We start from the raw sequence: 68,573 nt of genomic DNA, 5'->3' as shown, positions 1-68,573 counted from the left end.
GCAGTGTGCATCAGGCAGGGGGAGAGGGAAGCATGCAGGAATTGTGCAGGAATTGAGCAGGAATTGTGCAGGAAGGATGCAGGAAGCGCACCTCACTCACTTCCTGACCATCTTTTCTCTTTCCATCACTTTTCCTTCTGGCAGGCAGGAACAAAGCTGGACTGGAGGCCCTGGGCAGAGCCCAGCTCTGCACATCCCTGCTGCTGAGCCTGTGCCTGCTCTGGCCAACCCAGCAGGTTTCTCTGCAGAGCAGAGTCAGGGAGCTGCACCAGGGCTCCTCTCAGGCTCAGGTTTCTCCTGGCTCTCCCCGAGGAGCTCCATTTGCAGAGCCCCGTGAGCAGCAGGGTTTGAATGCTGTCTGGCCGAGGCAGAGCACAGCCGTGGCTGGGACAAAACAAAACCAGCATTCACGGGCGGTCATTGAAATTCCCAGCAGCTGTTCCCTCCCGGCACACTCAGGTCTGCCCTCCTTTGCTGTCCTCAGGCACTTCCAGGGACATTTTCCTGGGTGGCAGGGGAACAAGTTCACCCATGACCAGCATCCCTCCTCCTCCTGCTCCTCCTGCCTGATGAAAACCAGCCCTGCTGGGGTGGCACTGCCTGGTTCAGGGGGTCATTCAGTGCCAGCTGGGTGCTGCTCCCTGGCAGACACCCTCGGTCACCGGCACCCCCAGCCCCTGCCCCGCCTGCCCCTGGCTCCAGCTCATCCTCATCTCCTCGTGATGCTGCCTGAGGCTGAGCCCGGCTGTGGGGGCAGCAGCCCAGGCTGTCTCCATCCCCTCCCCACAGCGGGAGAACGCCCGGGACACCGGGAGAGCCCTCAGGGATGGATGGGGCTGCGGGCCAGGCACAGCCACAGCAGCCGGAGCTGAGCACCGCCCCGAGCACGGCTCACATGAGGCAGAAATTGCTGGGGCACATGTTTTGGTCAGGCTGGGCTTAACCCCAGCCGTGCCTGGCCATGGGGCAGGCAGGGGCACGCCGGGCACGGCAGCAGGAGCCAGCCCACTGCAGGGCCCTGCCGGAGCCTGGCTCACTCGGGGAGCCAGGGCCGAACGCTGCCTGCAGCCCCAGCACGGCTGTGAGCACAAATGAGTTTAGTGGCCTCAATTTAATTCCCTTTTGGACATGGTGGGAAACAGATATAAAAGGAGGGAGAAGGGCAGCAGAATCCTGGATTGATTGGTGCTGGGATGGGATGGGATGGGATGGTGAGCTGCAGACATGTGGGAGGCATGAGGTGCCAGGGGTGAGCCCTGGGGCAAAGGGGGCTGTGCTGGCAGCAGGGATGGGTGCCACAGGGACAGCAGAGGGGGTGTCACTCCTGCTGGATGTGCCCGGTTCCTGTAGCTGGAGCCACCAGAGTGAGGGTGCCCCAAGGACAGGGCTCCTCCATCCCAGGATATCCATGGCTGCCAGGAGAATGCCCCTCTCCCCCTGCTCTCCTCACCCAGAGTGTCCCTGGGGCCAGGGCACACCCAGCCAAGGGAAGGCTGGCAGAGGGAAGGTGCCACTTCCAGCCCTCAGGAGCCAGGGTTCCAATTTCAAAAAATAAAGTGAGGTTTTCATCTGTACTTGCTTAGCGAGGTAATGACTTTATTTCTGATGTGATGCTCTTGTCCCTGATGGCTCAGGCACGGAAAGGGAGAGCTGATAAGAGTGAAGAGGCCCGGACAGAGGGATGCTGGTGGCTGCTCTGTGCCTGGCATTCCCCACCTGGATCCCTTCCAGGGGATTCCAGAAATGCTGTCAGCTCTGGGAGCTGGACTGTGGGCATGGGGAGGGCAGCAGCTCGAGGAGGTGAAAGCCAGCCCTGATAAGAGCTGGGCTCTGCCCCGTTATGGCTGTGGGGAAGGCACCAAGAGGAGCACAAGGTATTCCATACTTGGTGTGACCTGCCTGGATCATGCTGTGCCTCTGGCCTCATCCTCTTTGGGAGGAACAAACCCTCCCTGACATCCCTCTCTGCCCACCCCATGCCCCTGGGTGACTGCTGAGGCCTGGCAGGCAGCAGGGAATGTCCCTTCTTGGAAGATTTAATCACTCCCAGAGCAATCCAGCTCCATTTCTCCATCACAAGAAACAAACTGATGTGTTTTGCCTGAGGTAACTGCTTTAGACTGGGAGGGCAATCCCAACCCCACTGCACCCAGCTCCCCCCACCCTGAACAAGAAGCTGGGCAAAAGACACATTTTCTTTGCTGAGGAGGAGGTTTCTCCTCTTCCCCCATCACTTGTTCCAAGTTTGCCAGTCCCACAGAGACATGAGCAGAGCTCTGTGCAGCTGGAGGGTTAACATCTCAGCTCTTCCAAATAAATAGAAAATGACCCAGTTTCTTTATTTTCCTCTTTTCCCAAAGTCCAAACACCCAAAAAAATGAGATGGTAAGTGGAAGCCACAAATAGATTTCATGTACCCTGGCAGAGCTGGGAGATGAAAGCAGGGAAATCAGCTCCTGCTTCTCTGCTCAGACCTGGGAATGGTGCAGCACCTCTTGCCAGGGGTTCATTTCCCTGGATCAACCAAACAGGAGAGGTTTTGGGTCCGATCCCAGCTCAAATCCTCACCCGTGGAGGACCAGGCTCTTCCCAAGCTCTCCCCAGTGCTGCTCCCATCTGCCTTGTTCCAAGCATTAAGGTGAGTGGCAGAACGTGCCCAGCCTTCAACTATTCCTATCACGTCCCATCTGGAGACAGAAATCTGCCTGCTGGCTTCACAATTAAAATTGAAATGATTTGATTATGGGGCTTCATTAGTAAAAACAAACACCAGGCAGCCTCCCTCCCTCTCCCCCCACATCCCCGCCCAGCCGTTCCTCCCTGGGGCTGTTTTAGGTAAATCCCAGCCGGGATGCGGTCGGGCTCACAAAAGGCTTCGTGTCTGCAGCTTGGAGCTCCAGTCGGGAGCAACCTGAAAGAGGCAGATTTTAGACCCACAAATCTCCTTTGGGCAGAGAGGGAGGAGCAGCCCCGAGGGCTCGATGGGCTGCTGGGAGTGCCCAGCACAGCGGGGAGGAGAGCAGGATGTTTTCCATCCCCTCCGGGTCCTTCCCAGCCCCTCTGGATGCTTTCCATCCCCTCTGGGTCCTTCGCAGCCCCTCTGGGTGCTTGCAGACCTCACCAAGGGGCTCCCAGAGCTCTTGGGGCTCCTGCCTGGACTCCGTCCCCTTCATCCCATGAATCTCTGCACCTCCACACCAACCTGGCCTCGTCCTTGCTCTCCCCCTTTTCCTTCCCTGCAGCTGTAGCATCCCACGGGAAGGGCTGAGCAGGCTCACAGCAGGCTGGAGTAGGCACGGAGCAGGCATGGAGTAAGCTCAGAGCAGGCTTAGAGCAAGCACAGAGTAAGCTTGGAGCAGTCATAGAGCAGGCTTGGAGCAGGCTGGGAGCAGGCACGGAGTAGGCTTGGAGCAGGCTGGGAGCAGGCTCAGAGCAGGCTGCCCGTGGTCTGTGCAGATGCTCCAGTCCCTGAAGCATTGGCAGTTCTGGGGGAAGCAATTCAATTATCACTTGGGGCGTTGGGAACAGGCTGTGCAGGCTGGGAGAGGAGGAATGCCAATGGAGGAGGGCTCGGGAATGCTGCTGGGTTAGGGTGCACTCCCTGGGACTGGTTCTCTCCAGTAGTGGCAGGACAAGGGGAATGGTTTCCAATGGACAGAGAGTAGGGTTGGGTCAGATATTTGGAAAAATTGAAGTGTCACCAAGGCAGTGGCACTAACAGCATTGCTGTCCTACCCTGGCTTGCCTTGTGGGCTAAATCTTTAACCAGATCAAGGGTTTAACTTTATCAGTAGCTGGAAAAACGTGGCACCACTTCCTGGGGGCAAAGTATCTTGATCCCTGCAGAAATCCATTTTCCTGGGCCTCACTCAGCAGCTCTTTTGGCATGGGGACCCGTGGAGCAGGGAGCACCCAGTGCCCTATGCCACACCTGGGCTCCCAAGTGCTTTTCCCTCCAAAATCATGATTTTCACAGCCCCAAGGAGTGGGCACTTCCCCTGGCAGGGTGTGTACCTGGTCATGGCTTGCCCTCCTGGTGGGCAGTGCAGGAGGGAAGCCGCACAGAGCAGAGGCTTCTGTGTCCCCTCAGGGGAGCCCCCCAAAATCCCCCTGCCAGCCCCACCAGCTCCCCAGCCCTGGAAAACCTTGCACATCCCCTGGCCAGAGCAGGATGATTGATTATTGTTATTAGAGGTGGAGAACAGTTTCTGTGCACAGCCAGGTGGCTCAGGAGCAATTCGTCACTCACGGGTGAGGGGGGCCGGGCTGTCCCTCTGTCCCTGCCACGGTGGGAGCTCTCTGCAACCTCGGCAGGGTCCAAGGTGGCTCCGGGCGCTGCCGGATGGAGCCCAATCTGATGGGCACGGGCAGGGCTTTGGCAGCGGCACAGCCGCAGGGCAGGGCTCCACCTGAGCTGATCCCTGCGCCCCGGGGCATCCTGTGCGATAAGGAGGCGGGATGGCAGCCCCCAGCCCACAGCAGGGATCCACCCCAGCCCACGGCAGCCCCCAGCCCCACGGCAGCCCCCAGCCCACGGCAGGGATCCAGTCCCACGGCAGGGGTGATCCCCATCCCGGTGCCCCCTCCCCTGTCCCCATCCCGGTGATGCCCCCACCCAGCAGAGGGGCAGAGAGGCAGGGAGGAGACACTGGAAGCACCCACAGCCCCTGGCACAGGGGTGCTGGGGGCAGTGCCAGGCCCGGCAGTGCCAGCCCATCCCGGGGCTCAGCTGGCAGCACCAACACAGCGGGACAGGCGCAGCCGGTGCGGGCGGCGAGGGGGGGCTGTAATGACGGTCCAGCTCAGCAAAGGTAGCAGAGCATGAAAGCAATTTCACACTTTATTAGACAATTCAGGTGCCAGCTGCACCAGCCTGGAGCGAGCACTGCTGTTCACAGCTCCTCTCCTGCTCCGCAGCCCCGGTTTCCTCTCCGTGGGGCTCAGCCCTTCCTCGGGCCACGCTGGTCCCAGCAGGCACAGGCTGGCTCTACCTGCGAGGGGGGGCTCGGGCTGCTCCTCGTGGGCCACCATGGGCAGGTGGCAGGGAACACTGCAGCACAGGCTGGCTCTGCTGGGAGCCAGCTCAGCCTGGCAGCGTGGGCAACCCAAGCTCTGTGCCTAAAGCCACTAGGGCTGGCTGTGCCCTTCAGCACAGGTGGCCACCCTGCTCCTCCTGGCTCCCTCTCCAAGCCTTTTTGTCCTCTCCTTTCTGCACCCTGTGGTGAGGGGATGGCTCTGGGATTGGGGCTTGTGGCAGCTGCTTTTTCTCACACCTCCCTGCCCCGGGTGCCCCAGCAGAGCCGAGGGGCACGTGAACACCTGGGCACTCAGCCATCCTCCTGGCATCCCGGGATCTCACCTGGGAAGTGTTTCGTGGCCCCGCCGTGTCCCCAGGGAGCAGCAGGCACACGGAGCAGAGCCGGAGCTGCTCCCGGCACGTGGCCGGGCTGGCACCCGCGCCCTGGGGACACTGTCACACCCCGCGGGTGGACAATATCCAAATGCCTGCACGTCCAGGATATGAATCAGCCCGGACAGGAGTGCAGCAGCCGCGCTGGGACACCCGGAGCTGCCCCGGAGGCAGCCAGGCAGCGCTGCCAAATTCCGGGCGGGCTGGAGGGCAGGTCACGGGCAGCAGCGGCTGCCTGGCCCCGCTGCCACCTCCAGATCAGCCCTGGGCATGGCAAACCACTGGCCTGGCATGCATTTCCCTGTTTGCACGGCTCTGTTCCCCCAGTGCCAAGCCGTGGCATAGTGGCACCGAGCCAGGGCCATGCCTAACCTTGACCTGGCCTCCTGGCAAGCAGCCGGCCCTGCCCAGCTGTCCCCCCATGCCCCCAGGCACAGGCATGTTCCACCGGGCCAGCCAGAGCATTCCTCCCGGGAGAGCCTGTCCTTGAGAGGCTATTTAAAGGAACACTTGTGCCCTTTATCCCCCACCATGTCTGGGCTGGAAGAGCCCCATGCCCTCCCGTGACTCCGAGAGGGCAATTCCAGGCTCTGGGCAGCAGCAGTGCCGTGAGTTTGGGTGAATTCAGGGAGAAGGGAGGGGTGCAGGCACCCATGTCCTGCAGCCAAGCACAAGGCCCCATCCTGGGGACAGACCCCTGGGAAAGGTCCCCCGGCCATTGAGGCTGGCAGCAGGGCTGGGGGGAACTGCAGAGCCCAGCTCACCCCTTGGCACCCACAGGCTGCAGGAGCCACATGAACTCATTGCCCTCTTCCTGCTGGATGTGCAGCCCAGCCCTGACCACCCCAGACCTCCTTCCAGTGGGAAGATGGGGGCCCAGGCAGCAGCTGGCTCAGCACTCCTTGTGCCACCGTCACCTTTCAGCCCCCAAGGGGTCTCAGGCACCCGAGGGCTGTGAAGCAGGACCTGCCCCTCTGCTGCCATGGCTGGCACAGGGCTGATTGCTTGTACACACCACCGAGCTGGCAGGAAAGTGACTTGGGAGGGAAACCCGACCTGGTGGGATTTGATTAGGGATGGAAAAATCCAGAGGAGCCACCTGCAGGGAGCTGGTGGGGTGAGCCCTGTGGCTGCAGGGCCTGGGCTGGGTGGGCAAGCTCAATGACCCTTGTCCCCCAGCCTACTCATTTTCCCTTGCTGAGGAGCCCACCAGCCTTTCCCCATGCTGGGAGCATCCCCAGGACACGTCCCAGCTCTGTCACTGCTGTCCCCTCCCAGGTTTGCTGTAGGTGAGCATTTCCTTGGGCCTTTCAATGGCACCCAGGCAGAGGTGGCTGCCCCCCAGCCACCCCACAGGTCCAGGTGAATGGAGGCTGAGCCCCACTCTGCCTCACACCAGACCCCAGCCACACACGGGGGACGCACAGGACACTGCCTGGGGCTGTCCCCACCCGCCTGGCACCTGCTCAGGGTTGGGTGAGGCCATGCCAGCCCTGCCCCACTGCCCATCCCGCGGCCACGGCTGCACTGGGGAGCCCGCGGGGAGCCCGTGGGTGGCCGGGCGTGCTGCTGCCCCTGGGCAGGGCAGGGCAGGGCAGGGCAGGACAGGGCAGGACAGCTGGCACGGGCACCTTTGATGTGGGCAGCCCAGGAGCCCAGGGCAGCCGGGGCGACGCCAGCCGGGTGCTCCACTGGCCCCAGTGAGGGATGGGCAGTGTGTGGTGCCAGTCACAGGGGGCACCTGAAGTCCCCTCTGGCACCACGGCAGGGCTGCCCACCTCAGCCCCTCAGCATCCCATAACAGTGCAACCGCGGGGAAACTGAGGCACAGACACCTCGGGAATGGTGGGAGGGGGCTCTCTCCCTTCTCAAACCAAGCCTTAGGCCAGGACCGACACGGATTGATTGTCCCAAAAACCTCTTCCATGGGACCTGTGTCAGCCGGCCGGGGATCCGTGCGGGTGGCAGGGGGACGGGGGCCCCGGGAGGGCCGGGGGTGGCGATCTCCGTCCCCCCGCGCGGGGCGGACCCCGGGCGGTGCCCCCGCACCAGCGCTCCCAGTCCGGGCCGGGCGGGCACTGGGAGCGGGTGCGGGGCGCCCTCTGGCGGCTGCAGCCCAGCGCTGCCACAGGGCTCAGGGCGCCCAGGGAGCCAAATTCTCAGGTACTCAAGCGCCCAAATAGCCAAATTCTCAGGTACTCAAGTGCCCAAATAGCCAAATTCTCAGGGGCCCAGTTTCTCAGGCTCTCAGTTTCTCAGGTACTCAAGTGCCCAAATAACCAAATTCTCAGGTGCTCAGGTGTCCACCTGCCCAGTGCCCAGGTGCTCAGGTGCCGGAGTGTCCCAGTGCCCAGGTGTCCAAGTTTCCCCTGCCTGGCAGAGGACCCCTCTTCAGTGCGGCTCCCTTGCTGCTCAATCCTGCTCTAAGCAGGGACGATGCTGCCTCATCTCCCCAGGACACATTTGTCACTTGCAGGGATTGCAGCAAATCCCTGGATAACTGCAGCCACCTGCCCTCACTCCCTGGTGCTGCTTTGCTTTGTGCCAACACACACCAGACCTGGCACCCTCATACCTCCTGTCAAAAGGTGCCTCCCAAGTGCCATCCTTGTACCCGTGTCCCCCGGGTGCCTCCCACCACCTTCCCAGCCGAGGGCTGCCTCCCTCCAGCATCTCCTGCGAGGTGTCCCAGGTGCCAGGCTGGCTGCTCCATCCTTGCCCTGCTGGGGCTGGCACGCTCACACAGGCAGGCTCCAGCCCGCCGGGTCCTGCACGGGGACGGTCACCAGGTAGCTGGAGGGCACGTAGCCCCTCTGGCCGTTCACCTCCACCAGGCTCCACTCCCTGCTGCCCTTCTTGTCGTGGGGCTCCAGCAGCAGCACGGGCTGCCCCGCCTGCAGGCTCAGCTCCTGCGGGCTCCGGGCTGCGAAGGAGAAGCCGGCCACCACCTGTGGGAGGCAGGCAAGGAGGGAGGGAGGGAGGGAGGGAGGAAACCTTGGCTGGAGCTGGGAGTCCAAGGGGGGAAGGATGCGGCAGTTCCCAGAGGGTAGCACAGCAGTGCCATGGACAGAAGGACTGGGGGCCCACCAAGGGCAGGTCTCTTGCCCCGTCCACCCTGGTGCCAGCAAGGGGGAGACCTGGAAAAGCAGATCCACCTTGCCACCCACACCAGGACTAGCAGGGAGCTGATGGTGATGCTAGAAATGGCCCCAGGGATGTCCCCCACTCTCACCTGGAATGTTGGGGTGAAGGTGGCCACCTGTGGCCTGGGAGCTTCAGGGAATGCGTAGGAATGTCTCCTGCTCTCTGTGTCACTGTCCAGGCCCAGCAGCTGCATCACAGGCTGCTGCACTTGGGCTGGGCTGTAGGGCCGGAGTTTTGCAGCAGGAACAAACCCTCGGGGACCTGCAGGACACAGACACACCCAGGTCACGGGGCCCTGCTTCCTGGCACACGCAGCACTGGCTGGAGGAGACAGGAATGTCAATTTGGCTGTGGCCTGGTGTGGCACAGCAGCCCTGTCCATCACTAGGGGACATCCAGGAGAAATCCCCACCAAAAAGGGAATTCCATGTGTTTCTGTGTGCATGGATTCATTCTCCTTCCCCAGCCATGACACTTCCCCCAAGGAATCAGTCAGGGCACCTGAACCTTACAGCTGATGGCAAAGCTCAGGTGGCCTTGGGCTGAGCACAGCCTGGAAGGGAGCACTGGAGAACACGGCCTGCTGCTTCATCCAGGATAAGAAAGGATTCAGGTGAAGCTGGCCCTGGTGCCAAGGTGAGGAGAGGCTGCCCACAGTGCCCACAGTACCTCCAGCATCCACCAGCCACCTGCTGGTGTTCCCCTTGGTGTCGGTGCTCTGCAGCAGAGCCACGATCTGTCCCCTCAGCAAGGTCAGGTCCAGGTCTCTGCTGCCACTGATGTTGCTGGTCACTTGGTAAAGCTTGTCTGGGCCGTGCTTGCTCACAAGGGAAAGGACCTTCCTCTCCTCGGCAGGGGTCAGAGGCTGGTGGGGAACACGAGACACAGGAGCATTCCATGAGACCCTCAGGGTGCTGAGGCCCTCCAGGTACTCCTGCTCTCCCTTCTGCAGGATCACATCCCAGGGACAGGTTAAGAGCAGAAACTCATTCACACTCCCTGCTCCACCCCCAGGTTTGGAGATGAGTGTCCAGAACCAGAGAGCTGAGCTCTTCCATCCCTGGTTATCCCCAGCTCTCAGGGGCCTGGGGGAAACACTGTGGCAACCCCTGGGCTCCATCTGAGCCAGCCTCCCCACCCAAGGGCATTTTCTGCACTGGGAAGCCACAGTCCAATCTCTCTCTATCCAGCTGGCCTAAGCCATGCCCTGCCCTGCCCCTACCTGTGTGCCAGGGCTGGGTGCCACGGTCTCAAAGGCCTGGCAGAAGGCACGGAGCTGGGCACCCGACTGCTGCAGGCTGTCCTCCATCACCTTCCAGAAGCTGGGCAGGGCCATGTGCCCATGGGGCAGCTGTGGAGACAGACTGGGATCAGGGAGGGCCCTGAGAGAGGAAGAGCTCTGGGCAGAGGCAGAAGGGAAGCAGGAGGAAGAACAGGGGGGAGAAAGCAAAGAACAGACCTGACCACTAAATTCACCTTGCACAGGGGATCAAAGGTGCTCTCTCTGAATTTGATCTGCACCTTCTTCTCCTGGTCCTCGCTCAGGGCTGAGCTCCACCCCAGGGCTTCTGACAGCCCTCAGTGAGGAGTTTTGAGCAGTGAGGAGTTCTGGGAGACATCTCCCAGGGGATGCAGCTGGGGGAGGTTTCCCTAGCCCAGGAGCTGCCTTTCTCCTCCCTGCCTTCCTGGCACAGGGCTCTCAGGACCTCTGAGCTCACACTGATCACTCAGACAGCAGCACATCAATAAATTACCAGTAGTGCCCACAAACAGAAAGCAGGACAGTGTCTGACAGTGCAGAAGAGAAAATTTGGCTTTTTCCAGGCAGGAAGGAAGGGAGATCCTTCTTACAATGCTCCACAGGGAGCTGTGTGTCTGCAAGGACAGGTGGGCCACAGCAAACCTTCAGTGCCCTGATGTCTGAGAGCTCTCCCAAACCTGGAGAAGGCAGTTCTAGCTCAGCTCCTGTGCCTGAGGGGTCCCACTCACCTGCTCCAGCTCCTTCTCTGCGTGGTGCAGGACCTGGGCAGCCAAGTCCAGCTGCAGGGCACTGAAGGAGCGCAGGATCTGCCCCAGGAGCTGCACAGCCACCTGGTTGAACCGGGGGAGCTCGGCCACCAGCAGGTCATTGATGGCCAGGTAGGTGTTCATGGCAGCCTCCTCATCATAGCTCACACTGCCCATCTCACTCTTCCTCTCCTGGATCTCCTCGTAGTCCAGCAGCTTGTCCAGGCGCTTCTTGACCAGCTGCTGGGGCCCCTCCAGCATGTCTGAGAGGCTGCAGAGGGGCTGCCACACCAGCCTGTCCACACGCTGCTTCTGCCAGGTGAGAACCCCAATTTCCAGGTGAGCCCCTCGGACAGGAGCAGCTGCCAGCACAGGGGCAGGGGGCAGAGGCCTGGGGATCTTGTGTGGAGTGGGAAGCCCCTGGGACATCTTTCCCTGAGGGCACACAGAATGCCAACCAACACAAACCCTTGGGAGGGAACATGACACAATTCCAAACTCGTGCTCCGTGGAAAAGCCTGGAATGGCTCAGAGCAGTCTGAGCTGAGTCTCCCCCCATACCCCTTCCCAGAATCCATTTAAGGGCTCTCTGCCCCTGCCTTGGGATGTTCTGGTCTCCTCCCCATCTCCCTGGAGGCACATCAGGCACACACTGCAGCTCACCCCAGCCCTGGCTGGGCTCAGGGGCTGTGCTCTTGCTGTGTCCCTGTCCCTGCCCTCCCTTCTCCCCCCTGGAGCTGCTCCCTCCCTCCATGTGCCAGGGACTGCAGATGGATCCTGTTACTCCTGGCTCTGCCTGCTAAGCTGGGCTCTGGGGGACCCTGAGGACACTGGGGTGCCCTAAGCTCCTGGCTGCCAGCCCCCAGTGTGCCCTGGCAGAAGGAGGGAGAGCTGAGGGGGATGTGCAGGGCAGGAGCACTCACAAACTCGGGGAACACGGTGCTCTGGAGGAGCTCGGAGAGGCGGCGGTGCTGCTGGGCTGGCCCCTGCTCCATCTGCAGGTCACAGCGGTGCGGGGTGGGCAGCAGGAACGCCTGTGAGGGAGGCAGCACCACACTCCTTTAGCTCCTTCTCAACAATCCTGTGTGGGCAGCCCTTGTCAATCTTTCCTGCAAGGTCTTTCCAGCCCAGGAATCGCTGCTGAACCCTCGGCCAGTTCCGGAGGCTTTCCTGATAATGCTGTGTCTGGGGATTGCATGTTTTGCCAGCACTCAGACTTTCATTTTTCTCAGATGCCCCAAGGGATTTCCATGAGAAAATCGTAGCAGCTGCTGACCCAGGTGATTTCAGAAGGGCAATTTGTTGTCAGGACTGATCTGGGGGCATTTCTGCCTTATACACATTATTAAAGCAAGAATTCCCAGGCTGAACAACACCCGGCCTTTTCAATCATTTAAGACCTTGAAATAACGACAAGTTTAAGGACGGATTATTCTCAACTGACACCAGCTCAGACAGTGTTGTCAAAGGCTCAGCTTTGGTTTAAACTCCCCTGGACCTGAGCAATCCTTGGGTGTTGTGCAACTCCCTGACACAACAGCTCAGCTGCAAATCCCTGAACATCCCCAACAGCTCCTGCTTTCCACAGGGCTTGAAAGTATTCCACAATCCCAAGGAACAGCTCCCGAGGGGATGGGGCCAGTGGTCAAGGTGTTACCTTTAAGTGGCCCAGGTAGGATGCCATGTTCTCCTTCAGTGTGGCCACACTGGATGCCACACACTGGAACTTCTCTTCCAGGTCATCATATTCCTTGTCCTCAGTCTGGAAGGAGAGAGGCAGCTTGTCACCAGCATGGGCAGGGCTGATGCCCATTACAGCAGCCAGGCACCTTCCTGGAGCTCACAGGGGTGGGACAGACAGAGCAGACCCTGGGGGGCTCCATGAATCTGGAAAGGGCTCAAAACATCGGTTCAGGCAGCAACAAAGCTCTTGGTGTGGTCATGGTGCTGAGGAACACTGGGGTGTCTTTCCTTTTCTGGGGGGCCCAAGGGTCCTGCAGGTCCTTTGGGGGCCAAAGTGCTGCCCTGCAATGCTCTGGGGTAAGGAGTGAGGCATGTCCCTGCATTCCTCTATCCCACTGCTCCTTGGGATGATGGAGGACCAGGAGGCAGCACCAGCCACCCCTCCCCATACTGGCCTTGTCCTCCCTATTCTGCCATTAAGGCACTTCAGAAGCAGCAAAATGCCCCAGAAATTATGCAGGGAGAGGCAGCAGGTGCCCGGGGTGCAGGTGAGGGCTGCCCACCTTGGCCACGATGCCAGCCTCGTGCATGAGGAGCCGGCTGAGGCGCGTGGTTTTCTTGGCGATGGAGTGGGTGTTGAGGCGCGCCAGGCGGTCCCGCAGCGTCAGGTGCTCAGCCTTGTTGTATTTGGTTGCTGCCTCGGGGGGGAGGGCACAAAATAAGGGGAAAAAAGATCAGAAGAGGAGACTTCATGGCTGAGCAGGCAAGGAAGGTGAGCAGCACAGGGGATGATCAACAGGATAAGCACAAGCCACATCAAAGTAGGGAAGGACTAGGAAAACCAAAGAGAAAGGTGAGCTCCCATCTCTGGGGAGCCTGATTTCTCCTATCCCAAGGGCAGAATTGTTATTCCCCATTCCCCAGCCCCAGGAATGTGGATAGACTGGTTTTGTCCTCAGCCCCTCCATGCCACCCTGCTCCTGCAGCCTTTGGGTCTTACCCAGAGTGGCACTGACAGGACCAGAGCAGTTCCAGGAGCTGCCTGCACAGTCTGCAGCTCTACCAGGCAGGTTTAAGCGTAGGGCAGGAGAACTTTGAACTGATTTAAGTGGGAATTAGTGCCCAGGAGACCACTGGGTGCTGTGCCCCCTCCTGCACCGAGGCCCTGGCCACTCACCCACTTCCCGGCGCTGTTTGTACTCGTTGATGTTGGCATTGACCTGGGCCATGGCACGAGCTGCTGCCTGCAGGGCTGAGTGGGCACTGAAACTGCTCGGGGTGTTCTCCAGGATCTTCCCCAGCAGCAGAGGGTACTTGGTGACCCTCTGCACGGGCATCACCAGGAAGAAGCTGAGGTCTGAGGCGCCCGTGTGAGGCCTGGTGGAGAGGGGAATTGCTCAGGGTTGGTGTGCGGGGCTGCCTTCCTGCCCTGCTGCTCTCCATGGCTTCTTTGGGACTGTTTGAGGGAGAGAGTAGCCCAGATGTTGTGGGGCATTTCTGGCTGCTCCCCTCCAGCTGCAGGGGACTGTCCCTGCCAGCCCCAAGGGCAGTGCCAGCCCTGGGTGTCCTGCCTCCCTGAGCAGTGCTGTGCTTGTCCAGCCCTGGACAGAGGTCAGTGGGCAGCAGGGAGGGAGGGCGTTGGCAATGTCGCCTTTCCCACCCCCAGGAAGGCACCCATCTCTCTGTTGGGAATCACATCACCTGTGCCCTAGGCAGTGAATCCCAGGAGCTCCTCCACTGCCACTCCTGATTCTCCTGCCTCTGACAGTGTTTGTGACCCCCCCGATAGTTCAGGTCCCCCAGGGCCAGCCTCTCTGCTCAATGTGTCTCTCTGCTCAATGTGGGGAGGATGTGCCCTCCTTGGGGAAGGCAGCAGCTGTGGATGTCACCCATCCCTTCTTTTGGGATCCATCATAAAAGATTCTGAACCAAGGGTCCAGGACAGGCTGACAGGAAATGCCACAAAGGTGGTGGCCACGATATGACACCCAGCCTGGTGACACAGATCCATGCAGGCAGCTTGTCCCGAGAGGGGAAGGGCAAAGCCAGGATGTGAAACAGAGGCAGGGAGGTGGTGCCTAAGCAGCAGGGACCTACACGGTGGCATTGAGGGTGTCCAGGATCTCCTCCTGCAGCCGGGGGTCCTTGCGGTAGCTCTCCACCAGCTGCAGGGCATGGTCGTAGCTGGCACAGTAGATCTTGTAGACTGCCTCCATCTCTTCCTTGAACTCCTGGAACAGCGTGCCTGGGGAAGGAGAGTGGGGCTGGAGAGGAGGGTCCTTTCCCATGAGAAGGCAGGGGTTTATCCCCAGCTGCTGGAAGGACAAAGCCAGTGGAGCAATGCCAAGCATGCCAGGGCAGGGCTCTGCCCCCCAGGCACCCTGCTAAGCTGGGCCTGCTGCTGTCCCCATCACCCTGCAGGCTGGGCAGGTCAGCCTTGCCCCATGGGTGGACACAGTGTGGTGGCATCAGCACTTCCCAGAGCCCAGGGCAGGGGGCAGGGTGGGCTGGCACACCCCCACACGGGGGCACGGGGCAGCCATTGGCACTGTACCACTTACTGATGGAGAGCAGCTGCTCCTGCCCCTGGCCAGCTGTGGCCTCCAGCCCCTTCAGGAAGCGCCTGGAGACATGGAGGATGTCGTCAGTGTTAGAGAAGAGTCCTTCCAGGTCCAGCTCAGGCAGCTGAAGGGAACAAAGATGCCCCAGGCTAAGCCAAATCTATCAGAGATGGACCATGTGCTTTAGAGGCACTGCTGGTGACCTTCTACCTGTCCCATGGGACAGCCCAGTGAGTGATGCCATGTTTCAGGAGGCTTTGGGGATGCTGAGATCTGTCTGGGCTCCCAGGTTAAGGTCACAGGGCGGCTGTACTGGGTCAGACCCAATGTCCATCCAACCCCAGAGCCTGGCTGGTGAGGGGGAGCACAGGAAGGTGGAAGGAGCACCTGCAGTGATTTGGGCATCTCACAGCTCTGGGCAGAGTCCCCCTGCAGTCCCCAGGCCTGGCAGGGTGTGCCCCAAGTCACCTGCTTCTCCTGGAGGTGTGCCCGGATGTCGGACACGCACAGCTGCATGTTGTTCACGTAGCTGGCCTCGGTGCTGAGGAGCTCCTCCACGGCCAGGCGCTGGCTCAGCTCCATCCTGTCACAGGGCATCTCCTCGTACACGGCCTCTTCAGCCTCAGCTGCATCCTCAGAGTCGGGCTCTGCACTCGCCATCTCTGCTGGGCACTGCAGGGGTGGCAAAGGCAGCCCTGGGACTGGTGCTCTGGTGCCCAACCCAGCTCAGTGCCCGTGCTCCCTCCCCTGGACCCCACAGCACATCCCCATGGACACTCAACCCATCTGCACACTCCGAAACCATAAAACCATCACGTGCTGTGAGGCAGGAGCAGGCTGGCTGCAGACACCCACGTGTGGCAGGCAGGGACTTGCCACACACACGTGCCCACACTCCGGTGACCACGTGTGGGGCTGGGGTGCAGGCAAGGAGACCCCCAGGTGCCAGCAGGGCCTGGCAGCTGCCACCCAGCACTGGGACTGTGTAGGGACCCATCCCCATGGGCAGAGAAGGGTTTGCCACCTCTGCTCCAGCTCCTTGCTGCCAGGGCCAATTGTTCCCACTTTGCCTTGGCTGCCAGCGCCTGGCACCTTGCCTGGCATTCAAGGGTCCTGTTCAAAGTACAAAGAGTGGTTCTGCAGTGCTGGAACAAGAGATGTTTCTGTGACAGCAAGAGCTGCTTTAAAAGCCACTGGGATGGGGGAGAAGTGGGCAGGGCTGCTGCTGCCTCTGCCAGATGTACTGGCAGCCCCTGGTACGCAATGTCAGGGCCCTGAGTGGCACAGCACACTCTTCTCTCCTCTCTGCCATGGAAAATCTGAGCTGATTCCTGATATTTTCTTCTCAGGAAACACACTCTGCTCTAACTGATACCAGGGAGGATGAGCAGCTCCCAGAGCATCACAAACAGCGCTTGGCTGCTGGCAGCAAGGCCTTGAGAGAGAGAGGTGTGGCACAGACACAGCTGGGCTGTGACCAGCCCCCAGCCAGGCAGGATTCCTGCCAGCCTCCCTGCGGAGGAGGAGAGGAGCAAAGGCAAGGCAGAGGTGGCAGATAAAAGCCAGATGGCACAAGCAGCAGCACAGACTTTGCCCTGCCCTTCCTGCCCAGCCAGTGCCAACCTCCACAGCCAGACTGCACCATGCCAGGTGCCCCCTTTGGAGGCTGCAGCCCCTCTCCCTGTCCCCACCGGGTCCAGCTGACAAGTGGCTGATGCAGCTGCGAGCCGTGGACAGGGTCACTGTCCCCTCCTGGCACTCGCCTACTGCTGGGCTTGGCACAGCAAGTGAAGTGGCACTGGACCTCCACTTGCCCAACAGGGGTGCGTCACCCTGCCAGCTGTCACCCCTGGGACTTGGCTGCCTCCCCTGCCTGTGGCATGGCATTGGCTGAGATGGGACATGGGGAGGAGGAGCCTTTCTGCACCCCTCTGCATGCTTCTGAGGTGTCCGGGCAGAAGGATTCCCATCAAGGACCAGTGTCCTCTGCCTGGGGTGGCAGCAAAACCCCAGTTCAGTGGAGGCAGGTGGAAAGGCCCGATTTGAGACACCCCCTGAGCCCTGGAGGGGTGCTCTGCAGCTCAGGGCATGCCAGTATTGGGGTGTCCCTGGTCGCTGCAGCAGCATCCCCAGAGCACAGGGCTGCTCTGGGAATTTCCCCAGGGTGCAGAAACCTCGTTGGCTCCCCTCACCTCCTGGCCTGAGACCTCAGTGGGACAAGGGGGCAGTGCAAACCGAAGCCGCAGCATTTCTGGCCAGCGTTGGAGCAGGCACACAGCGCAGGAGCAGGTTTCGTTTTCCCAGCTCCCTCACAGGCAGCTTCCCGCATTTGAGCTGTCACTGCTGCCTCGGGGACTGCCAGCATCCCTGTCCCTATTGGGGCTGCCACTACCCCTGTCCCTAAGGGGGCTGCCAGCATCCCTGTCCCTATTGGGGCTGCCAGCATCCCTGTCCCTGAGGGGGCTCCGGGCATCGCTGTCCCTAAGGGGGCTCGGGGCATCCCAGGCCGTGACGCGGAGACCGGCCCGGCCCTCCCCGACAGCCGCGCACCGGGGTCACCGGCTCCGGCCCCGCAGCTCCCACCGCGCCCCAGAAGCGTCACCGCCACTCCTCAGCCAGCCCAGCCTCGCCTCTGCCCCCCGAAATCCCGGCCCCGGCTCTCACCTGCGGAGCGGGCGGGATTGCGCAGGTCGCCGTGCCCGGCTGCGCTGCCGCTGCTGCGTGCGGTGACACCGCAGCCGCTCCGGGCGGGCACGGGGGGATCCCGAGCGGGGTATGATCCCGAGCCGGGGATGATCCCGAGTGGGGCTGATCCCGCCCAGGGGGCCCGGCCCCGCCGGTCCGGGCCGCGGCAGCCGCCGCCGGTCGGTGTCGGGCTGAGCGGGGCGGTCCCTACGCACGCCCGGCGGGCGGGAGGGGGCTGGCGGCCGGCCCGGCCGGCACCGGCTGGCCCCGAGCGCGCCGCCCCCGCCGCACCGACACCCGGCACGGGCTCCGGTTCGCGAGAACAGCGGATCCCCCGGTCTGTACCGGCCCCCGGAGCCGCCCTCCGTGGTGCCCCCCGTCCATCCAGCCCCCGGTGCTCTGTGCCGGCAGCAGCTGCGGGTGGAGGGCAGGGGACACACCGGGAGAGCAGGGGACACAAACTCGCCCCTGTCACCAATAGCAGGGACCGGTCCCCCATGTCTCCCTGGCATCGCTGTGGGAGAGGTACAGCCCCAGTGATGCCTTGCTGTTCCCACAGCCCATCCCAAACGCTCAGGGCTCCCGCCGTGTTATCCCAAGGTCAGGCGTGTCCCCGGCACTGCCCCGCTGCTCTGCCGTCCCTTACCAGCTGCTCAGCCTCGGGAACGGGGACAGAGAAAACAGAAATGAAAATATAACCGAGGAAGCTGTTGCCAAGATTAGGACATGGGGAACCAGTGCCTACTTGGCATGAAGTTGTTTTTTTCACTTGGTGAAGTGTTTACATCCTTATAAACAAGCTATTGAGAAGAGAGAGGTGTTCCCTCGTCCTGACCACAGGGAGGGGATGGCAGCACCGGGGTTTTTCCAGGCAGACCCACAGTGTGCAGAAAGTGTCGCTGTGAAAAGTACTCTGAGTTTTTCGGTGACTCATGCAGGACAAGGCAGCGTCTGTGACCAGATCCAAAACTCCCCATGGGCCAGGACAAGCTTTCTGGCACTTCCAGCCCTTCCCTCTGGTTTCCTTTGTGGGACCCTTTCTGATATGGGCTGGACAGGGCAGCACGGAGAGCCACATGCACCTGCTCCACTCACTCCCAGCCAGTGCTGGTGCCACAAAGGCCATCCTGTCCCTCTGCTTGTCCTGCCACAAAGGCCAGCCTGTCCCACTGCTTGTCCTGCCTGCCTCCCATCCTGCCCACAGAGAGACAAAACTCATGGAACTGGCTGGCTGGGTGGCTGGGGTAACGCATCCCAGGAGAATCATTCCGAGGCTGGTCTGTGCCATATGGGAGTGACACGGCCACAGGAGGGACCACACACGGCTGGGCAGCGAGGGCATTACCTGTCTGTGGCCTTGGGCACACAGATGTCCTTCGTCCCTTGCCGGTGGCAGCAGGGCTTCTGTCCTTGCCCAGGTGCTCTCTGAAGCAGCAAGAGGCCCTTTGGGCTGGCAATGCTCTGATGCCACGAGTTCTCAGCTCCATCTTACTGCCATGTCCAACAAAGCCATGGGGACACATCACAGCTGCTTTGCTCCCATCAGCACATTGTGGATGATCCAGAACAGGAGCCACGAGGGAATCCCAGCAGGGCAGAGCTCCCTCCTCCCCCAGCATCTTCATCCCACACCCCCAGCCCCAGCTCCTCCCCGGCCAGCTCACACCACGGGTGCTCCCTCAGGCACATTTCCCATTCCAGTCTGGTTTTTCAGAGGCAGGATAGCCTGGCTCCAGCGAGTTCCTTGCAGGATGGGCTTGTCCTCCTTCCTGACAGCTCCTTCCCTCAGCACAAGCTGTTTCCTTCCTGCTCTGCTGATGGCTCCACACACCTCCCGTCCAGCCCCGGGCTGGGGCTGCGGCTCCACTCACCTCACCTGGGTGGCTCAGGGAGCACCGGGAGCGCTGTGACACTGTTGTCACCGCTCCAGGGCTGCGCAGGAGGTGCGGCAGTGGGCTGGCTGCCCTGGCCCGGCTCTCCTTACACGAGGAAAACAAACAGGCGCCGGCTGGTCGACGGCAAGTGTTTGTGTCCCAGAGCTGTGCTCTGGTGAAGCCAAGCTGAAGTGTCCCAGCAGGGTGGGCTGTCCCCTGGCACCCAGCTGGGTGGGCTCCCACCCTGCCAACACCTCACCCTGGAATGGGGTTATTTCCACCCTACATCTCACCCTGGACTTGCTGGCTCCTGCAAAGCCTTTTTCTGTTTTGCCTTTTCCCAGCTACGCCAAACATTAATGCTCGGGATATGGGGATGAAAGCTAAAGCCATCAGGGGGCTCTCTGGGAACACTCCAGACAAGCTTGGAGTTAAACAGGGCTTGATCAGAAAATAAACACAGCTTCCAGCCATGCAAAGCACCACAGCTCGGGCTCTGCCTAATAACAGCAGGTGGGGGGTTCCTCCCCCAGCAGCAGGTTTGTACAGGAAAGTTACATTTCCTCAATTTAATCTCTTCCATTCTTACTGTTCTTGGGACTTCTTTCCTCTCTAGAAAGGACCTGGTGACCACAGGATGGAAAGGAAAACACAGGGAGAAAAACAGCAGCTCAAGAATGTGCTCCCAGGTGCGTCCTAATCACAAAACTTCCTCCCACACAGGGAGGCAGGGCTCAGAAGTGAACTTTGCCTGTAGCCTCAGTGTGTGTGCTGTGCAGCTCCAGCCACTGGAAAGGAGGGAAAAGCCTGTGAAATTAAAGGTTTTCATTCTGCTGAGCTTGCCACCAGCATGAGCAGCTCCTGAAAAACCACAGGGATGCCATTGCTTCCTCTTCCTTCTTCCCTCCCCAGATAATGTGCTTAGGAGGGAAGGAGGGCTGTGCCTGCCTGCTCAGGATAATCCCATCAGGTACTCAGCCAGGACTGCCAGGCCGGTGGAAATGCTGTCAGCTCCAGGGGTCTGTATGGAGCTGCAGGCTCCAGCCCATGCCTGCAGCACGAGGCAGAGCACAGCCTAAAAATAAGCAGATAGGATTCGATCTAGGCAGAATAAATGAAGAGTCAGCTCTTTATTTTCAAGAGGGTTATTTATGGGCCTTGCAGAGGTCTCATTCATGGAAGAGGCTTCAGTGCTTCTTGGTCTCTCTGAGGCTACAGCATGGATCCTCCTGGACCCATGTTTTTGTGGTAGAAGCTTCATGTCCACCAGCCTCTCTGGTCCTTCCCTCTCCCCTCTGCTGTCCTGCCTTGCTTTCCTACACCAAGATTTTCATTTCTCTCCCAGGGCTGGTGGCTCTGGGCTTTTCACCCACTTGTCACAAATCCCTGTAGCCAGCTGAGCCAGCTGGTGCTGACAACAGCTCAAGGAGAAAGGCAGAGTCTGGTGTGAGGGCACTGAGATGTTCATATTTCTGCCCTGACAGAGGATCCTGCTCTCTCAGGACCAGCATGGAGAATGCAGACTTGTGCACAGTCCACGGGCACCTGGGCTGGAATGCAGGCAGAGATGGAGGTGTCTGCAGCATCCTGCAGCTCTGGCAGGAAGGACACATGTCCCCAGGCCAGCCCAGCCCCACACATGGCCACCCACACCCTTGCCCAAATCATCCCACAGGGCACCCCACTGAGGACCTTCTGCCTGCAGCAAGGAGGTAACAAAACATGAGAAAAGTAAGAAGAGCTCAGAAAATTCTGGTGGTTTCTGCTGATTACTCATTTGTACTAATCCAATACTGATCTCCTCCCTGCCTGACTTTGTAGGATTTCTGCTCCAACCACGTCATCATAACCACCCACCCATGGAGCTGGAACTCCACGTGAGCTCCTCCTCCTCCTCCTCCCCCTGTGGGCACCCCACACACCCGGGCACCCCGGGCACCCCCTGCCCACAGCCAGCCCCAAGTGCTGCCGCTCTCCTGCACAAGGCGAGGCAGTGAGAAGCCAAGGGGAGGCACATCCCCTCAAGAGTCACCTTCTGCTTTGGGATCAGGCATCTATGGAGTCCCACCAGCTCCTCCAGGCAAATTCCTGCAGGACTGGTTGTTCTGGAGTCGCAGCAGCAGCTGCTGCCTGCGCAGGAGGAGCTGCAGGAGCTGGCTTCTCTTGCTTCAGAGAGAAGGGAGGGGTGCCAGGGAGGTGAGAGCCCCTTCAAGCTGCTGAGCCAGTCCTTGGGCAACCTCCCCATCCCTTTGCCCACTGGTGCACCCAGGAATGGCTGTGCCATGACAGGGCTCGTGTCTCTGCCACAGGCAAGTGTACCAGGTGCCCCTTGAGAGAGCCACTGGGTGTTGTTTCACTACTGAGGGCAGAAACCCAGCCCAGGGGGCTCAGCTGGAGCTCACAGCACGGTGAGGACACCTGAAGCAAAGGCCTGGCAGATCACCAGCTCCACGCTCTGCTGGGAAGGAGGGCAGCCCTGAGCTTTGTGCTACAGCCTGGGGAAGTTCACAGCCAAGAGCCTGGGGATGTTCAGGGCCAAGAGCTTTTTTGTGGGAGCAGCCTACTGCCTGCGTCCCCCTTCATTTTGGGAGAAATGATCACCAGATGCTTCAGAGAGCTGGGACTGCTGGGGCTGCCAGGTGCCTAGGCTGAGAAAACAGGGAGATGTGGCTGAACAAAGCCAGAAGGGATGAAAAGTAGTGGAGGTGGAAGGAAAGCTCCAGAGGTCCCTGGAGCCTCAGCAGCAGCAGAGAGGCTGCAGGGCCAGCTCATGGTTTTGCCCACACATCCTCCTCTCCCCACCACATCACATCAGAGCAGGGAGGCTGTTTGACTGGGGAGGAGTTTGTTGTGAAAAAACCCCAGCAGCTCATGCCATGGAATATAAAATGACAGCCAGGAATCCCAGTTCTGGTGGCACTGAGGTCTGCCAGCTCAGCCTGGGTGCCGGGTACAGCTCAGAATCCCCCATACCTGTGGGGTTAGCCCAGCTCTGGCCGTGTGGAGCTTCCTGCCAAAGTGGCAGCGCCTGTCCAAGGTTACTCTGCCTGTCCACTGCTTCTGCTGAGAGCAGAGCTCCCCTGTGTGTCAGCAGCCATTGCTTCACCTCCTCCCTCCAGCCACAGGGTGGCTGCAGTGTCAGAGGGACGTGTCCATTATTAATGAGTCTCCATTATTAATGAGATTCCAGCTCCTGCAGCCGCCCTGACTCACCAGCCCACGCCCCAGCTCCTCCCCAGGCCATGCTGGTGAGAACACCAGCCCTGACACCCTCTGCCAAGCCTGGCTCCTGCTCTGGGCCAAGGGGACCAGGGGGCCATCCTGCAAGGATGGGGAAGGAAACCTGGATTGTGAGATCTGGCCAGGCCAACCAGCACAGCCCTCAGGGACAGGGGAGGGACAGAGGAAAAAGCTGCCAGGCAGAACAGTTGTTACAGGCAGGAAAGGAAGGGCTGGAATTAAGGGCTTGTTTTCACAGCTAAGGGATGTTACCTGTGGGGAGCCATTGAGTGTGTCCACAAATTATCTGGAAAAGGGCAGGGCCAGCAAAGTGACTGTGTTTGGCACCAGCACTGAGCTCTTTGGAACTGCTGGTCCATGTCTCTGAGCAGAGGACAGCCAAGGGAACTCAGGAAAGGACAGAGAAAACACAAAATCCTCTCCTAGCACTGGTAGCCCAGTGATAGACTCTGAGTGGTGCATCTCCTCCCAGGAAGGGAATCCTGGGGGTCGTGCAAAAAGATGATTTCCAAATGCCTGGAGCAGAGAAAGCAGAAAATTGACTGTTGGAAATGAGCGGGGAAGAAGCAGAGGATGAGAAAGGAAGCACTGGCACTGTGCGAGCTGGGGATGTGCCCACGCTGAGGATGCTGCCTGCAGCTCTCCCTGCTTCCTTGTCTCCAGAGGGGTGTGGAAGAGGCTCAGAGAAGGGAAGCAGGGATGCCCCAAGCTCTGCAGCAGCCTCTGCATGAGGAATGACACCGTGGGCAGGAGAAGGGCTGTGATGCAGATCTGCCCTGCCTTGGGAGGCGTGTGAGGGCAGGGAGGGTGATTACTCACCAGCTCTGCCCCTGCAGGAGTACAGGCTCCAAACGAAACTACCTGCAGGGAAGTTTGGGATGAGGATAAGGAAGTGGTTCTTGGTGCAATGTGTAGTTAAACCATGGAGCTCCCTGCCACAGGATGTGACAGATGCAAAGCATTTAAACAGGAACGGGATGAATTCATGGAAGAAAAATCCTTTGGGTTATTGAAGACAAAGAACCACCACCTCTTCCTTAAGGCTGGAGGTCTGGGGGGAGCTCAGGGGATATTCTTGGGACAAGAGCACTGCAAACATCTGCTGTGGGCCACAGCCAGAGCCAGAGCATGGGTGAGCTGTCCCATGGCTCTGACGTGCTGTCCTGAGATAGAACCAGAGATCAGGAGCTTCCTGGGAACATGGCACACCACTTCCTCCCCCAGGGAATGCTGTCACCTGCTGCAGCCCAAGGCTTGTTCACCTTGTGTGAACACTCAGCACTCCTTCCTTCCCTTCTGCAATGAGGCCTTTTTTGTCTCTCTGCTGAGGGGAGGCAAGTCCCACATGTCTGAATTTTCTTGAGTATTTTCCAAGTGAAAAGTCTCCTCAAGAGAAGGCAGATGGGATCCCAGTCCTGCAAGTGTGGCTCCACCATCCCAGGCTTGCTGTGAGGGGACATTGTTCAGTTACCACACATTCTGGGAACACAGGGCACTCTGTGTCCCTCTGGAGGCAGGGTCACAGGACACCTTGGGACAGCATGGGGACTGCCTCACTCAGGATCCTCAGAAGTGATGGGTCCTGGGCCTGAATCACACGAGATTTTGATCTGCTCCCCAGGTACTGGTGGGGTTTGGACTGGGCCAGTAGCACAGTAATGGGGGTGAGATGTCCTGGCTGGGTGACATTTCTGTGCCAGGCATCAGCCACCACCTCACAGACCCGCAGGAGCTGCTCAGGAAGGAGTGTGGCTGTGAGAGCTCATGCAGTGACAAATAATTCTGTCTGTATTTTCAGCAAGTCTCAGTGCCAAGGAGACCAGGCACAGGGCAGTGACTAGCAGAGCTGTGCTCCCATCATGAAGCCACTCTGCAGCCAAATCTGGTCCCTCCAGCTCTGCAGCAGGGACCAGTCCCTGCCAGGATGTGCTCCCCCTTGGCAGAGGATGATGCAGAGGGAGCCTGTGCTGTGTGTGCAGAGCTGCAGTCAGTGCAGAGCAGAAGGGAGGTACATCCTTGACCCCTGCTGCTCCCACATTTGCTTTTTGGGTGTTTGTGGAGCACCCTGCTCTTCAAGGCACCCAGCTGTTTCCCAGGGCTGTCCCCCAGAGCAGCAGGTCAGCCCACAGCTGCCTCATGTCACAGAGCCCCGGCCCAGCTGTCCCCACAGAGCCACCCAGCTCTGGGGCTGAAGCTGGATGTCCCCAGCTGGTGCCCATGAGACCCCACAGAGCCACTCCTGTGGTGCCTAAATACGGGCTGTAGTGTCCAACATAGGCAAGACTGCAAACCATGGCCCTGCTCTGTGCTGAGCTGCTGCTCATTAGAGCTGAAATTCACTGAAGATCCAGCAGTGAAGGAGCCCTTGACAGAGCTCGTCCCCAAGAGCATCCAAGCAGGACAGCCCGTTCCCTCTTCATCTGCTTGTTCTGCTCCCTGAAGGACCCACCTGTCCTGGCTGCTGCTCCAGGGGGTTGTAGGGCAGGGCCTTGTGCATCGAGGGGCTGATGGATTCATTAGTGATATTTCCAGTGCCTGTGCTGACAATAACATGTGATGAGCCTTTCCCCTTATCTGGCACTTTCCACCCTGTGCTCTTCCCAAACGCAAATGAACCGGAGCTCTCGTGATGATCTTTGGAGGAGGGGAGAGAAAAAAATTCAGGCATAATCAAACAGCATTTCTCAGCTCATTGTTGGGCTTTTTTTAATCTCAGCAAGCATCAGCTTTTGAATGACCTGAAAAGCTCACCCATTGAGTAGAGAAGATGTTCAGGCAGGAAGGAACTTGCTTTAAAAAAAGAGACCAGGGACTGTAATGTCCTGACAGGGGAACTCAGCCTCAGCTCCTGCTCTTAGTAAATTCTCCCCTAATGTGTAAATAGATCCAGAGCACCCCAAAAAGAGGGTGATGGGGCCACTGGGAGAGACTGTGCTCAGCTGGCTCCTGCCACTGGAGAGCAGCAATGTCCAGCAAGCACAGCCAGAGCCTGCATGGGACCAGCTCAGGCACTGCACCAGCTGCTCTTGTACCTCTTACCCTCCCTGGCATCCTAAACCACAGCACACGACATGTATAAAACCCATGTTCCCTAAAATGGTTCAAGAAATTGCACTTAGGAGGATGATTTACTCCCAGGTGTATCAGCTGTCATCCAGCAGCTGAATTGTTTTGTGTTAGAGCAGACTCACCTCAGTGATTTGAACCTGACTGATTTAAGCAGCCACAGAGGAAATGTGCCTTGGCTGCCAAATACCAGAACTCTGCACACCAGCAGGGTAATTAATTCAAAAGCACCAGAGAAGCTGCTGCTGAAGACTTCTCCACAGCACTTGACATGCAGTGAATCAGCTTTACATCCTTTTGGGCCCATGACTCCTTCAGACTCTCTTTCCTCACCTCCCAGTGTATCCTCTCAAGCACTCAAAGCAATTTCAGCCCTGACATCACTGGAAAGTTTGGGCCTCAGCTCCACACACTCTACAGGAAAGTCTTCCAGGGAACAAGTTCATTGGTGGAGCTTCAGCTGTGCACTAAAAACATTCCTGTGAATCATCCAAATTACTTGAAAATCCCCCTTATCCTCCAGTACTTTAAAAAAACCCCAACAATCTTCTCTCCAAACAGGCAAGAATGTCTCAGGCTGCAGAATTCCCCTCTAACTTCTTACAGCTTGGAAGTGGCACTGTGTGCTCCTGGACACAAACCCTTTTGGTTCAATTCGAGCACTGCAAGAGTGAGATCTGTGCCACTGTCCTTGCCTGCTCCAGGCTCTGTCCCAAAGCCACATCCCATCTCCAGGGCCTGCTGTGTCCTTTCCCTGCTGGGGGCTGAGCAAGGCACGATGGCTGTGGGTGCTGGGATCTGCCTGGAGACACAATGGGGTCCAGTGTAAAGGTTTGGCATTAGTGAGGGAGTCTTGTCCCTGCCCTCTCCTGCAGCAGTGCTGGGAGATGAAATCCCATCATTTCATGGCTGCTCACATCCCTGCTGAGGCAAAAAGGCATCTCCTGTGCTGGCTGTAACTACAGGGGCTGACAACTTTCTGAGGGTTGCATGCAAACACTTAAATCAGGCTCCCTTGCCAAAAATAATGGTGCCTCTTGCCTCGTGCCAGCACTGGCATTGAAGCTTTGCACTGAGATCCAGCCTGGCAAAGGCTGCCAGTGTCAGACTGTTCCGGAAAAACGGAGTTATTTTCAACCTGGAGCAGCTCCCTGGGCTGGCTCCCCACAGCCCTGTGCCAGTGCAGGGGAGGGAGCCACAGGAGGGCAGGGACAAGTGGCTCTGGCAGAGGTGGCCAGCAGCACCTCTCTGGGTGCCCCTGGCATGGGTCGGTGTCAGGCAGGACTCTGCCCGTGGAATGTGGAGGGACAGGCTCCCTCCTGCCACGCTGCAATGTCCTGGGGAGCCCCACGTCACCCTGCTCTGCAAGAGCCACCTGAGGGACGGGAGGGTTTGGCAGAGCCACCTGTCCTTGGGCAGGAGTGTCCGAAGGTGAGCTGCCTCACACAGGGACCCAGAGCGAGCCTGGTTTGTGTCCTGCTGGCACAAGCTGCTCCTCTCCAGCCATTTTCCCAAACACCACAAGCTCTGCTAAAAATAGCAGCGTGGAGGATGAGCTGAGGTCAGCTCCAGGCTGGAGGCAGGGGCTCGGGAGGGAGACAGAGGTCCCTGTGTGAGGGACATGCTGCTGGTGTGAGGTGAGGGCAGATGCCAGAGCAAAGTGGGTGTCCCAGACCAGGACCTGCTGGGACTGCACACCTGGGACCAGATCTGGCTGACACACAGCCCTCAGTCATGCCAGAAGCTCACGTGCTCCTCTTGGCAAAGAGCAAAGGGATTCTGAGGTGATTTGGGCAGCCCAGGACTCAGTAACATCCATTGGTGTCACTTGGTTTTGTCTGCACCTAGGTTTTCTGACTTAAAGGGAAAATGGGGTAAATTTGTCTTGGGTTCTCCATCTCTCTGAGACAATAAACACTTCAGGGAGCAGATCAGAGCTCGGGCTGAAGAAGAGGACTGCTCACTCTGGAGGCTTGGTCATGCAGCAGGAGTCTGGCCTGCCTTTTGGAAAGGGAAGAGAGAGGATTTATTCCTTTCACTCTCCCAAGCAATGCAGATACAAAGATGTTTTCATTATCTCAGTGGTGCTGAAAGATGTGGGGAAAAAAATGGACACAATGTTGGGAGTTCACAGATTCTCCTGCTCTCTCCTGGTGTCTGCAGAGCTCCTTTCCAGGCAGTGGGAGATGTTCCTCCACTTTTCCAGCTGACATCTCCTGTCTGCTGTTCTGCCATGTCACTGCCAAGCTGGGACAACCCTTGCACTGTCCCCTGGAGCTCCATCAGGGTCACCAGCCTGGCAGAACATTAACCCAGAGAAAGCACCAGGAGAAACCATTTGGAAAATTTTCTGTAGGTTTGGAGAGCTGAGCTGACCGTGGGGGCTCTGCTGACCTGCCAGAGCTGGGCAGTGAGAGGGTGAGTAGGAGGGAAAGAGGCTGAAGAAGAGTGACCACCCTGTGTACGAGCAGCAGTGAGACCTGGGGTCAGCTCAGCCTGAAATTCCCCTCCCAACTGACATTTTCAGTGCTATTTAATTGGAATTTTAAATCCAATCTCTGGACATGGAGATACCCCCTGGACAAGGAGCTGTCCCCTGGACAAGGAGCTATCACCAGACACAGAGCTGTCCCCTGGACACAGAGCTGTCCCCGGCAGGCAGGAGGTGGCAGCATTGCCTAGCCCAGCAGATCCTGCTCTCCTGCATACCCAGGCATGGGGCTCTTTCCTGGCCCAGGATCTCCAGACCTGTTTTTCCAGCTCCTCCAAGGATACGTGACTCAAGCCAAACGCCTCCCAGCTGCCCAGATCCCACTCGGAGCAGCCATTAAACACAACCCCAAAGGGCGACAGAGGCACATCAGCCCTGAGCTGTCTGCAAATCACAGGGGGCACCTGAGGACACGGGGCTCTGCTTTCAGGAATGGCTGTGATGCTCACAGATACCTCATTTGCCCTTGAAGCTCCAGCCCCCTGAAGGAGTGTGTGATGCATCCCAGATCCCCCACACGAGATCCACAGTCCCTGTGAGTGACAAGAGTGTGGATATTCTTGCCTGCACAAATGCTCCCTGACAGAGCCGAGGTGGGAATGAGTTGGAGGCCAGCTCTTTCTCGGAGCATCGTTTTCCTTCTGGTGCATCTGGCTGATTTTGAGTCATTTGCATTTCAATTTTTTTCATCAGAGATGCAGAGAGAGCTGTAGTAAAACCTTGGATTTAAGCTCCCTGAAACACAAGGGGAACTTGGAGATGATATTTGCCATGCAGGGCATAGCTGAGTGCCAATCTTCCCTCTCCAATCCTCCCGGTCTCTCACTGTGGAGTCATCTGGAGCTCACTGAGTCCACCACAGGAACAAACTCAGGAAAATCACAGATTTCCCTTCCTGCCTCACAGCCAGATGGACACAATCCAGGGCTCTTTTGCACTTGTGCAGGCAGAAAGTGTTTTTACCAAGCTAGAAAGCAACATGGTGAATTCAAGAAGATCTTCTTCCACCATGGGGATGCTGTTCTTTGAGAACTCCTCCACCTTCCTATCCTACTGACATGTCTTAACCTGGACCTCTCAATCTCACTTTTCTCTGAAGCAGTCAGCTATTAAAAAAAAAAAAAATCCACGCATAGACAGGTCTTAAATTCCATATTAATATTTCCATGTCTTTGGGTGCAGCAGGCACACTGGGAAGCAGTTTCTGCCTGCCTCCAAAGCAGACACCCTGAGTAGGCTTTTCTTCTACTTCCATGAGCTACATTACTGGAGGTGCTTTCTCTTTCCTGCAGACTGAATCATTTCCCAAATGCAGCCCTGCACGGCAGAAGACGCTGCTGTGACAGGGAGTGACGATGAGTCACTGGGAATTCACAGTTTGGTGTTCCTGCAGAGGGAAAACTCACAGAGAGAGAGCGAGGGGGCAAGGCAGGAGATGTCACTTGTGACAGACAGCAAGGAACAGCCCCAGGAGCATGAGCTGCTGGGTCACAGTGACCCTGGCCAGCAGAGAGCCGGCTGTGGGGGCCACGTGAAGGTGGAGACTGCAGGGACAAGGGATGTGGTTGTCACGGGTGGTTCTGCTGGCAGCGTCCTTGTCAGGGTGTCACGGGCTGCTCCTGGCTCCTCACCTGCAGTGATCACCCAGGGGCTGCACTGCTGTGCACAGCACAGGCCCAGGGTGAGGGCTGGGGGAGAGCTGAGGAGCAGGGAAGGGTGGTGGAGCACGGTGTGAGGGGCTGAGGAGAAGGGAAGGGAGATGGAGCACGGTGTGAGGGGCTGAGGAGAAGGGAAGGGAGATAGAGAACGGTGTGAGGGGCTGAGGAGAAGGGAAGGGAGATAGAGAACGGTGTGAGGGGCTGAGGAGAAGGGAAGGGAGATGGAGCACGGTGTGAGGGGCTGAGGAGAAGGGAAAGGAGATAGAGAACGGTGTGAGGGGCTGAGGAGAAGGGAAGGGAGATAGAGCACGGTGTGAGGGGCTGAGGAGAAGGGAAGGGTGATGGAGCACGGTGTGAGGGGCTGAGGAGAAGGGAAGGGTGATGGAGCATGGTGTGAGGGGCCGAGGGTGCAGGGAAGGGTGATGGAGCATGGTGTGAGGGGCCGAGGGTGCAGGGAAGGGAGATGGAGCATGGTGTGAGGGGCCGAGGGTGCAGGGAAGGGAGATGGAGCATAGTTGGTGTGCACAGGAACAGCTCTGCCCAAGGATCCCCCCATGGATACTGGGAAAAGGAGGTTGTGGATTTCAGAGAATCGCAGATTTGTCCAGGTTGAAGTGACCTCTGGAGCTGGTCTAGGAACAAGGGGCACGGGGATGTGTCCAGGTGGGTTTGGGATGTCTCCAGAGTGAGAGGCTCCACAACAGCTCTGGGCAGCTGTTCCAGGGCTTTGCCACAGTCATGGCAAGAATCTCAACATGCCAGGATGGTTGGGGTTCAAAAACATCTCCAGATCACTGAGTCCCACCTGTGACCACCTCCCACCTTGTGACCCAGACCAAAGCACTGAGTGCCCCATCCAGCCTTTCCTTAAACACCTCCATGGAACAAAGTTGTTGTGCAATTATTTATCTACAAACCAGCCCGTTATCGTAGACACCGGCTGGGGCCTGGGCTTTGAGAAGAGACTAGCACCATATGTGGGGTGGTATCTCAGTGCTGGCTGACCTATCCCCTGTCCCTGTCGCGGACCCCCCAGTGCCTCAGGGCCCGGGGCTGTGTGGGACCGCGGACGCCGCAAAGAAACCCCCAGCCCACTGCGGCGCCTGCCCCTTTAAGAGCGAGTGAGGGCACGTCCGCTTTCCCCGCCCTCTTCCGCCCGGACTGGCGGAGCGGCTCTGTACGCATGCGGACACCCGCAGAGAGCCCAATCACCGCCCTCTTCTGGAGGGCGGGGCGCAGAGCGAGAGCGGTGATTGGTGCAGCGTCGCGAGGGGGCGTGTTTATCGCGGCAGCGGCCCACCCCGCTCCCAGCGCGCCCCGCGCGGTGAAGAAGCGGCGGCCGCGCGCCGGGGGCATTTTGTGTCGGCGGCGGCGGATCAGGCACAAGATGGCGGCGGCGGCCGAGTGAGCGGCCGGCGGCCGCCGCGACCCCGCGAGTCCCCCCCCTTTCCCCTCCCTGCTCTCACAAGCACCTCGGGGGCCGCTTCTCCTGTTTCTGGAGCGCGCCGAGAGCCGGGGAGCGGCGCAGAGCCGCGCGGGGGGGGGGCGCCCGCCCGAGGGCCCCGTCTGGAGCTGAGCGCGGGGACCGTCCTTGGCTGCGCCGCTCTCCCTACTCCAGCCCCTTTCCCCTCCTCGGGGGCGGCCTTAGAGCCCTCGTTGTCCCGCCGAGCCGGCCGGGAGGGCCCGAGAGCCGCCCCTCGCCATGGCGAGCAGCAGCGGCTCCAAGGCCGAGTTCATTGTCGGAGGCAAATACAAGCTGGTGCGGAAGATCGGGTCGGGCTCCTTCGGGGACATCTATTTGGCGATCAACATCACCAACGGGGAGGTAAGGGCCGCTCGCACTCCCCCCTCGGCTCCCCGGGGGGAGCCAGGCAGCAGCCATCGCCGCTCCGAGCCCCACCTGCCCCCGGCGGTGCCCTCCGTGTCCCCGGGGTGGGGTTTTCCTTGCCCCGAGGGTCTCCTTTCCCCTGCTTTCCTGTCTACGAGAGGCTTCGTTCTCCCCCATTTCCCCCGGGGTCTTCTTTCCCCCCTCCACACAGAGGGTCTTCCTCGGTGCCCCTTCCACAGCGGAGCCACAGTCGCGGGCTCCCCCACCCAGCACTTGGGAGAGGAGAAAAGAGGCGAAAACCATTGTGGGCAAAGATATTTAAACATATTTGTGTTTTGTGAGCGGCCAGAGTCGTCGTCCCTCGCCCGCCATTCATCTCCTCCTCTGCCTCGGCTGGGGAACACTTTGTATCTCATTTCATCAACACTAATAGAAACAAAGAAGATCCCCCTGTTTTTCCAGCTTTTCCTTTGGGGTTTTTTTCTTTTCTTCCTCCCCCTCACGGCTCCGAGCTGCAAAGAAGAAACACCCACGTATGTTCTTCCTCACTTAAGTGGTTCTGAAGACTCCACATCTCTAGCTCAAATGCATGACCCGGGATGGATATTTATGTACAGATCACCGCGATGTGGATTTTATCGGAAGACGCCACAAAATGCGGCACGTCGAGCTGGGAAATAAATAAATATATACCCGAAAGCGTTGGCATCGGGGGTGTGTGGGGGATGTGAAAGTGCTGTGCCCCTTAAAGCTCGGTGGACGCTCTGCCCTGACTCCTTGTTCCCTCTCACTGCAGGAAGTTGCTGTGAAGTTGGAGTCTCAGAAGGCTCGGCACCCCCAGCTGCTCTATGAAAGCAAACTGTACAAGATCCTGCAGGGAGGAGTTGGCATCCCACATATACGGTAGGAATGAGCCGTGTGTGCCAGTGGCGTTTCTGTGTGGTTGGCATGACTTTTTTTGGTCATGCTTATTACTATATATTAGCAGTTTTTTTATACTTTGTAGTGTCAGGCAGGGCACTGCCGTGGAAAGAAATTTACCCGTGCAGGATTGGGGGTGGTAAAGGGGGAAATGCTCCATTCCAAGCTCTCCAACTCGCAGGGTTCCTCTGGCAGGCTTGCTGACTGGATAGAGAGCGAGACACCCAGCGAGAAATTCTTGTGGCCATTAGAACAAAGTGTGAGGAGGCTGTTTCTCAGAGAGGCAGAGAGTTGGGAGCCGTCCATGGAAATGGCTGCTTTCTTTTGTTGCCTCTCTCTCTCTTTTTTTTTTTTTTTTCAACATGTCTTCCTGCTCCGCTCAGAAAATGGCGGCTGGACGTGATTAACCCTCCCCCTTCTCCTGGTGGGACAAGGGACGTGCTCGGGCTTGTGCCTTTTTCCTTTCATAGTTATGAGCCGCCAGCCTTGAGACTGCGGAGAACCTGGAGCAGGAATGAAATGGCAGCGGCTCCTTTCTGCTGCCCGCAACAGATGCGTCACCAGCCTTTCCGTACGGGATTAATCCCTCCCAGTTCCTCATTATGCGGCTCCTCGCTTCGTATTCCAACTGAAACTTCGGCAGGGTTTCACAATTTCCTGACCTGGCAGAAAATCGCTGGTGCAGGACCCCTGGAGGGGTTGTTCCTCCTGGGATTATCGAGGTGTTACCCTGGGGTAAAGCCCAACTCCGGAATCTGGGTGTCAAAGAGTTACATGAAACTTCACTTTTTTCTGGGAGACTTTTTACAAGTTGTTCCTTTTTTTGAAACTTTGTTAATAATTGTTTTTAAAGTAAGCTTTTTTTTTTCCTTGACGCAATGGCCTAAAGGATTTTTGTTCCTTGAGCTGCACAAACTATTTCAGCTTAGGTTCTATGTCAGACTTACAGAATGGGTTCACCCACTAAGTGGATTCCATTTAATTTAACCCTTCCTGACTAAGTACAGGATGAATGGTGACGTTTAGGGTCTGTTTTAAAGTTCTCGCTATGACGTAGCCCAGATTCTGTGTTAATTTGGACTAAGCCTAGTACAAATCTGCATTTCTGAGGTTAATAGCTCCCTCCTCCTTCCCCCCAAACACAACTGGCTCTGATCCTGAATGTGAGCTGGAGGAGACAGTGTTGTCCTGGCCATCTGTCCCCATTCACTCCAGCCTTTTGCAGGGACACAATCAACATACCTGAATTAAATACTTGCAGCTTCAACAGAGTTGCTGGTGTGAAAACAGATGCAGTCTTTCTTTGAGAATACAGTTTCCTTCTTTTCTCACATGTGGCTGCCTTTATTTCACAACTGAAAGAATAGGAATTGCATTTTGGAAAGCTTTCACGGTATAGTTGCATGCTAAAACAGGGATAACTGGGAAAACAGCCAGAGCAAGCAGATATCAGGTGTTTCATCACAGAACTGGAAAAGCAGGCATTCTTGAACTGCTTTTTTGAAAAGTAAATGAGTGGTGCTATAATGAGGCCAAGTTGCAAATTTTTGGCTTTTCCTCTGAGATACTGTTTCATTTCTTGTATTTGGTTAAAATGTCCTGGGAAATACTGATACCTTGCCTGCTGAGAAACTTGCCTCTGGCTTCAACTGCAGCTTTCCTCTGTATTTGGTATTCTTGTACCACCTAAAAATAATACAAGGTCCAAAAAAATTGAGACTGGATTAATGAGGAAACACTTGCCAAACTGATTCATAGACTCATTGTGCTAAAGGCTGTCAGTCAGTCCTTTTAGGTCTCACAACCTGAATCTTTTAATCTTTGTAGTATTTCTCTAGAAAAGTGTCTTTTTGGAAATACTCTTTTGCTTTTCAGATGCAGCATTAATTGTAAATCTATTTTTATGTGCCAGATGCTCCTTGAGAGGTTTCTCTGGGCTGCTGATACTGGTTTGGTGAAGCTTGAGAAACTCTAAATCAGCATTCTTAGATTTATTTTCTTTTAAGAGGAAGCTGAGTAAGGGACCAGCACAGTTCCTGTGACAAATATTAGAATATTCTGTGTTTAGTAGAAGTAGAATCCATGGTGCTTTGAATCCAAGTCAATACTTAGGTCACTTTGCATGTGTGGTTGACAATCCATTGCCACCATTGTGTTATAATAATATGCTGTCACTGGGGAATAAGCTGTTCCTGGCTCAGTGTATTCACAAGGGTGAATCAAGTTGAAGGAAAGTCAATACATTTGGTAAAATTTCTGTAATGTGACACCTTTAAACAGCAGCAGCACAAGAATTTGATAGGAAATGAAGGAATCATGCCAAAATTTCCCCATTGCTATGCTTTATAAAACTCAGTCCACATCTTGGACACATCAACACAAAAAATTGTGTTCCTCATTTGGGAGTGATGGACTTTTCCTCTGTTTCTCACCTACTTAAGTGATGCACTGGCCAAGATCAACTTCCTGGCAATTGCATGATGTGACTTTGCCTCACTCAAGTGGACTCTGCTGTGGTTCTGTGACTCAGAACTGAGATAATAAATGAGGTCTGGATTGCTCATTCGTTGGGGTCCTGTTTCTAAAGCTGAGTTCTGCCTTTAGAATTACAAGATGATGTCTCTAGAGTGTCACTGAAGTTATCTAGAACCAAGCAATTCATTTTACAGGCTTGAGGGTTGATTTGAGGGACTTTCTGGCTCATTGCAAGAAACTAATGAGCAAAATTCTCAGTTTTGGTGTTAAAGGTTTAATGTTTCTGTGGGGTCAACAGTGAGCCTTCACCTGTCATGGAAGTTGAATGAGGGGCCTTGGTGCTTAATTCCACTTTATTAGAACATGTTTGTACAGAAAATAGCAAAAAAATGAGATTGGTGTGAATGAATTGGAAATTCCATTCTCTGAATATTCTAAACCACTTTAGATCTTTAAATTTGCTCCTTATTGTTCCCTAAAAGGGCAGCAAAGTTTCTGAAATTTACCCTAAAGTTGCACAAAACCTTCATTAATACTCAAAAAATATTTAAGCTATATTTTATTTCTTGATGTTTAAATTTTGCTTAATTATTACTTTATTTTTTCCCAAAAGGCTCTTGAACCAAGCTTAACATTGTGACAGTCTGCTGTGCCTTTAGGACACTGTGGCCAGGCCCCAGCATTCTGCTGGGCCTATTCTCATTGTTCTCCCTCATCAGCTGCCCTTTGCTTTTTTTCCTCTCTTTTTCAGTGACAAAGCATTTTGAGCTGTAATCTTGTTAACTGGGCACTGATCCTATTAGTTGGGACTATCCACCTTTATTCCCCAATTCCTGGTGCTGCCTTGGAGGATTGCAGCACAGTGTGTTTGATTTTTGGGTGTTTGTCCACAGTGTAACTCTGGTAAAGCTTTATTCACAAAAGCAATCATTCAAATTACCTGGGACAGCAGCTCTTGATTTTTTTGCCATTTATGGTGTTCATCAGCTATTGGTTGTATCCTTGATGAAGATCAGCTATTTGTAAATTAAAAACAAAAAGTTACTGACTTAGTGTTTTGTGAGTGGTGTTTTTTTTTTTTTTTGCAAAGTTCCCTTGCAAACTGAATAAGTCAATCTCCACATTTCTGAGTTTTTCAATGCAGCACTTGCAAATATTTTGATGTTGAGAAATTCAGAGAGAAATTCTCAATTGAGTCGAGTTTTCTGGAAAAAAAATTATCTACAATATTTGTGCTTCTGGTTGATAACTGCCATGGTGCTCAGTAATTATTAATAACAGAATGTGCCCTTGTACATCTTCATTAAACACTACCTGTGATGGAAAAAAGTGGTCAAGGTTGGTAATCCAAGAGTTATCACAACCGAGTTTGCCTTGAGCACTTAAAATGTTGATTTTTTTAGCAGTGCTTAAAAAGCTGTAAACACACCTCTCAAACACCTGCATTTTTAGCTGTTTTCTCAGTGACTTCCTGCAGCATAAAACCTCCAACCAACCACCAAAAAAACCCAAACCACCATGAGAAAAACAGAAAAGCCCTCACTAAACCCACAAGAAACCCCACTCCCCCTCCAGAAAAAATGGTTCTATCAATAAATCCTACTATTCCTTAACTTTCTGTTATTAGTTAGTCTGCATATTGAAGGGTGGAACCACCTGATATGTAACCAGATGCCTCTAAATAAAATGGAAGGTAATCTTTTAAATGAATACCTATGGTTCCTTTATTAAGAAAATAAATATATGTAAATAAAATTTATTTCTTGTTTTCCACCAGTCGTAACTCTTGTCTTTAGTTGGTCTTTGTGGATTTTGTCAAAGCATCCGAGAGAGAGACATGGTTAGATTTTTTTTCTCCCTGCCTTAAGTCAGTTTTTGGAGTTTGAGGTCAGTGTTACTCCTGAATAACAAATGATCAGCAAACATAATACTAGAATATTCTTTTCCTCGGTGATGTTTGCTGTCCCCACTGTGGATTAATGGTTCACCTTTTCACTGAACTGCAACTCCTGGCTTTTGCAGGAGAAACTCAACTCCTGCCTTCCTCCCAGGTGTTCCTGGAGTTTATGGAACAGCTCAGCAGAACAGGGAGCTGCATGTTTGCAGCATCACACTGGGCAGATGAAGCCACCTCCTTGCTGGGGGATGAGTTGTGCTGGCATCCTTCGTGGATTGCTCTCAGAACTGTACAAAAAGTGATCCAGAATTTTATTTATAGAGTGCAGCCAGTTCCATAGCGTAGGGTGTTCATGGCTGTTTCTTTATTTAGTGCTTGGGTGGCCTAATTCATGCTCTCCATGGCAACTAACGTTAGGTGACATCTGCTAAATATTGCACTTCAGGATTTCAGTCATGCCATATTATGTGAAGTTCATTTATATTACTCCTAGCTGCTTAGCAGTTAAGTGCTTTTTCCAGTTTCAGGGGAGATAAAGCAGAAATATAAAATATGTGTCAATTTAGAAATGAATCTCTGATGGATTACCTTTCTCTTGTGTGTTGCTTCAGTGTCTGTAAGACTCAGTGCATTTTTACAGGCATAATTCCCTTTCCAGTTTGTCTGCACAGTCATTATTTGTCAGATGTCTGTGCTGAGAACATGGGAGCAGAAGGGTCTGAATCAGTCAGGTGCAACATCACAACTTTCTAGGCCAGCAGGGCAGGGCTCATGATTGTGTTGTTGGACACAGAGAGCCAGAGAGCTTCTGTGCCTGAAGATAATGCTTGGACCCACAGGCAGTCAACTCCCAGTTCTTTTTTTCCTGATTTTTGTTAAAAACCTTTTCCCTTTTCCCATCCTCCTGTATCTGTAAGGAATAATTGCATCGCTCCATAACTGCCTTGCTGAGCTGTTGGAGTAAATGATTGCAGAGGTCACAATCCCGTTTTTCCTGAGGTCTCTTTTGTGCCCCTGTTGGGATTTGGGTTTCCTTTCCTGAGCTGGTGACAGGGCTTGCAGCAGTGATCCCAATTCACAGGTTCTGTGTGGAACAGCTGCCCTTTTCCTGGTAGGAGAGCCTGGTATTTTTCAGGGATATCAGAGCTCTGTAATTACAGGGAGGTCAGTGTTTTCTCTTTAGTCCCATCATCTGACTAATGCCCAGTTCAGAGACTTTTGTGTGAGTGACTTAGGGCTGGCAGGGTTGGAATACAGTTCCAGAGTGTTCACCACATCGGTGCCATTTGGATTGCTGTGGGATGTCTGAATCCTTTGTGTCCATGAGGCTTTCAGACTTGCATATTCCCCCTCATGTGCCTGCTGACTTGTCAAACTTACTAATTAGGTGAGCTCAGGTAATTCTGTTAGCAAGTTCTTTCCAGCTTGCTTTTTTACCTTACGTTTTTGTTCTAACAGCTTTTTAATCCACCTTAGTTCCTCTGACTCCAATGGAGAAATCTCCATTTCTGTCACGAGAGCTCTTTCACTTGTTGCTTGAAAACACAAGTGCTGAGAACTTAATTACACAGGATTACACAGAGTAATCCTAGAGTCACACACCATAATTTATGAAAGTGGCAAAAGTTTATGTAATGTCAAAGAAGCCAGAATCACCCTTTTTGTAATGGAAGTGCAAATGTTTGAGTTCAGATATTCAGTGTTGGAAGAATTGTCCTTCCCTGCAGTGAGGCACCAGGAGATGTTTTTGTCTGACAAAAGCACAGCCTCCTGTAGCTCTGTGTGTAATTGCCAGAGCCCCTGTGGGAATAGTCAGTGATGGAGCTGACAGAAGCCTTTAGTGGAGGATGGGTTACCTGGCAAAGCAGGTGTTGATTGAGGAGAGCTTTTATTAAGTTGGAACAAAATGGTCTTGTCATGGTTTGTCTGGTGGTGGGAACAGTTTTCTGTGACATTGAGCTCATGTTCTGCTTTTTTGTATAAGCTGTAGGCAAAGTGAGGTGCCTTCATTGCCTCCATGTCTTCAGAATTCTGGGATTTGGGGTTTCTTGCCAGTGGCTTGCAGCTGTCATTTATTAATTCAGTAATTTCCTTTGTCTTGATCTGAATTTGTTTGGTTTTATTTTTAATGTGAATCTCCTGAATCCTTTTATTTATTTCTGACACATTTTGGGTACTTGTGCTGGGTTTGCTACCTCGTTGTAATTATTATAATTGCCAGTTTAGTGAATGAAACTGCTGGTTATTGACTGGAATTGTGTGAGTGACACAGTGTGAAACTGGACTGGAATTTCTCTGTGATTCTGTTAGCCCTTCTCCCCCTTTCTCTGCTAGTTTGCCTAGTTCTGTTTGACCCTTTCAAAGGAAGATGTGAAAAAATACTATTAATAACCAAATGAAATGTTTTCTTAGCTAAAACAAATAAAAATGCAAACCAAACAACCCAAGCTATTAAAAAACATTTCTTTTGTCCTTCACATTATTTACAAAATACACAGTTGCTGAAATAGAAGTCATTGATTTTTTGAAAGATGCAGCTCTGAAAAGACAGAAGGATTTTAAGTTTGGGTAGAGCTGACTACACTGTTTGCCACCAAGTACTAGATATGCATCAGGATTTCATTTCCTTGTCTCGAGGTTAGTCAAGAGAATTTAAAACCCACCCCATGTCAGTTCAAGTAAACATCCACTTGGCATGTGACCTGACATCATACCTGCTTTATTGTGTGTTATTTAGAAACTAAACACTTTCAAACTGCTGTGTGGTGTGACTTGGATGTTCCCACAGAGCTCAGACACTGAAATCCAAGATGTTAGAAAATTTCAGCTTTGTGTTTATGCTGGGGTTACAGATGAGGCTCTCACTCCACGTGATTTGGAAACTTGGTGACGTGTCCACTCTGGGTCTTTCACACAGACAAGTCACTGAAGTCAAATTCAGGTCACTGTGCTCAGCCTTTAACCATGCTCTGATAGAAGGCTTCATAAAAGAGCTTTACTGTGTTCTGACTAATTGGAATAGATTGATTATATAGCTTTAAACAGATGAGGAAGGGAGAGTGATGAAGCATTTTCCTTCCTGGGAGCTTGGGCACACCTTGAAGCTCAAACATCTGTATCAGATGTTTGTGTGACACTGCCTGTTCAAGGGTACACTCCACTATTCCTCATGATTCTGTCCTGTTAATGTTTTGTGTAAGGATATAAAGCGCACTAGGAATCAATTAGAGAAAGATCAGGAGAAGTTTTTCCGGTAAATCAGCTTCTCATCTTGAAATGATACATTGTATGTAACTAAATCCGAGTGATTAGCCACCCAAAATGGCTCTCGAGTAGTTCAGTCTCTTGCTGCCACTTTTTACTCCCCTCCAAAACTCTCCCTTACTTGAGATGTGTTGCTTCATGAGGGAAAGGACAGGTGTGCTGACAAAAGTCCATGGGTCTCTCAGACATGTGGCACACTTGTATTCTGAGATGCCAGTACCACCTAATAGTTGCCCAGGGCTTTGTATGAATCATTCCCTCATATTAGTAGATAATTCCAAGTTTCCCTGCTGATGCATATAAGAACTTGTGAAGATCTCTTTTTGGGACACCAGCTTTTATATATCCTAATATCCCATTTTTCCTAAGAAAAGCCAAGACTCCTAAAGTCCTTTCATTCAGTGCTCCCAGTAGTAGCAGCTCCTACACCTTGAGTGGACACGATGTTGCTTTACTTCTTAATCCCATTTTCCCTGGAAATGTTCCAAGGGAAATGAAAACTTACTTGGAGTGTTAGCAAAGTAAATAAAACACTCTGATACCTTGGAAGATGTTCCAGTTGCCAGCAGAAATGAATAGGTGTCACAGTCTTCAGTGAGGAATTACAGGCAGGTAAATGTGGAAATGAAATATTAAGAGGTTCTGCCTTATTTCTTTGTCTTGAAGAATTGAATGTGCTTTCCACCTGAGCAGAGTGGTCAGGAGATGAGAATTCTTGTTCATACATAGAAATAGGGCAAACAGAGGTTGTGCAATCATCCTGAATTACGGCACTTACTCTGCAGATAGATCCCTGTGGAGGAACAAAAAGGTTTTTAAAATGTACCTTCCAGGGTGGGCTTCCTTTGCATCAGCTTCACCTTGTCTCTGAGGCTGGGACTCAATTTTCTTAGCTCCACTGAAGGCTGATCTTTGATCTTTTTCCCTTCACTGCATCTCTTGGGCACTGAACCATTGCTGTGCTGAACAATTACACTCAGCATCTCAATTAGAATTCCATCCCTTGAAGAAAATAGTACTTTATCTAGATCTTGATTTACTCCTTAGAATTCTTTATTTCAGCCCATTACTCACTATTTATTTTTCTCAACAAACCTAAATTTTGTAGGACAGAATACCTAGGCAGGTCATTTGCTCCAATTTCATTACTTTAGGTGACCATAATGTTTCATTTTCACCTGTGACCCCTGGAGCTGTTTACAGAGCTGTTCTGTTGACATTTCATTTGAATGATTGCTTTCAAAATACGTATTTTCTGCATCCCCTTTTGATGCAGAGAATGAGTAAAGGTCTTAGACTGATTTGTAAAACAGGGAGTGTGAGCCACAGCTCATATATAACTTTATTCAGATTTATAACTTTATAGATTTATTCAGATTTATAATGCAGGAATGAAGGGTATGGTTTCTCCTAGGATCCAGACAGTGGGGAGATCCAGGCCAGTAGTTTCTGAAACAAATCCAAATATAGAATCTTTTCTCTCTGGCTTTGTAAACATTTTATTTTACTATCCCAGCTAAGCTAAGCTTGGAATCCTGTGAGTACCTAGGAATTTGTTGACTTTATTATCAGTGGTAACTGTTTTCCAGACAACCATGCATTGGTGTACTGCAGTCATTGCCTAAAGTGGAAATACAGCGTCTGTACAGATATTTAAGACCCAACTGCTACTTTAGCTGAATCTTGAGGTTTTGTTTTTTTATCTGCATGCTCTTCTTGTGAGGCACATGCTTGGGTACTTTGTCTGTGCCACTGTTGTTGGGAAACTGAGGGAAATTCTCCCTGGACTGCTGGCGGTAGGTCCTTGATGTAAGGACCAGGAGCTCAGAAAAGGCAAAATTGCAGCCTTCTGGTCAAACAGAAGGTCCTGTCACCTTCAAAAGTGTTTTTCACACACAGCTGTCCCTTCACTGTAGTTATCTGGGATGTGCAGAAGGACTGGAGATGAGAATATTCCAGCCCTGTCCTTCAAGGGTGGAGATTCACACTGAGATGTGCAGGAGTCCAGGGCGTGACTCCAGGCCTGCTCAGGAGCTTAGCTGGGGAGATACCACCCCCAGCTGCAGATGCAATAAAGCAGGGCTGTGATGGAAATGTTAAACATGGATTGGAAAGGAAGACATCCAAGGAAGGACTTGTGCTTGTCCTCACAGCATTGTTAGCCTTTATTTTTGTCCAAAATGAATGTATTAGGCACTTAAAGTTACTATCACAATATAGCTGCAATTAATATTTTGTGATGTTCTACTTTTTCTTTTCTGACACCTAAGTGCTGCTTTCTCTCTGATATTAAAAGCTTGATAAAGAGCCTTTCTTTTGACTTAATTGGAAGTAGAACTTGATTGGCATTTTTTAAATTGGGACATAAATGAAAAGGTATGTGAGTGAGCTGCTTTGGTCTGGTGCAGAGAAGATGGTTTTGTGAAGTGAAATGATGCAGGAGCAGTGAGAGTAAAGTGTCCTACAGAGGGATTTCAGTCCAGGTGCTGTACACACCTCTCAGTATGAGGACACTGCTGCTTTGGCTGCATTTTCATTCCGGTGTTTGGTATTTTGCTTGTTGAAGTGGAGTAGTGTTTTCTCTTCAGGGAAGATTGCCAACATGTGTGTTCTGGTTTGTGCTCAGACTTTTGTTTCCAGGAAAAATAAGATATTACCAGCATTAATTTCTCATTAGCTTTCAAGATGGAACATTAGTCAGCAACGTGCCCTTGCAGATGAGAGCACTGAGGGTACCCTGGGCTGCATCAGGATTCCTGCTAATAATGCTGGATCATTTCCTTTCTTGCAGGTGGTATGGTCAAGAAAAGGACTACAATGTTCTAGTCATGGATCTTCTGGGGCCCAGCCTGGAAGACCTCTTCAACTTCTGTTCTCGCAGGTTTACCATGAAAACAGTGCTTATGCTAGCAGACCAGGTATGTGCACACCTGGGTGGGAGCAGCTTCAGAGCCCTGGGGGATGCCTGCAGAGTGGGTTAAATAATTGATGCAGTGTTTTATGCACTAAGTGAACACTTGACCTAAATGAGGACAAAGTAATGGTGGTTTCTGTGTGCTCTGCCCTACAAAGTGCACCGAGTAGGAGGGCACTGCAGCTGCCAGCTCCTTTGTGCTGCTGCTTTGAGGGCAATTTCATGAAAATACTCAGACTCATTTGGGTGGCTTCACTGCCAGTATCACCACAGGGGCTGTGGTAGGGGGGCTGAAACAGTCTCCAGGTGAGGGTGATCTGATTCAGTGGGATCTGTGGTGACAGCATGCCAGTCTGTCCCTGTGCTCTCACACCCTCCTGTAGCCCCTAGTGATGCCTCAGGTTTGAGCTTTTCTATTTTTCAGACTCTGTGCTGCTTTAGTGTGCAGTTCTGAGCTTCATATTAGGGGATGGTGAGCTCTCTGCATAGAGCAGGGAGACAAAACAATTCCTTCTCCAGCTGGGCACCAAGGACAAATGATCCAAGGCATCACTAGGACCAGACAGTGAGCTAATAATAAATAACTGCCTTTCTTGTTTGGTCCTCACAGACAGTTCTTAAAGCTGTTAGTGGAGATGCCACTCTACCTCCAATATAATCAAGGCCTCTAAAACTCTCTTAAGTCTTTTTTTATAGCAGTTGGTATTTTTCCAACTTGGTCATGAGAATACAGCATTTGAAATGAGCAGCCATATTTATTTCTTGCTGCTTAATAAATGGCTTGATTGTGCTTCCTTCAGCTCCTTGAAAAGCACTGAGGGTTTTTCAAGTTGAATTTTTCAATGGTAGTTGAAATTTCATCTAATATTACGTAATAGATATCAGTACCAAGTTGTCACTCAGCCAGATGCTCGTAGAATCCCAGGCTCCTGGCCAGGGAAGCTCAAGGCATTTGTCTGGAGACAAGGTCAGCTGTCCCTGTTCTCACTGCCCTAGGAGGGTGATGTGCTTGCTTTAGAGAGCCATTTGCCACTTAGCCAGAGTCTGGGTGTGACATCATCTCCAGGGAATCCACGAGGGGTTTGTGCACTATTCCTTAGGCTGATGAGCATTAATTGGCTCTCAGCTGGGGAAACAGGCAGAAATGGGGGGTGGCAGTGCTCAGAAGTGGCTTTTAGGGCACAGCCCAGCAAACAGCTGTAAGGGTGTGATGTAACAACTGAAGGCTGCAAGAAGAGTGTTTGAGGAGCTGCAGAGCTGTGCCACATAACCATGGGCTGTGATCTCACCCACAGGAAATGGGTTGGCCCTGTGTGATGACACAGATGTGCCAGAGTTTCTCCATGTCTCCAGATATTCTGGGATCAGGCTAGCCTGGCTATGGCAGGATGGGCCACCATCAAGTTGGGACTTGCTCCATGAAAACTGTTACCTGAAAAAGTGATGTTTGATGAATGAATAACCAGATGAATGAGTAACTGGGGCAGGGGGAGGGAATGAGCTTTAAAATTGGCTTGTGGTAGCTATAAAAGCTTTGAAATAATGAAAAAAAATTACTTTTTAATAAGATGCTATAGTTAGAAACATGAACTTCAATATCTGGGAATTATTCAGGTATTTAATCTGCCAGTTTCAGACCACGATTGTGGAATTTTAACATGAAAAAAAGATGCTCAGCATTTAAAAAAATTGGTTTTCATTAAGCAAATGCATAAACTGAAATTGCGGAGGAAAGTAACACTAAAAATTCATGGTTTCATTGAAGGTTTAATGAAATGTCTTGCTCTCTTTGAAATCTTACATGTTGCTGGTTTTTTTTACAGATGATCAGTAGAATTGAATATGTGCACACAAAGAATTTTATACACAGAGACATTAAACCAGATAACTTCCTAATGGGTATTGGGCGTCACTGTAATAAGGTTAGTCCAAAGCTCTTTGTTTCCAAGCTGCAGAGGGAATGCCTGTGTGATTTGATTCCAGCTGCACAACTTTTGTAAAATCCATTGCTAAAACTGCTATTTTGGATGCTAAACCACAGTTCTTGGGTGTGAGAACTTGGTTTTCTTGGTGTCCACTTGTAAATGCTGTGCGTCTCTGACCCACCCTGGGAGATGCACTTGATTGCAAGATGATTTCTGGACTTGCAACAAGGTTATAAACTAACCCTAGAGAATACTTGGCTACTTCTCTCAAGATGTCTGTTGTCAGAGCATTTTGTTCCTCTATGATAAAGTCAAATCCTGTCTTTGGCGTTGGGGCTGACCTCCTAGGATGAAAACAATTTGTGCAACGTGGGAACTCCTGACCTACCAGTCAGCAGGGCATTAAACCTTGCAGTGACAGACTGGCAAAGTCTCTTCAACCATCAGAATTGTGGATCAGACCAAGAGCCAACATGCAGATGCCTTTATAAATAAAAGAAATGATGCAATTATGTTGATGGAAAACTGTTCAGCTGTAGAATACCTGCTGTGCAACAAAAATTTTGTCTCAGTTTACTTTGTGGGGGGAAACAAGCTGAGGGTGGGTGGGGGGTGGCCTGAGGTTGTTACACTTTTTGGGATGGGTAAACATAGTCAGAAGTGCATGTTTCCTGCCTGGAAGGCAACTTTTTCATTTTATTTTTAGTTTTCTTGAGTGAAATATGCTTAATCCTGCAATTTGTATGTCGAGCTCGGGCAGACAGGCAGCATTGGCAATGCATTAAGCATGCTACTGATTAGAAATTAACTTCAGGACAAATGTACGTGATCAAGCTGTTTATTGGAAGCAAGATTCCCACTTATCTTCTCTAGATGCCATCCCAGGATGTCTCATCTGGTTAGGCACTACCAGTAATCAAAATGTTTACCTTTGTTTGCCTGTATGAATGCCAACTTCAGGGCCATGAGCATTAGAAGGGGAAAGCTTGGATAATGTGAGATAACAGCTCTTGTCTGAAGAGGTGCAATGCACTGAGTGTTTAGAGACAACCATTGTTGGAAAAGCTTGTAATTCCAGCTGAAAGACAGTCTTTATGTAATCCTGTTGCTGTTAAACTTTGTTTGTTCCCAAGTTTCATACTTTCACTCTGTACAGCTCTATTTTTCTCTGCTGTGTTGAGCAGTTTAGGCTCCTTAGTTCTCTGGCATGACTCAAAGTAGAACTTGAAAACTTTTATTTTGTTTTTTTCCTAGTTTTAGTTTCTGATTTCCAATTGTTCTTTTTGGGCCATTTTTCTATACTTTTGCACAGTCATGCTAGGTTGGCATTGCTGCACTCCAGTTCATCTTGGTGTGGATTAATGGCCTAGAAATTGCTGCTCTGCTTACTTTAGAGGAGGAACACATTAGATTTGCATCAGCTGAAAACAAAGACAAAATTGCCTACAAACCATTTGATTTTTTCCCTTTAGGGAGCCATGCAATGAAATGGTGGTAAAGCACTGTGGGCATGGGCTTCACTTATGTTTCAGAGGGTTAGGGAGTTACTTCCCGACCCAAGTGCAAATTAATAGTTTTACATGAGCAAAGTATGGAATGGGTTCCTTCAGTTTGGAATCAAGTGCTTTGTCTAGGAAACATTTGCCACCATACAATATTTAATGTTTCTTTTTGTAACCAAGTGTAGTTTTGGGGGTTTTAGAGATGACTCTACACAGTTCAAAGAAAATCAACCACAAAGACTAGAAAAGCATGGTAATCTTGTTCCAGTAGCTTCCTGTCAGTTATATTATAAAAAAAAAAAATTTGATTTTTTCCCCAAATTTTAATTTGGTGATTGGGAGAAATTTTGCTCCCACCTTAAAAGATGAATTTCCAGCTCTGCTAGAAATAAGCCCTGCATGCTTATGAAAGTAAACTTTAAGGTGACTAAATGCCTTCTACCTCTTCCTTACTGAAGATTTACTTTTTCTAAATATCTTATGGGGGAAGGGCAGTTTGTGGAACCAAAGGCTGCTTTTGCAAGCAAAAACTTGAATTTCCTTTTTTAATAGAGCCAAATGTCACCATTGCTATCCCTGGTTAAGGCAGTGCCATTTTGGAGCGGCTCACAGTTGAAATTTACCTTGTCCCATCTGTCAAATTTTCTCCTTGGAAAAAAAAAATACTACTACTATAAATAACCAAAAATGACTCAAAAAAAAAGATGGAAAGATACAGTTTTTTTGAAAACTACAGTGCTTGGTGGAAGAAGGATGGCATTTGGCTACCCTGTTCTTTCTCGAACGCCTCGGTGTTGCCTGTCTGCGCCGGCCAATGTTGCAATGTAAGCAAGACTGTTTGATGCACTGCCACCCTCTATTGTTTGTTCAGTGTTTAGAATCTCCAGTGGGGAAGAGGAAAAGAAGCATGACTGTTAGTACTTCTCAGGACCCATCTTTCTCAGGATTAAACCAGGTCTGAACTGTCTCCTATTCCAACCTCAACCCCAAATTCATGTGCTTTATTTTTTGTTTCGGTTCTCTTTTTTTTGTTTGGTTTATTTTTTGTTTTTTATTTTGTTTTTCTGGAGAATGTAGACCTTGCAAAAGCACCTCTTATGTTGGCATTATTCAGACATACTTGGCAAACATGTAACATTACTAAGATGTTTCCCTGTGGCGCTTGTTTAAATTGTGGAATTATTTCTAAACTTTGATAGGGCTAAATGTACGTGCTTGATTTCAGGTGCAGGTTTTATTTGTGGTCTTTCCAACTCAAAAGGCAATCTCCTCAAAGTGTGGTGAAGGATAGACATGAAATAGCAGGGCTCCTGCTTGCCTTGCTGAAGGTTTCCTGCAGTTCCTATGGATGCACATGGAGAAGTTGTTACCACTCCAGCCAGACTCCTCCCCGTGCAGTTTCCTTTCAAAACCACCCCAAATGTGTAATGAAGACTTCATATTTTCATCCATTTTGCTTAAAAACTGAAATTACTCCAACAAGCTGCATCTTGGAGAAGCAGGAGCTTATCTTGTAGTGTCTAATTTCATATTTCTGACTCTTGAATTGAAGATGAATTGCAGAGAGAGGAAGACATTTGCCAGTTGGTAGCAGGACAGCTGGAAATTGCTGAATATGAATCACTGCTCAGGAGCTTGGCCATTGGTCCACAGCTTTCCAGAGTAGTCTCCATGGATTAAATCCCAGGCGGATTCCTGCTGTACACAAGCTGACAGGCTTCTGTTGTCTGCTTCTGAAACTTTCTTATCAGAGGCACAGACTTTGATCTACTTCTCTAGTTGCTCTTGGCAAAAATCGTGCCCTACTTCTCCAGTTTCCTGCTGATAGTGCAACAAACAGAATGAAGGTGGTGTGAGGTTATCTGGGAACTGGCACTGGGACGTTCTGTGCTCATCCAAACTGGGCTGTGTCTCCCAGCTTAATTCTCTCCAGGAGGGGCTCACTCCTTTGCCTTCAGCCCATCCACAGGGAAACACAGACTGATCCTGAGCTAGGGAACAGAGCAAACTTCCCCAGGGAAGCTGCTGCTCTAAAATAATAGCCACTTACAGGTCTGTGTTGTGGGCCAAATCAGAAAATGAGGGATTGCATTTGAGCTCAGGCTTTGCTTCTAGGAAAGTCACAGCAGAGCAATCACATAGAGCCTTAGACTGTCTGCTTTGGGATTCAATATCAAATATTTCCTGGCATATCAGGTGATTTCCTGGTAGCTAGGGAACATATCCATGCTCACTGAGTAGCTGCCTGTAGTAGGTGCAGCACAGCCAAGACCCACACCTTGCTGAGCTGTCTGAGCAGTGATGTTGATTTAAAAACTTGGGTTCATGTCCCTTGCTCCAAGCATTCTGGGCTTTCAGGATGACTTTCAACTGAACAGCAAATGTAGCACTGCAGTGCTTTGTGTTTGCATGTAAATCATGGTAAGACTTCAACCCCAGGTTTTCTGCCCTGACACCAGTAGATTAAGAGGATTTTAGCTTTGGTTTTTTTTCCTGTCTAGGCTACTGTAGTTGGTAAATCTTCTTGAATCAGAATTCTGAGCCATAGCTACTCTGCAATTCAGAAACTTTCAGTATCTTGGATACTTCAAACAGAGTTGAACTTCCTAGTTCACAGCACTTCCAGTGTGCCAGTGACACCCTCCCCCCCCATTTCAGCCTTGGATGTATTTTAGTCTCCAGCTTGCTTTTAAAGGTTTATCTTCAGTTCTGGAGTCAGCTTTAAGGTGATACTGAGTTGGTTTTTACTGAGACTTTATCAAACTTTAAATGTCTTCTTTCTGCCACGTTCTGCCCCCACCCAAGTTACTTTTGAGCACTGATCAGTCTGTAGGGATTGCAGTTCTTGATCCTGTAGCATTAATCCAGTGTTGGAATCAGGATTTGCAGCTTGAAGTCTGAGTGCTAGAATTTGAAAGGTTCTTTAGGTACTTCTTTCTGCCTCAGTTTTTTTTGCCTAGTCCTGAAATCTTGCCCAAGAAAGTACAGCCTGGATGACCCTTTGTAGGTGGGCTGGCTGGCAGCACTGATTACCACACACTAATTACCACACACTCAGGTTGCTAAATACCAAATCATTGGGTAAGCTTGGTTATTAGAAACCCAAATTGGATCCATTCCTTGGCTCCAGCTTCCTGGTTGTGTTAAAACCAGCAAGTTTGTCCTGCTGCAGTGGCAGTGTGCTGGGAGCCTTAAAATGAGCCAAGAACAAGCTGTCTTGTTTGCTGAGGAAGGTTTTGGCCTTGTGCTCTGCAGAATGGACACTGTTCTTTAGGACAGGAGGTTGCAGGATGTGCCCTGTGCATGAAGCTGCCCTTAGCTCCATGTGTGTGCCCTGCTCTGGTGCCAGTGGGGTCTGGGATGTGCTTTCACACATCTTCCTCCCTCAGGAGTGCACTGCAGTCAGCAGACTACAGTAGTGATAGAAAATAGTGGTAGAACTAAGCTCCAGAGGCTGAGCAGCACCATCTAATCCATTGCAGGGGATTGAGAAAAGGCTTGAACTAATTCACCATTGAGTTTTTAACTGACTAGTTAAAGCTGGTTGCGCCTCCGCACTGTTACTTTGCTTCTTTTAACTGTAGGCTGTTACATTGTCTGGGTGTCTTAAAACATAGCTAATGCCTAGTGAAAGAAGTTGGGAATTTGGGTTTTTGGGTAGGAATCTAACCTATTTTCATTTCTCTTGAAGTTATTCCTTATTGACTTTGGTTTGGCCAAAAAGTACCGGGACAACAGGACAAGGCAACACATACCATACAGAGAAGACAAAAATCTCACTGGCACAGCTCGATATGCCAGCATCAATGCACACCTTGGCATTGAGCAGAGGTGAGTGCAACCTTCTGGAGGGTGCAGGGTGGTCTTTGGAAGCTTCTGAAGAGTCTGAGCTCATTTTGTATGAAAAGTGTTTCCATCTCTTTGCAAGTGTTCTTCCTTTTGTCTGCCTGTGGAAGGAGAGGGGGAAAATCCAAGCACCTCATTTGCTTCTTGAAGAGACTGTGTGTCTTGCAGACATCAGCTGGATGTTCTGCATATTATTTTGGCTTTTTAAAGGCTAAGCCATACTTTGATGTGGGCGTGTCAGAGGCCCTTCACACATAAAATGGTGCACTTTGCTGATGTGTTGGTACCTGTTGGCAGGACTGCTGACTGGCTTGAGAGGCCTTTCTGTAAGCAGAAAGGGTGTTCTAAAGCTGGTGTCTGGCCTGTTTTCCCACTCTTCAACTTAGTAAACCATTATTTCTCCTTTTGCCTGCAAGCAAGACTTAAATACCTTCAGTCACACTGTATTTTAGTTTTATGTCTGTAGGTATGTACACATGTGTGTGGATATATTTATCAGAGCTTTGCTTAATCAACAAACACATTTTTATCTTCTGGACCAAAGGCATTTTGTTCCTGCAGAATCCTGGCATTTTCTAGTGGAGAGAGCACTTCAGGTTGTTTAGAAGTGTTAGGTATTTCTGGGATATCAAGGGATGCCTCTCCTCCTTACAGCCTAAAAGTTGTATTGGATAGCTGAAGAGTGTGGCTTTACCTCTCTTGGATAGTTAAAGCTTCCAGGAATGTCTGTGCCTCTGACCTTTGTGTTAACCAAGATGAGAATGACAGAATTTCTCGTGGTCAGCTTCAACAGAACATGGAACCCACAAATGGTGCTTTTAAATGCTCCATGTTTTCTTTTTTACTTTAATTTCCTTAAGGTTCCTTCAGGGTATTTTATTGTCTGTCAGTGCCATTATTTAAGCCAGCTTGGCATGTGGCTCAGGGAGATAATGACAGGTGTCACTTCTGAAATAAATGCATTTCACAGATCCCAAGCAGTTCTGGTAAGGGAATATCTGTGCTTGCACCTGAGAGTGAAAGAGGGATCTGCAAAGGATGATGCTTTTGAATTTAGTTGGGCACCAAAAATTGAGTTTAGTTGAATTTTTCACCATATCTGCTGGTAATGGGAATTGTGTTATAATTAGAAATGTAGGTTGGTGCTTGCTAAAAGCTGCTAAACTGTCTAGGTCAAGGCAGCAGTAGGCAAAGAAGTAATGCATTCCTGTAATCAGGAGAAACCAGTTCTGGAGCTTATGGCAGAATATTTCAACCTCTAGTCCTGTACTTTTAACTGTTACAGAACATGTTTTCTTACAGGTAATGACAGCTGTGCTCAGGGAGCTGTTTGCAGTGGTATTTATTTTAATAATGGAGAGGATTGTCCTGTTTTCCAAATCCTGAAAACTATTTTTATCAATATATTGTAATAATGTGCCCATTGCTGATTTACAGAACTAAATGTTTCCTACTACAAGATCATTGCATTAAATATTAAAACAATGAGCTGGTTGGGGGATGGATACTCTTAATCCCTTTATTGCTTCTGAATTTACCACTGCCTTCTCAGAAAACATAATTCCATGTCATGGCCCTGTACAGGTTCACTGAATGCTGCTGGTGATTAAAATCTGCAGTTCTAATGGAATTAGCAAGTTTTGCAGGCTGGAATTTGTGGGCTCAGTATCATTTTTCAGCCCTTTGTCTGTGGTTTCGTGTTGCAGCTGAGATGATCTGAGGGGAGGGAACCAATCCCCTCTTCCCTGGGCACGGCAGAGCTTTTCTGGCCTTGTGCTCAAAGCTTTCTGGAGCCAAGCTGATTTTCCCCTGGGATAGCTTTGCCTTTGTTCCCAAAGGGTCACAGAGCTGGCCCGTGAGTGAGGGGGCTGTTCTGGTTCTATTGGCTGGGCTAGAACACAAAACATCACCAGCTTCTTTCTTCTCCTACCAAGATCTGCAGGTAGATCAGGTTAGAGCCTGTTCCCACTTCTGGGGAGCTGTTTTTGCCTCACCTTTGTGTGTAATCCTGTTTGCAATGCCACTGTCAGCCTTTTGATCCTTGTTGGGGTGGGAGGAGTAGAGTCTGTCCTGCCACCCTTTAAATCCTTCTCTGGGTAAGAGAGCAGCAGCAAAACCCACCAGGCTGTCCCCGTAAGGGAGCAGGGAGGAGAAAAAGAAGTTATTTTTCTGCCTCATACTAAATAGATGTCAGCTGCAGAGGGGCAGCCAGAGGAAAAATGCGATTTTACCACAGCTGGGAAGAGGCAGCTTTGCCAAGAGGAAAAAAAATCCTGGAGTGTGTTTTCCACTCCAGTGAACTGTGCTGCTCTTGGTGCTCAGGACGGCTGTGAGCAAAGTGCAGTCATGTTCATGTGGCCAGAGTGGGGATGAGGAACATGTGCAGGGCAGAAAGCATTTGAAGCCTTTTGCATGAGAGTTTGTGCAAGTTCTCAGCTATATCACTTTGGAGTTCTGCAGCTGTCTTGGAACAGACTTTGGTGGGAAGAAGGCAGAGGCACCTCTCAGATTGATTCATGCAGCTCCATAAATATTGCTGCCTTTTAAAATCAGAGGCAGCTCAGGGGGTTTTGACAGAAGGCAAAGAAGAAAGGAGCAGTGCCCCTTAGGGACCAGGTGGTCAGGATTGATCCCAGACTGAGCCAAGGTTCAGGGAGAAATGTGACTGACAAGATGTTACAGCCTTATTGACCTCATTAACCTCATTCTCTCCTACAATGCATTCCATGGTTCCTACAGGAAAATCTTCAGTTTCTACCCAAGCTACTTAAGAAGGCAGGAAAGACATTTCATGGTTGGTGGTTTTTTGGTTTTTTGGTTATTTTTTTGTTTGGTTTTTTTTTTCCCATTTTCCAAAATTTTTAATTTTTGTTACCCAAATCAGTGTGACTGCAGGTGGCAGCTTAGAACACACAATACCTACAGAATATTCCTTGCTTAAGAAATTAATAGGATCTCTTCCTATCTTAGGGTTTATTCCTGAATTATTTTTTAATTTAAAATTTTAAATGCTAGCACTGTGGAATAAAGTAAGAAATGGCAGAATTTGTAATTCCTTGTGTTTTTCCTCCTGCAGTCGTCGGGATGACATGGAGTCTCTAGGCTATGTATTGATGTACTTTAACAGAACCAGTCTGCCTTGGCAAGGATTAAAGGTAGGTTATGATGCTTTTTTTTTCCCTCCCCCACCCTTTTAATATTTTTTTTCATGTTTGGGTAGCATGCTTCTGCCTGCCAGGTGGGTTTATATAATGTTTAGCCTCAGTTGTACAAAGCAGCTTTTCCCAAAGCTTGATATTTATAGACTGTGGATTCTGCCTCTTATGCAGCAGGCAAAATGTGCATTGTTGGACTGTCTTAAAATTTATGCTAAACAATAGCTGACATCATCTTTGCCAGTTATTGTCCTGTTGCAGGCTGAGGCCCCCTTGGGAAATAAAAAATAACATTGTTAGTGGCTTTTTGAATTGCTGGAGAGAGCATGGAAATAATCTCTTGCCTGGCAAGTTCAGCCTCAGTGGTGTCTTCAGTCCAGGTTATGGCACAGCTGAATAATTATTAACTGCAGCAGGCTTGTTCAGGATTTCCATGTATGGGAGCCAGCTACAAACGTGGCAGACATTTCTTATTTCACTTATTTCTACTCCAGTGATTGGTTTTCATGTTTTAATTGTTTTTCTTTCTTCGTGTGAGAGTTGTGTAATTCCAATGGTGTTGCAGCTGCACAGTTTCTAAAAAGGCAGCGGCTTGTGGGCCACTGGAACTCCTCAGCTGCAAATGAATGTAAAGGCTGCTGAAGCACCAGGCAGCCCTGAATGGGGCACTGAGTGGGAATTAATACAACTTTGGCAAATGTAGCTGCAAGTCTGGTGTGGTTAATGGACAAAAGCAGCAGCTAGAACTACACGAGCTGTGCCATGTGATGGAAGCATTAGACTGCGACAAATGGTATTAAACTGTGGCCAAATCTTAATACCAGATTGACCTTCATTCTCTTTGCAATAAGTGTGTGGGACTTGGAGATTTCACATAAAATACTTATGGTTGACCAAAGGATTTTTGTCATTTTTTTTTTTTTTTTGCTGCTGTCCTTGTTAATCCAGTGTTGCACAATATCTCTTATATTGTGACCTACATGTTCCACAGGCTGCAACAAAGAAGCAAAAGTATGAAAAGATTAGTGAAAAGAAAATGTCCACTCCTGTTGAGGTTTTGTGTAAGGTAAGTGTTTCCAAATGATGTCATACTGTGAAATGAAAATTCTTTTTTTGTTTGGTTTGTTGTTTGTTGTTTTTTTCCCCTAAACTTGAGCCAACATATTAAATAGCCTCACATGGCATTTGCTGCTGAATAATACTACTTTGGCAGGCACTGGGTGCCTTGTGTTTGGCCACCCAGCGACACTGGGAATGTGTGTTCAGGGCAGCATTTGCTGCTGCTCCTTGGCAAAGTTCATGCCACCATCATTCAGGTTTTGCTGACTGTTGGCTGTGCAAGCTCCCAGCTCTCTTAGGTGAGGCTTGTTCAGTTACAGTGCAGGTTTGACATCAGAAGTAAATAAGTAACCAAGGTGGAGCTGTCTGGCTCGCCCACATCCACTTTGTGCCTCTCCAGGAGGGTTCATATTGTCTGCCCTTACTCAAGGAGTGGCTGTAGTGGAATTGGGTGCAAGTGATCTTTGTTTTTCCAAGGTTTTCCTTTGAGTCTTTAGATTCCTCTTGCACTATGGCATCTGAGTGCTTCTTAACCAAGATCCTTGAGAACACAGCAGGGTTTGTGCCTCTCAGACAGCAGCACCAAGGATTGCACTTTCTAGTCCTGCACATCTCTATCCCCAGAGTCTGACAGCATCTCCCAAGAAGGGACCTTACAAATAACCCCGTTCCAACCCCCTGCTGGGGACAGGGACACCCTCCACTAGTCCAGGTTGTTCAGAGCTCCATCCAGTGTGGCCTTGAACTTCCAGGGATGTTACACCCTGTGATTTTTTACAGCACCGTTCTGTGTGCTATTGCCTATTACAGGCAGGCTTTAATACAACATTAAATGTTTAAAAATGTAAAGCAGAAATTCTTTGACAGAGGTTTTCATAATTTAAGTTTTCACACTTAATGCTTGTTAACTGACCTTGTCTCTACTATGTTCAAGCAGATTATCAAGGAAACAAGAGTGAATCTCTCACCAGATAATTATCATTCTTTTAGAGAGTTGATAAGAACAAGGTTTAATTAGGATGAACAGTGTGCTTTATAAATAAGTTAAATGTTGAAGGTTCTGGTAGCAGAGAGCTTAGGATTGCAAACCACCCATGAGGTAACAGTTGTGGGGCAGGAATGTGTACCTGAGCAAGTCCACATGCTGAACTACAGAACACATTAACAACTAAGGGCAAAGTGGAATTAATTCATGCATCTTCAACCAGTTTTCCTCTGCTGTTAGAGACAGATGTACATCTTTTTGCCTTTGGTAGGAGGTTTTTGCTACGAGCCATGGCTTGATTAACACTGTTGATTTACAGGGGTTCCCTGCAGAATTTGCCATGTACCTGAACTACTGTCGTGGCCTGCGCTTTGAAGAGGCACCAGATTACATGTACCTGAGGCAATTATTCCGTATTCTTTTCAGGTCAGTCTCCAAGTGGAAAAGTACAGAAACTTCTCAGGGATCCAGTTGGGAACTGCTCTGTGGGACTGGTACTGCAGAGAGCAGCTCCTGTGTGTGTGGTGTAGGGAGTTCTGGGGCTCCCTTTCATTTCAGGGCTTCAAAAGCTGTTTAAAGGACCTGAAAATTACTGTTCAATGTTAAACATAAAGGGAAAAGATTCTCTTGTTTTTGCATTATGTGATGTGACCACAGGGTTGAGCCCATGCTTCAGGTTCTGTTGCAACTACCATCAAGAAACTGACCCCTTGGTAGAAGTCTTTGAAGCTTTTTATGTTTTGAAATTGGTGCTGGGCCCAGCAGTGGTTCCCAGGAGAGAGATGTCAGTGGAGGAGAATAGTGCTGCTTCATTGAGCTCGTTAGAGCAACTGGAACATAAACTCCACCTTGTGCTGTGAACAGCATCTGTCAAAAGAAGGGCTGGTACTGATCTCTCGAGTCTCCCCCCGGGTTTCTGGAATCCAAAGAATTCCTATTCAATGATGTACAATACTGCAGTCTTTCCTTGAAATTATATCTATATTTAAAAAAAAAAAAAAGCTCAGAAGCTCAGTGCAGACGGTGAGTGAGCTGGGCTGGGAGGAAGTGCTGCTTCCACAAGTGCAGACCTTTGTGTAAGCAATGAGTAAATGCTGCTGGCTGGCATTTGGGCTTGCTGCAAGAATCCCTTTAAGTTAGTAATACTTAGCATTTCTATACCATTCATAATCTCTAAAGCAGCTTAGAGAAGGAGCTATCCCCTAGTTGTGGGATTTCAGGCAGGGCTTGGTGTTTGCTCAGATGTGTTACAGCAGAGCATTTCCCTCTCTTGCAGGACCTTGAACCACCAGTATGACTACACATTCGACTGGACAATGTTAAAGCAGAAAGCAGCACAGCAGGCAGCCTCTTCCAGTGGGCAGGGGCAGCAGGCCCAAACCCCCACAGGCAAGCAAACTGACAAATCCAAGAGTAACATGAAAGGTTAGTAGCCAAGAACCAAGTGACGTTACAGGAAAAACAAAAATTCCACGAATTTGGACAACGGCGGCAATTCCAAGTGTTAGATCAAGGAGGTGGTTTAAAAACTACATTTGGCTCTTAAATTCAAAAGCAAAACCAAAAGACGTCCTTGGAGAATTTGACTACTAACTTTATACCAAAATGTCCTTGTTATTCATATCATTTCTTCTGGGGATGTTGGGTCATTTTTAACCACTGCATCTTTTGCTCCCGCATTAACCACTTTCCAAAACAAGAAACTGACTTGGTGTTGGGAATGTGACATTTTTATTTATTTTGATTTATATATATACATATATATGCCCTTATATATGTATAAATATATAATGCAATCCAAAATCCTAGACCTAACACTTTTTAAGGGATAATTCTCATTGACTAGGCAAGGATCTAGAGACTTTGGGTTCTGCTCTGTGGCAGCTGGTACAGTGCTGTGGGTTTGCTTCTGTTCTGTATGCCTCAAACACTGGGAAGAGAAAATTGTGACTGCTCTGGCTTCCTGCAGTGGGTTTACATTGAGAGATTTGGTCCAGAGTTCAAGGAAGGGACCAGTGAGCTCAAAAAGCCTTGTCTAAATCAGGCAGTAACCCCAAACTGCTGTGGATCACCAACTCACAATTTTCTGACGTATCTGGGTGCTCTGGGGTGGGGCTTCAGGTTTCCTGATGATTTTTTGATGTTTCTAGGTTATGGTTTCAAAGGGAAATGTTGTGACATGTTCAAATGTAATTGTGTAATAACTGAAAACTGAGTTCTGAGAAGACACATGAATTTTTTTCCCACATGGTCTAGAAGCTTTTAAAATTTTTTTTTTCTTTGTCTTGTGATGCAAATGTGCTGGTGTGAGTCTGGTAAGTCACTAGGATGAAACTGCCACATCTGTGAGCCAGTCATGCCATGAAACCAATTCCTGCAGCTGGGCTGTGGATAAAATTGAAACTAATGAGATTGTGTGACTGAGAATAGAGAAGTGAGGTTTAAATTCTGTACTGAGGCATTGCTGCTCTTCAGTACCTCTTGTCTGTCATTTTTATATGGATAAAATTACATACTTGCTAACATGACAATCCTGGAAATCAAAGAAATGCAGAAGTGTTTACAATAAACTTAAACATTGTTCTTCACATAGTGTGGGAGCATTCAAACCTTACCAGGTGTCTTTAGTCAAAATAGCTATCAAAAAACCACATTTTGTTCAGAATAAATGAAGTATTAAAACACCTGCTGCTTTTCCCAAGATTGAAGTGGTTCTTGAAAAAAAAAATAAAATTCAGAGATGCCATTAAGTGTCAGATTTTTGGCATAGAGTGCCTGGATCTGACAGGCTGGAAACCAGTTCCTGCAGCTGCAGCACCAGTAGCAGACTGGGTGATTAAGCACCTGGGCTTGGATTGCTTCCTGAAATAGAGAAACTTTGACTGAAGTTCAGAACCCAGCCCAAACTGGGGTGTGGAGGGGTTGGCTGTTCCAGCAGGAGAAGATAATTTGAGCAGAAATGCACATTCCTCACAACAGCTCATGCCCAAAGTGAGGGCTTTGCAGGAGGTGGTGATCTGTAAGTGGAACCTGCCCTGAAAATCAGGTTGTGAGCTGGTGAAACAGTCTGGCTGAAGTGTTCTGAGGTTTAACGTGCTGCTCTCCTGCCTCAGACAGTCTCTGCCAGAGCTGTGTGTGAAGAAAGGAAAGGTCATTAAAGTGATTATCTGCCTGCACCTTGAAGTGCTGCTTCAGTGCCAGAGAGCAGAGCTGAGCTCACTGCCAGGGGTGAGCAGGGGAGCTTTGCCATGGAGCCTCAGACCATTTCTATTCATGATTTACCTTCCTTAGCACACTGTCCCTTGGGAGACAGCCCTTGCTTCAGCTGAGATGAAATTCCTGGGGTTTCAGCACAATTTCATTGGGGGTTTTGGGGAATGACTCTCCCCTCCCCATCACCAAGAAAGGCTTGTGACCTTTGGGTTGATCAAGCTGTGATGTCAGCAGAGCATTAAAGCAGTGCTTGGCAAACATCTGGAGACTTCAGAGGCTTCATCTCTTCAGCAAAGTAAAGATTTCCAGAGTCCTAAAATCCTACATGTCTTTTTGTGGGGAATTCTGCCTATTAATGAAGATTTTTTTGAACCCAGCTAAGCTGAAGGAGGAGGCAGTGTGGCTTGGATGCTCTGTCACACTGGAGAGGATGAAATGCTGGTTATTTTTTCTGGAGTTCAGTTAAATTCTTTTGTAGTTGCTGTAGCAAAGCCTGTGTAGAAGTGGCTCAAAAGGCTTCCTGGTATCAAATGTTACCTCTCTGGTAACCCTATCCACTGAACAGGAGTCCTGCAAATAGCAGTGTACAGGTGCAGTTATTTGTAAAGTGCTGTTGAAGATTTGCATCTGGTCAGGATGGGCCAGGGAAGCACAGATTCAGATTGTTTGTCCAGTGTGCTCATTTACAGATATTCCTGATTTCCTTAACTCAGATCCATGTTAAATCATCAATGAATCCTAGAGTTTATCCAGGCTAAATACTCTGCTTGATTCTAGAATAACCTGTTCTGTCCATGGCCTTTTTTTCTCTTCAGTTTTTTTTTTCCCTGCCCTTCTCTGGAACTGTGTTCAGTGTCTTTTGTAACAGCCAGATCAGCTGGTCTGGAACTTGGAGAGGTGAACTGTTCCAGCAGACAGAGCTCTGCTGACTCGGGGAAGTTGGGCTGCCTCTCTTTTGCCAGAGCAGCAGTTGTTCAGGTGTGATTTGTAACTGTGCTTACTCTCAGCTTCCCTCAGTCATAAAAGTGACTCAGGCAGTCAATCTGCAGGATAAAGTCTACCAGGTTCGTTTGGGAGAGGTGCTTTTAACTCCTGGCAGTGGAGATTCTGCCAGGCTATCAGCAGGTCCATTAATATTTGCTGGGTGCCTGTGGTGGTGGCAGGATTGCTCAGAACAGACTGAGACTTCTCTGCTTCAGAATTAGAATTATTGACTCCTGAATCCTTCTCACTTGCTTGTCTGGAGAAATGGAGAGTACACAAAGTCTGAGCATTTCACACTGAGGAGGTTTTAGGGAATTACACTGCAGTAATTGCTGCTCCCCTGTCAATCACATCTTCAGCCATGATAATAATAAAGCAATTTGAGGATCCCTCATGTAGCACAGAGATTTTCAGAGGTTTGGGTAACACCTCAGAGGGACAAGGAGTGATGATTTGGCCCTGTTTGGAGTGAGGAGCTGTGGAAGAGATGCCACCATGGACTCTCCAGCACGTTCCTCATGCCAGCAGTGCTCTGTGTGCTCTGAGTATCTCCATCTCACCTGACAGCTGTGGTTGGGCTGTGTCTTTACAGGACTTGGAAGGGACATTTTGAGTTGAGTCCAGCTCCCTGTTGCTCTCTGTAGCTGGACATTCTCCTGCCCATATTACCTTGGGTTTGAGGAGTTATAAGAGCAGCAGATCATTTGGTAGAGTGTCCTTTGTCCTCAGGTTCAGGCTCCCATTTCTTGTGAAATACTCAGGCTTCTGAAGCAATCAGTTGATCTATTTCTTTCCACACTCTCCTTTGTTGACTTTGTTTTGGCTCCTTTGATGGAGAAAGTGGTTCAAAAGATGAATCAGTGTTCTCTGCTGAACACACTAAATGGAAAAACAACATAATTTTTGTGTACATCAAGTAGGGATTAGGGAACTCAGGAGTTCCTGGGCTTTCTGTGGGAACTTGCACTCAAGTGGGAATGACTGTCTTGATTCTGGTGCATGATTTTTTTTTTTAAATGACCAGTGCTGGATAAAGAGAATTGTCTCTCAGTGCATCAACACTACGTTTGAAAGAAGTTATTGAACCTCTTTAAATGACCTGTAGCCAGTTCTGGAAGAGTTCAAGCCATTTTCTGGGTGCTCTCCAGATACATTTTGGACAGAATGTCAGACTAGTAAGACTTGTTTGCACTTGCTTCTCTCTGGATGACAGCACAAGCTATAGCTGAGCTCAGCTCTGTCTGTATTTCACTGAGAAGAGATTTCTGTTGCAAAAGCTCGGAGCTGTTGCTGTGATGAACTCACCCATGGGCAGAACCGTCCTGTCTGGAGAGCAGCCAGAACGGAAACTCGCTTGGCAAGGCCATCTTTGGTTGAGGCTGCTGTCCCCTGTGTGAAGCACAGCCCTGCCACCTGAGTCACCAGAGAGGAGCACGGAGGGAGGACTGGCTTAGCCTGCAGTAACTGGTTCTTGGAGATCTCTGAGTGTTCCTGTACTCTCCCTATCCCCCAATGTCATTTGGAATTCTGAACATTAAAAGAATTGCTGTGTGTGCACCACCTCCCCTGTCATGTGAGTCAGCACCTGTCCTTCCAAAGGCTGAGGTGTGCTGCTTGCCCAGTGGGTGTCCCAGGTGCTGCCTTGTTGTGGGTGCCCAGAGCGTGCTGCTGTGGCTTTGTGGTGACAGCAGTTACTGTAAGGTGAGTGATCCCCTGCCTGGCCGTGTGACACTGCGGTTCTGGAGAGCGCCCTGCAGTCAGATGACAGCTTGACATTCAGGGATATAAACATGAGCCACTGCAGACGAGTAGAAAACAATCCTATGAAATTACATCCTGTTTCCTAGTGGCAATAACACAGCTTGTTTTCAAACTGCTGGGCTGAATTCCTGCTGGAGGAATGTGGCATCCAGCTGGTGCATTCAGCCTGTGTCCCAGTGCAGCAGGAGGTGTGAGTGAGAGGTGTGTGAGCTCCAGAGCTGTGGCAAGTGCTGGTTACCTTTGGAAATGGACGCCAGGAACTCTGCAATTCCCAGATGGAGCAGCATTTTCCCCTTTGAATGACCATAACTGCTGTTTTATTTTCCTCCTGTGAATGCTGTTGCTCGTTTCCATCCCGTATCAGTAAGTTTGCCCTTGTGTTTATCTTGCAGGTTTCTGAGCGTGACGAGGATGGGACGAAGCAGAGCAGATCGGAGCAGGACTTGTCACTCCCCAAATCCTAGAAATTTTAGTTGATACACTTGCCAGTGGCTGTGGGCAACCATTTCCTTGGTGTAAAGAACTTAATATCAGTATAAACTGGCTCTGGGCAGTGTCAGTGATGCTGCACTTTGAGTTGTAGCAGCTGTAATTGTGAATATTACTGAGATAGTGAAACATGGTGTCCAGTTTTCTATTGCATTTTTTTCAAGTGGAAAAGTTAACTAATGGTTGACACACAAGTGGAGAAAATTGTGCATATGCCAATTTTTGTTACCTTTTTACTTTGAACTACACTGCTTATGAGATCTCATTGTTTTGGAAGAATGGCATGAACAGTCTTCGGCAACAGTTGTGATAATTGTAAATGCTCACAATTGTGCACTCTTTTCTGGTTATTCCTCCCTGGGTTTTGAAAGTTGTACACTTAAAACATTCTTAAAGTTGTTGGCTTCTATGTGCAACATACCAAGCCAGCTGACATGGTAGTAACCAAAGATTCCAGTTTTTAAGCATATGAAAGACTCTGCCTGCTTACCTGTGCTAGAAATAACAGCATCTAAAGTGAAGACTTAAGAGAAACTTAGCGACTACTAGATAATCTTTAGGACTCTGCATTAACTCTATAATGTTCTTGGTATAAAAGGAAAAACAGCATATTTGTCACGAAATTTAGTTAACATCTTACAACTGAACCTGTATGTAAGTTGCTTAGATAAATGTAATCACTGTAAACATCTATATGATCTGGGATTTTGTTTTTATTTTGAAGCGGGAGCTTTTTTGTTTACAAGTTCATTAAAAACTAAAAACTGTTTCTGTAAGGAAATGAGATTTTTTTAATTTGCCTTGTTAATTCAGTTTAAGAAATTTACATTACCCTGTTTTTAAACCAAGTTTAAGGCCATTTGTTAAGCAAAAGAAGTCATATTTCTTTCTAAATCATTTTAGATTTAGTGTTGTAACTCTTCCTCATTTTGTTTTTAAATAAATTTTGTATTTTTTCCTTGAGGGGGAAGGGGCAGTCTTGCATTTTTATAACCTGTTGTTTGAGACCAGCCCTCCATAATAAGATTGGAATTTTTAAAAATGAAATGGCATCTTTTGCAGACCCAGGATTGGCAGCCTCCGAGCATTGCCATGTCCTGCCTCGGCTGGACTGACTTATGATTGCTGCTTTGGAGACAAAAATTGGAATGGTTTGAAAAAATTTGGATGGTTTGAAACCAAGGCATTTTCTTTCAAGTACTTGTGAAGTGGATATGACCAGATTTCCTCTTGTTCTTGGGGGCAGCCTCGCACCATGCAGAGTTCACATTGGTTACTGCCCCAGGCTGTCTTCCTTCTCACTCCTATTCTAGCCCAGCTGAAAGAAAGAAATACTTTTATTGCTGGTAATTCTTTAACAGTGTAATTTATTCCTTTATAGCATGTCAGAATAAATTAAAAAAAAATGTCTGAAAATGCTGCCAGATGCCTATTGTGTAAATGTTGTCTGTATGTTTGCTTTTTAGACAGTTTTCATGCATGGAGCAGAGTTCCTGCTCACAGTTCATCTTTTTTACTGTTGGAAAAGATCTTTCTTTCCTTTTGAAAACCATTTCTTCAGGATCATAAGACACTGTGCACACCTGGAATGGTGATGATGTGGATCAAGGCTCCCCTGTACTCTGTCCAAGAAGGATCTGCCCTGAGATGTTAAACTTTGGGTGGAGAACACTGTGTGCTAATAATAATAAATAATAAACGCTGGGATAGATAATCTGGGAGGCAGGGAGGCTGCTGGGCTTCAGAGATAGCAGAGCACACAGCAGGCTCTGCTGCCTGCCAGGTGCAGGAGGAAATGGAGCTCATTCTCCTGGCCAGGATGGTTTTCCAGACTCCTGAGTCTTGCCCCATCCAAATAAGGATGGTTTTCAAGCAGTGCCTCCTATGAAAACCAGTTTGTTTGTAAGAACTGGTATCTAGAGCACTGTGAGATGTCCTTATCCATGATTTCTGCTGTCTAGGCAACGTGTCTGACAACACACATTGGCAGGAGGGGAAGAAGCATCAATGAAATGCCTTCTTGGCAGCTGTCCTTGGAGAGGCTGCTCGGAATTGTTGTGGCATCGCTTTTCATGCTCTGACATGAGATACTTGCTGAAAAGTTGGAGAAAATAATTTGGTTTCAGGAGAATAAATTATTTTCTTTGTCCGTTAAATTTGCTCGTGACTTTGAGGGGGGTTTGGAAACAGAGCTGCTCTTGATGAACTCTGCAAGGGAGAGTAAATACATTTAGGGTGTCAAAATGCAGTGGTTTGTAGTTTGTAGCAAGTGCTGTGGAGGAGCCTGGAGCTCAGTCAGCCTCGCAGATGTGTGGGAACAGAATTTGTTTCTGCACAGCAGCGTGGGCTGAGTGTTTTGCATCAACAGCCCATGCCAGATGTGCTGGCCAGGGCATGAGATGCCCCCCTTCTTCAAAAAGGCACCCAACACCCCTTGGCTGTGTGCTCTCCTTGGTTTGTAACAGAGACTTCAGCCTGAAGGATTAAAACTCTGGATCCTGACTTCAGCTTGCACCTCTGCAAAGGTTTTGAGTGGAGAGAGATTCACCTGCCAAGCCCAAACTTCTGCAAGCAGCCCCAGGCCCTCGACAAGGAGTCATCGTTCGGACAAGAGGCTGTGAAGCTCAAGATCTGCAACCTCGTGCTCCCTGGAAAGTGCCAGAATTCGGGTAATGGCATTAGGCTGTGACAACAGCTCCTTAGTCACCTCACTAAGCTGCGTCCAGGGTTCCAAAGCAATTTATTAACCTCCTTAGAACGACTCTGAGAGGCTTCCTAAGGCCACCTTCCAAAGGGTTGCTTAATTGGGAGCACGGAGTGCTCATGTGCAGAGTACTGCTTCATTATTTTTAACCTATTTAAGCCATTCCTTGTTAGAAGCAGTTGAGAGCCTTTTTCTCTTCTCCTGTAAAGGCTCTGAAGTGAGACAGCTCTGGCTCCCAATTCCTGCCAGCGTCACTCCTTGGCTGCTCCTCTGTGTGGTGTTGGTAACAAGTGACAAACACAACCCCTGGCTGTGTTAAAAACACTCGATGTGTCTGCTGGGTCTGGAGCCTGTCCAGCATGTGCCACACTTTTTATTTATTTTTATTTTTCTCCCTGATTTCTGTGTCTCTGGGGGTTGTTTTTCAAGCTCAAGCGTTGGCCTTGCTGATGCAGTGTTGTGCCTGTTCTCTCTTGGCTTTTCCAGGTATTTTTTGTTGGGAACCTGTCCCTGCTTTGTGCTGGGGTTTTCCTGGACTGAGGTGCTTCAGCCCAGCCCCACTGCCCCACCAGGAGTTTGGCCTGGCTGCCTCCCTGCAGTCTCTCCTCCCATGTGGAATTTTTCTGCCATCCCAAGTTGACTTTTTGCACGAGGCTTTAATTTCTCTTGACAGCGTTCTCCAATTTAGAAGATTTGTTGCTTAGCCAGCTCCATCAGCCCCATCTGCTCCTGCCTTAATTGCAGTGAAATCATCATGATTTCATATCAGCTTGATGTCATAGCACACGTTGGTGAGCAGCAGGCTGCAGGCAGGAGGGAAGTGGGCAGGGAGGAAGAGTTGCCTGCCCCTGCACCGACCTCTGCAAGGGTGACACAGAGGAAGTGCCCTCCCTCCTAATAGGTCCCGAGTGGAAGGACTGTGTCCCTGGCTGTTGTCATGTGGAAATGGCTCTTTAATGTGATCCTTGTTAGCCAGGGCTCAGCAGGAACGGGGGAGGGTGGGAGGAATCGAGACTGCCTCGTGCTGGGGCACAGCAGCTCTAATGAACCCTTCCCAACACACCCAGCTCTGTCCCTCTCTCCAAACTCACCACAGTGAGCTCAGCTGCTCACTGAGCTCTGCAAAGCTCGGTACTAAAGGTGTAAAATCCATTCCTCTGAGATGCTAATGTGACTTTTTACTTGATTTGAGATGTTCTTTGATGTGACTGTGGGTAGTGCTGGGTTTTGGTAGCTGGAAATCCAGAGGAGCCAGGAAATATTCTCACAGCAGACTCGAGTTGTTTGGGTTTGCAAGTATTTTGTGTTCATAAATTACTGAAGGTTGATGTAGCTCCTTTCTCAGGGGTTTTGGTATCAGGGACTGCCCCTGGAAGTACCTGAGCCCTGAGCCCTCCCCATTCTGCCTTGTGTTCCCGTTGATAATGTGGGTTGGTTTTTGTAAACACAGCTGATTAGCTGCATTTCTTTCCCCTTCTGAGCTTGTAGTTTGGCATGGATGTGCCTGGCTGGAGGAGAAGCTCTTCCAGAGCTGTGTGTGCACCTCTCCTGTCCCAGGAGCTCCAAGGCTCTGCTGCTCCCTGTCCCCACCCCTGGAATGCCACCGAGCCTTGAGCTGATTTGCAGGTGGCAGACTTTGAACTTCTTTTGAATGGAAGCAATTGGAGCTGCTGGGGAGCCCTTGAAGGAGTGAGCATGTTGTCCTACAGGGTGGACTGGCTTGGGAGCTTCCCTGCTGCTCTGAGTGTGCGTGATAAATCCAGGCCTTCGCTTTACAGCCCTGTAAATGCCCAGGGCAGGAGCCTGACTTGGCAAAATCCTGTGCCTGGCAAGGTGGGGCAGGAATTTGTGTGACAGCTTAGTGGGACTTCATGAGCCACGAGAGCAGGGGCACGAGGAGCAGATTCTCCTGTCCCTTCTTCATAGCTCAGGTGAGTCCCTCGTGTTCTGCGGCCAGAGCAGTGCCCTGGGACTTGTCCAAATGAGACCATTGTGTGTTTAACTGGGAACCTCCAGGGCTGGGCCCTGGGCAGAGCCTGCCCTGGTGTGTCTGTTCTCCTGAGCTGCTGCACTTCCTTCTCCTGGGGTTTAACTGCTGCTCAGCACTGTGGATGAATTAAAGACTCTTGAGCTCATCTCTGGTGACTGCAGGGATTTCACAAATCCAAGTGGGCACAGTGGGGGCCAGGACCAGCCTGGGGCTGGCAGCTGCCTCTGGTGTTGAGCAGCCAGACCAAGCTGGGTGGCCTCTGCTGATGGCATCTGCCACATCCTCATCTGCTGGGAGCCCAGCTGGGGCACAGAGGAGCAGGGATTGTTTTCCTGCCTTGGCAGCTACAGGCAGGCAGTGGGGGAGGAGAGCAGAGAGGTAATGCCAGAAACTGGTGCAAGTCCTTTGAGCTGAGAAAAATCACTTAGGCAGCAAATAGAATCATTCTCATGTGCCGACAGCTTCCCCCAGGCACAGCCCTGCCTCGTGCTGAGCTCTGGCTTCCTCCTCCTCCTCCTCCTCCTCCACTCAGGCTGGAGTTGGGCCAGGACTGTTTGTGCCACTGGGTTGGGGTCAGCCGGAGGGGCAGAGCCTGTGAGCAGCACCAGGAGGGTGGGCACGGTGGGTGGGGGGGTGTTAATGCCCCTTCAGGGCTGGCATTCGTGGTGCCACCAGAGCCTTGGGAAGCTCCTGCTCCATGGAACAGCAGAGCCAGAAATCCCTGCTGACACACCCTGGGAGCGCCTGCCTTCCTTCCCAGGCCCTGTTTCTTTGGGGAGGAAAGGTGAGGAACAGGCTGTGGCCATTCCTCCCCGGGCTGCCCAGGAAGTGTTTGCTGCTGTTTTTATTGGATGGCTCTGTGCTGTTTGTCCTGGGGGGCTGGGGGGGTTTGCCAACCCTGCCAGAGCTGCATCCCTGGGAAGATGGAGCTGTGCTGGGGCTGTGCTGACGCTGTTCCCAGCCGGCCTGAAGCTGCTCACAAATCCCATAAACTGATTATGGGTGTTAAGTCCCTGCTCAGTGACCTTTCTCCCTCTCACTGACAGCTTTTAACATGGTGCCCCTCCCCGAGGTGCTGGCAGGGGGTTCAGGGACAGCAAGGTGGGTATGAGGCTGCCTCGCGTGCCAGCCCTGCCAACTGTGCCAGCTGTGCAGCACCTCCCAGGAGATGCAGCTTGATGCTGATGGGAAGTGATTTGTTTTTGCTTCCCAACATGCAAACAGCTCCTGGGGTCCGAGCTGGCTCTGCTCAGCCTTCCCCAGTGAAAAGCTGCTGGTGGGGGCTGCCAGCCAGCTGTGCCCCCTGCTGTGGTGGCTCCCAAAATCCCAGCTCCTGGCAGGGCAGGGCAGGGCAGGGCAGGGCAGGGCAGGGCAGGCAGGATCCCGTGGTGCCTCTGAGGGATGGGATGATGGCCCTGGGCAGACTGGCTCAGCTGTGGCTGGCGGCTCTGCCTGGGCTGGCTGCTCCCAGGAGGAGCTGATCCCGTGTGCCAGGGAGCACCCGGGCATCCCTGAGGCACAGGGTGTGTGTCCATGTGTGTTCACATGTGTTTCCATGTATTTCCATGAGTGTCCCTGTGTATTTCCGTGTATTTCCATCTGTGTCCGTGTATTTCCATGTATTTCCCTGTGTTTCCCTGTGTTTCCCTGTGTTTATGGCATTCCCTGCATTTCCCTGCGTGTCCATGTGTGTTTCCCTGTGTATCCATTTGTGTGTCCATGTGTGTCCCTGTATTTCCATGTATTTCCATGTGTGTCCCTGTGTTTTCATGTGTATTTCCATGTATTTCCATGTGTATTTCCCTGTGTGTCCATGTGTGTTTCCCTGTGTGTCCCTGTATT

General features: G+C 51.0%; 3 protein-coding genes across 7 annotated transcripts; 2 read left to right on the top strand and 1 right to left on the bottom strand.

The window, feature by feature from the left end:
* The first annotated feature begins 4,818 nt into the window (after positions 1–4,818).
* LOC127060116 (uncharacterized) lies at positions 4,819–8,067 on the top strand. 2 transcript variants are annotated; one of them, XM_050979755.1, is made up of 2 exons: positions 4,819–7,573; positions 7,606–8,067. In XM_050979755.1, the coding sequence occupies exon 1, from the start codon at positions 4,822–4,824 to the stop codon at positions 5,779–5,781; it is 960 nt and encodes a 319-aa protein (XP_050835712.1). In that variant the 5' UTR covers positions 4,819–4,821; the 3' UTR covers positions 5,782–7,573; positions 7,606–8,067. The 2 variants fall into 2 exon arrangements, with proteins under 2 accessions (XP_050835712.1, XP_050835713.1); XM_050979756.1 differs by having other exon boundaries at positions 4,819–7,605; positions 7,702–8,067.
* ARHGEF37 (Rho guanine nucleotide exchange factor 37) lies at positions 4,823–17,613 on the bottom strand. The gene is made up of 13 exons (XM_018915593.3): positions 17,470–17,613; positions 15,274–15,477; positions 14,806–14,929; positions 14,342–14,489; positions 13,422–13,621; positions 12,808–12,938; positions 12,219–12,323; positions 11,485–11,595; positions 10,544–10,873; positions 9,777–9,905; positions 9,224–9,419; positions 8,643–8,815; positions 4,823–8,358 (listed from the first exon to the last, which is right to left on the bottom strand). Exons 2-13 carry the CDS (start codon positions 15,463–15,465, stop codon positions 8,149–8,151), a joined length of 2,049 nt encoding a protein of 682 aa, XP_018771138.2. The 5' UTR covers positions 15,466–15,477; positions 17,470–17,613; the 3' UTR covers positions 4,823–8,148.
* A 13,532-nt stretch (positions 17,614–31,145) lies between these two features.
* Positions 31,146–63,463, top strand: CSNK1A1 (casein kinase 1 alpha 1). 4 transcript variants are annotated; one of them, XM_018915601.3, is made up of 11 exons: positions 31,147–31,644; positions 32,444–32,550; positions 42,996–43,122; positions 44,942–45,040; positions 47,417–47,500; positions 50,237–50,376; positions 53,468–53,546; positions 54,538–54,612; positions 55,910–56,016; positions 56,867–56,979; positions 61,941–63,463. In XM_018915601.3, the coding sequence occupies exons 1-11, from the start codon at positions 31,522–31,524 to the stop codon at positions 61,946–61,948; spliced, it is 1,062 nt and encodes a 353-aa protein (XP_018771146.1). In that variant the 5' UTR covers positions 31,147–31,521; the 3' UTR covers positions 61,949–63,463. The 4 variants fall into 4 exon arrangements, with proteins under 4 accessions (XP_009089790.1, XP_018771146.1, XP_009089789.1 ...); XM_009091541.4 differs by having other exon boundaries at positions 56,867–57,015; XM_009091542.4 differs by lacking the exon at positions 61,941–63,463 and having other exon boundaries at positions 31,146–31,644; positions 56,867–57,020.
* Positions 63,464–68,573: the final 5,110 nt, after the last annotated feature.

The sequence above is a fragment of the Serinus canaria genome, chromosome 13 (assembly GCF_022539315.1).
Source record: "Serinus canaria isolate serCan28SL12 chromosome 13, serCan2020, whole genome shotgun sequence".
Taxonomy (NCBI): Eukaryota; Metazoa; Chordata; class Aves; order Passeriformes; family Fringillidae; genus Serinus; species Serinus canaria.
This window is presented reverse-complemented; position numbering and strand designations above follow the sequence as displayed.

What these genes read in the sequence shown, in the direction of transcription:
- LOC127060116 (XM_050979755.1), top strand. Translation starts at nt 4,822, where the DNA reads ATGAAAGCAATTTCACACTTTATTAGACAATTCAGGTGCCAGCTGCAC.
- ARHGEF37 (XM_018915593.3), bottom strand. Translation starts at nt 15,465, where the DNA reads ATGGCGAGTGCAGAGCCCGACTCTGAGGATGCAGCTGAGGCTGAAGAG. An exon ending in CAAACAGCGCCGGGAAGTGG is followed by an intron (nt 12,939 to 13,421) that starts GTGAGTGGCCAG and finishes CCCCCGAGGCAG; the next exon opens with CAACCAAATACAACAAGGCT. An exon ending in CAGAGAAGGAGCTGGAGCAG is followed by an intron (nt 9,906 to 10,543) that starts GTGAGTGGGACC and finishes CTGTCTCCACAG; the next exon opens with CTGCCCCATGGGCACATGGC.
- CSNK1A1 (XM_009091541.4), top strand. Translation starts at nt 31,522, where the DNA reads ATGGCGAGCAGCAGCGGCTCCAAGGCCGAGTTCATTGTCGGAGGCAAA. An exon ending in TGCCTTGGCAAGGATTAAAG is followed by an intron (nt 53,547 to 54,537) that starts GTAGGTTATGAT and finishes CATGTTCCACAG; the next exon opens with GCTGCAACAAAGAAGCAAAA. An exon ending in TTATTCCGTATTCTTTTCAG is followed by an intron (nt 56,017 to 56,866) that starts GTCAGTCTCCAA and finishes CCTCTCTTGCAG; the next exon opens with GACCTTGAACCACCAGTATG.